This window comes from Panicum virgatum, chromosome 5K, assembly GCF_016808335.1.
Source record: "Panicum virgatum strain AP13 chromosome 5K, P.virgatum_v5, whole genome shotgun sequence".
Classification (NCBI taxonomy): Eukaryota; Viridiplantae; Streptophyta; class Magnoliopsida; order Poales; family Poaceae; genus Panicum; species Panicum virgatum.
Genome location: NC_053140.1, coordinates 3,105,870 through 3,173,439, shown reverse-complemented (window position 1 = coordinate 3,173,439; position 67,570 = coordinate 3,105,870). Strand labels below are relative to the sequence as shown.

At 47.6% G+C, this 67,570-nt stretch overlaps 5 protein-coding genes and 1 pseudogene across 6 annotated transcripts; 2 read left to right on the top strand and 4 right to left on the bottom strand.

The window, feature by feature from the left end:
• Nucleotides 1-14,860: 14,860 nt before the first annotated feature.
• Nucleotides 14,861-21,381, bottom strand: LOC120705689 (casein kinase 1-like protein HD16). 2 transcript variants are annotated; one of them, XM_039990168.1, is made up of 16 exons: nt 20,842-21,381; nt 19,201-19,335; nt 19,043-19,116; nt 18,841-18,910; nt 18,605-18,660; nt 18,449-18,520; nt 18,268-18,362; nt 18,102-18,168; nt 17,883-18,012; nt 17,562-17,780; nt 16,938-17,080; nt 16,690-16,864; nt 16,430-16,520; nt 15,811-15,968; nt 15,447-15,635; nt 14,861-15,342 (listed from the first exon to the last, which is right to left on the bottom strand). In XM_039990168.1, exons 1-16 carry the CDS (start codon nt 20,929-20,931, stop codon nt 15,283-15,285), a joined length of 1,824 nt encoding a protein of 607 aa, XP_039846102.1. In that variant the 5' UTR covers nt 20,932-21,381; the 3' UTR covers nt 14,861-15,282. The 2 variants fall into 2 exon arrangements, with proteins under 2 accessions (XP_039846102.1, XP_039846103.1); XM_039990169.1 differs by lacking the exon at nt 18,449-18,520 and having other exon boundaries at nt 20,842-21,302.
• Nucleotides 21,382-23,801: 2,420 nt separating this feature from the next.
• On the bottom strand, nt 23,802-24,319 carry LOC120710425 (annotated as a pseudogene).
• Nucleotides 24,320-24,931: 612 nt separating this feature from the next.
• LOC120705688 (coatomer subunit alpha-3-like) lies at nt 24,932-30,791 on the top strand. Its single transcript, XM_039990167.1, has 4 exons — nt 24,932-25,331; nt 25,982-26,476; nt 26,641-29,605; nt 30,340-30,791. The coding sequence occupies exons 1-3, from the start codon at nt 25,124-25,126 to the stop codon at nt 29,583-29,585; spliced, it is 3,648 nt and encodes a 1,215-aa protein (XP_039846101.1). The 5' UTR covers nt 24,932-25,123; the 3' UTR covers nt 29,586-29,605; nt 30,340-30,791.
• A 1,887-nt stretch (nt 30,792-32,678) lies between these two features.
• On the bottom strand, nt 32,679-34,034 carry LOC120705687. Its single transcript, XM_039990166.1, has one exon. It carries the CDS (start codon nt 33,842-33,844, stop codon nt 33,035-33,037), a length of 810 nt encoding a protein of 269 aa, XP_039846100.1. The 5' UTR covers nt 33,845-34,034; the 3' UTR covers nt 32,679-33,034.
• An 11,007-nt stretch (nt 34,035-45,041) lies between these two features.
• LOC120705686 (lachrymatory-factor synthase-like) lies at nt 45,042-46,109 on the top strand. Its single transcript, XM_039990165.1, has one exon. It carries the CDS (start codon nt 45,177-45,179, stop codon nt 45,798-45,800), a length of 624 nt encoding a protein of 207 aa, XP_039846099.1. The 5' UTR covers nt 45,042-45,176; the 3' UTR covers nt 45,801-46,109.
• Nucleotides 46,110-58,268: 12,159 nt separating this feature from the next.
• On the bottom strand, nt 58,269-62,577 carry LOC120705685 (monoacylglycerol lipase). Its single transcript, XM_039990164.1, has 7 exons — nt 62,010-62,577; nt 60,440-60,478; nt 60,261-60,331; nt 59,819-59,883; nt 59,653-59,742; nt 59,328-59,420; nt 58,269-58,902 (listed from the first exon to the last, which is right to left on the bottom strand). The coding sequence occupies exons 1-7, from the start codon at nt 62,432-62,434 to the stop codon at nt 58,486-58,488; spliced, it is 1,200 nt and encodes a 399-aa protein (XP_039846098.1). The 5' UTR covers nt 62,435-62,577; the 3' UTR covers nt 58,269-58,485.
• Nucleotides 62,578-67,570: the final 4,993 nt, after the last annotated feature.

Genomic DNA, 67,570 nt, shown 5'->3' with positions numbered 1-67,570 from the left:
CAAGTGATATATGGGAAGAACTAATTGAAATTCATGAAGGCTCCACAAAAGTCTGTGAACAAAAATATCACTTGTTTAGAGCTAAGTATGATTCTTTTAAAATGCTAGCTCATGAAAATTGCAATGATATGTACTCTCGCTTGAATGTCATTGTCAAGGACATTAATGCACTTGAAATATCCAAAATTGACAGTGCCTCCATCAATCGCAAGATTCTCATGCTCCTCCCGAAGCCCAAGTATAACATCATCAATGCTATGCTTCAAAAGGAGAATCTTGACACAATGGAAGTAGGAGAACTTGTGGGCGAAATTCGCGCTCATGAGATGAGTATCCTTGGTATGTCCGAAGAGCCAACTTCAAGCAAATCAATTGCTCTAAAGACCAAGGCAAACAAAGCCCGCAAGCTCAAGATGATCAAGCAAGATTCTAGCTCAAGCAATGAAGAAGATGATCATCATGAAAGCTCATCCGATGTTGAAGATGATGGAGAGCTTGCTCTTATGATGAGAAAGTTCACCCGCTTGAATGACAAGATCAACAAGAAGGGGTTCAACTTTGACTCTAAGAAGGGAATGTTCCGGCCAATGGATGTCAAGAACAAAATTTGCTACAATTGTGGAGAAAAAGGTCACATCCGTCCAAATTGCCCCAAGCCGGACAAAAGAAACAAGGATCACAAGAGCAAGCATCGCCATGATTCAAGCGATGATGAAGAAGAAGAAAGGAAGAACAAAAACAAGAGACTTGGGAAGAAAAAGAGCCACAAAAAGCTTAAACAAGAGCATAGAGAGTTGGCTCACAAGTATCAAGAACTTGAATTTGCCTATGAAGCAATTGACCCAAGTCTTGAGAACTTTGCTCATGAAACTATTGAGAAGGTCAATGCTTCTACTTCATGTGATGACCTACTCATTAATGCAAATGCTACTAATGCTTTGTCCGAGCTTGCACCTTCTAGGGAAAAGGAATTGATGGATCAAGTTGCAAGCCTCAAGAGTAGTGTGGAGAAGCTCTCAAGAGGAGAATACATCCACAAAGAGATTCTCTTCAACAATGCCCGTGACTATGGCAAGAGAGGTCTTGGTTCATTTCCGGAGCCAAACATAGCCACTACTCCTTCTCCGGAGATCAAGATTAGCTTCATCAAGGAAGTTGGATCATATTGCCAACATTGCCAAGTCACCGGGCACCACACTAGGGAGTGCACTTTACCATCACGTCCTCTTCCTAAATTACCCAAGAATTACTCTTCAATATTTCAAAATAACCATTTTCTCTTGAGTAAGGTGAAGGGTAAGTTGAAGGCCAAATTCATTGGCAAACTCACTAAGGAGTCAAAGAAGAAGCTCCCCAAGCAACTTTGGGTCCCAAAAGCTCTTGTCACACATGTGCAAGGCCCAAAGCTTGTTTGGGTTCCTAAAACTCAAAAGTGAATTCTCATGTGTGTAGGTGAACTACAAAGCCGGTGGAAAACATTGGGTACTTGATAGCGGTTGCTCTCAACATATGACCGGCAATGATAGCATGTTCACCTCCCTTGAAGACCCCGGCGATCATGAACATGTCACCTATGGTGATAACTCAAGGGGAAAAGTTTTAGGTTTGGGTAGAATAGCAATCTCTAAAGATTTATCTATTTCTAATATTTTGTTTGTAGAAGCACTTAGTTTTAATCTTATTTCAATTGCTCAATTGTGTGATCTTGGACTAACGTGTGCCTTTGACAAGAATGGTGTTGTAGTAACTCATGAAAAAGACAAGTCATTGGTATTCACGGGGTTTAGGCATGGCAACATTTACTTGGTGGATTTCTCTTCAAAGCAAACAAGCACCATGACATGCCTCTTCACCAAGTCTTCTCTTGGGTGGCTTTGGCATAGAAGAATTGCTCATATTGGCATGAGCAACCTCAAGAAAGCCCACAAGAGAGGGATGATCACCGGCTTGAAGGACGTCACCTTTGACAAGAACAAGCTATGTAAAGCATGTCAAACCGGGAAGCAAGTTGCAACACATCATCCCATCAAGACGATGTTGTCTACCTCCAAGCCGCTCGAGCTACTACACATGGACCTCTTTGGTCCAACTACATACAAGAGCATTGGTGGTAACCTCTATTGCCTAGTAATTGTTGATGATTTTTCACGTTACACTTGGGTTATGTTTCTAGGCGATAAGGGTGAAACTCCGGAAATCTTCAAGACCTTTGCAAGAAGAGCTCAAAGGGAGTACAACTCCCCAATTGTGAAGATCCGGAGTGACAACGGCACCGAATTCAAGAACATGAAGATTGAAGAATGGTGCGATGAAGAGGGCATCAAGCATGAGTTTTCCGCCACCTACACGCCTCAACAAAATGGAGTGGTGGAAAGAAAGAACAAGACTCTCATCACCCTAGCTAGAGCAATGTTGGATGATTATGGCACGTCCGAGAAGTTTTGGGCGGAAGCAATCAACACGGCGTGTCATGCATCCAACCGAGTATATCCTCACCGACTCCTCAAGAAAACTCCATATGAGCTCATCACCGGGAAGAAACCAAATATATCATACTTTCGAGTCTTTGGTTGTAAATGCTTCATCTATAAGAAGAAAAGGCTCGGTAAGTTTGAAAGTAGATGTGATGAAGGTTTCTTTCTTGGTTATGCATCAAACTCCAAAGCATATAGAGTATTCAATCAAACCTCCGGGTTAGTTGAAGAAACATGTGATGTGGAGTTTGATGAATCTAATGGCTCCCAAGAGGAGGTTGTTGGCTATGAGAATGTAGGTGATGAGGAGATTGATGAAGCTTTGAAGAATATGTCCATTGGGGATATCAAGCCGGAAGAGGTGCATGAAGACAATGATCAAGGGGGAGGACCTTCCTCATCTACACCAAGCACCTCCACGGCGCCTCAAGTGGATGAAGATCAAGAAAAAGATGATACACAACCTCAAGAAGATGTGCCTACGCCAACACCCCAAGTCCAAGAACAAGAAGAGCAAAACGTTCCACCACAAGCACAAGTCACCCATGATCCACCCCAACAAGCATCCACGCAAGTACCGCTAGTGAAGCATGGTCGCATCTCCAAGGATCATCCAATTGGTCAAATCATTGGTAGTCCATCAAAGGGAGTAAGAACTCGCTCTAAACATGCTTCATTTTGCGAATATCACTCGTTTGTTTCTTGTATTGAACCCACTAGCATAGAGGAAGCGCTTGAGGACTCGGATTGGGTGATGGCTATGCAAGAAGAATTGAACAACTTCACCCGCAATGAAGTTTGGGTTCTCGAAGCTCCTCCAAAAGACAAGAACATCATCGGCACCACGTGGGTCTTTCGGAACAAGCAAGATGAACATGGGGTGGTGATACGCAACAAAGCAAGACTTGTGGCAAAAGGGTTCTCTCAAGTCGAAGGTTTGGATTTTGGTGAAACTTTTGCTCCGGTCGCAAGACTTGAAGCTATCCGTATCCTTCTTGCTTACTCTTCACATCATAACATTAAGTTGTATCAAATGGATGTGAAAAGTGCATTCTTAAATGGCGTTATTAACGAACTTGTTTATGTTGAGCAACCTCCCGGGTTTGAAGATCCGAGGAATCATAACCATGTTTATAGGTTGCACAAGGCACTCTATGGGCTCAAACAAGCTCCAAGGGCTTGGTATGAGAGGCTTCGTGACTTCCTAATCATGCAAGGCTTCAAGATCGGGAGGCTGGACACCACTTTGTTCACTAAAGACGTCAACGGGGATCTTTTTATTTGTCAAATTTATGTTGACGATATTATCTTTGGCTCAACTAATGATTTACTAAGCCATGAGTTTGCTACCATGATGTCTAGGGAATTCGAGATGTCCATGATTGGCGAATTGACCTTCTTCCTTGGTTTTCAAGTCAAACAAATGAAGGAAGGGACATTCATCCATCAAGAAAAATATACCAAAGATATCTTGAAGAAGTTCAAGATGGATGAGTGCAAGCCAATCAAGACACCCATGGCAACCAATGGGCATCTCGACTTGGATGTGGACGGTAAACCGGTTGATCAATCCCTCTATCGTTCTATGATAGGGTCTTTGCTTTACCTTACCGCATCTAGGCCCGATATAATGTTTAGTGTGTGCTTGTGTGCCCGCTTTCAAGCTAACCCAAAGGAGTCACACCTTTCGGCTGTAAATAGGATCCTTCGGTATCTCAAGCACACTCCTAGCATAGGCTTGTGGTACCCCAAAGGCGCTAGTTTAGATCTCTTGGGATACTCGGATTCGGATTTTGCCGGAAGCCGTGTGGATCGCAAGAGTACCTCCGGGGGTTGCCACTTGCTTGGGCGTTCTCTAGTTTCTTGGTCGAGTAAGAAGCAGAATTCCGTGGCTTTGTCCACCGCGGAAGCGGAATATATAGCGGCCGGTGCATGTTGTGCCCAAATCCTATATATGAAGCAAACCCTTTTGGACTTTGGTGTGAAACTAGATAGGATCCCACTCCTTTGTGACAATGAAAGTGCCGTAAAAATTGCCAAGAATCCAGTTCAACACTCTCGCACAAAGCACATTGATATTCGCCATCACTTCTTGCGTGATCACGAAGCCAAGGGGGACATTTCCCTTCAAGGTGTGAGATCCGAGGAGCAATTGGCGGATATATTCACAAAACCTTTAGACGAGAGTACCTTTGTTAGGCTAAGGAATGAGCTTAATGTGTTAGATGCGGCAAACGTCATGTAAGTTGCCATGTCATATAGAAAAATGCATACATATAGGACACTTGTCTAACCATGGTAAGATAGTGATGAGCAAGGGTTTAGCTAGAGGTGGTGGTCCACTTGTTTTCCTCTAGGCTTGTAGAAAGGCTCATCATGAAGAAGCTTCCCGTGGGTTCAAACTTGACAAGTAGATCTTAAATTCTTGTTATGCATTTCTTGTCATATAAATGTGCACTTCATGTTTACTTTACTTTCGCATGTGGTTGTAGTTTGCATCATCATTGCATGCGTAAGGGTCACAAAGGAGATCACTTGATGAAAATGAGACTTGTTTTCATATACAAGATCTTAATTCATGAAAAGTGAAAAGAGCAAATTGTTAGGTGCGTTATTGCCTAGTGAGCAATGTCATGATGAGTTTGAAGTTTTCTATCTTCAATATTCCTATGACACGGCTCATACATTTTATTTGGCGTTTTGTCTCTCTTGCGGCTTTGCCTTGTGTTTGAAAAGAAATTTATTTAAGCAAGTGTGCTATCCTATTTATTTTGAGGGGTAAAGTCGCCTATGCAAGTCCATTAACTTGAGTTTATTTGAATTTTATAAGTTTATTGGACTTAGCATAGAAGAGTGAGCTGAGTGTGGGGTTTTTGGCTTCACCGGTTAAACCGACGTTCAATGGAGCATCATCATCGGTTCAACCGGCGTTACTAAAGTTTGTCTCAGCTCAGTCAAGTTTCAGGCGTTCAACCGGCGTATACAAAAGTCACATCATCGGATCAACCGGTGATCATAAATGCAAATCAGACCTAGCAATCAACCGGTGTTTTGATCAATCAACCGACGAGGTCACTTTTGACAGCATCGGTTCAACCGGCGTTCAAAAACAGATCTGGTAGAGTCTCGGGTGAACTACACCGACGCAATCAACCGGCGCTCAAACCCTAGGCGTCGGATCGACCGGCGTTAAGAAAAATCGCGGGCCCACCTGTCATATATATCTCTTGACCCCGCGCCGCCGGCCTCTGTTTCGCCCGACTCCTTCACGCCGCCGCCGCCCGACTCGTTCCCCTCGCGCCGCCGCTTGCCCTCAACCTCGCGCCGCCGCTCGCCTGCACGTCGAGTCGCCGCCGCCGCGCCCTCGCGCTCGTCCAGCGCCGCCCGTGCGCGCCTGCGCCGCCCGCGCAAACACCCTGCGCCGCCGCCTGCGCGCGTAGCCGCCACCGCCGCCGCACCACGCCCTCATCGCCGCTCGTGCCTCCATCGCCAAGCGTCGCCGTGCACCACGCCTTCCACGCTGCAGCCGGAGCACCACGCCGCAGCCGCAGCCCCACGCCGCAGCCGCAGTTGCACGCCGCAGCAGCACCCGATCAGCGCTCACCAGGTGCTCGACAATTTGCTTGTTCGAGATGGGTCGCGAGAAGAGAAAGGGAAAGGAGGTCGTGGTCGAGAAGCCCGCTCGCAAGCGGACTCGTGCAGAGAAGGAGGCCGAGAAGGCCGAGATGGTGGCCAAGGCCGCCGAGGAGCAGGCATCAGGCCGCGCTCGTCCGTTCCAGATCAGGGAGGACCCCAGAGGCAGAGGCAGAGGCAGGGGCATGGGCAGAGTGAGAGGTGCCAGGGCCACCAGAGCCGCGACAGCAGCAGCAGCAGCAGAGTCAGATCAGTCAGATACAGCTGCAGATTCAGATTCAGAGGCAGAGCAGTCCGAGCAGTCTCAGGGGCAGAGCACACAGGAGTCACCGACTCTACGACGGTCTGGCCGCACTCGGCAGACATCCCCAGCAGCAGAGACTTCACCAGCGACCGAGCGTCGCACTGGACCGAGGACGCGAGGAGGTCACCAGCCACAGGAGCCTCGCAGGTCCACAGCTGCAGCAGCAGCAGCTCGTAGAGCCGAGGCCCTAGAGGCCGAGCGCGCAGTGTTTCGTATGGACACTGTTGTGCGTCTGGAGCCAGGTGTGCTGCTCCAGAACTTGACCCGAGCCAATGCGGCCAAGGTCAAGAGGCTCAGGTGGAGTGTTGACGAGGAGGTCTGGTTCCCGGTGACCCGAGACAGCAGAGTCGACAGGAGGTTCTGGACTTTGCTACAGGCCAGTTTCTACGAGACCTACCAGAGGCGGGGCCACCGGATCTTTCAGCACAGGGTTCTTGACTGGGTCTCACTGAGGACAGCCGCAGGGGGAGCAGATGTGAGAGCACACTTTGCTCACTTCAGAGGTCTGCCTAGACTGCTAGAGATGGAGCAGAACCGTTATATCGAGGACTGGGTCAGAGTGTTCTACGCTACAGCTTGGATAGCCCCCGAGCGCAGAGCTGTACACTTCATGTTTGGAGGGCAGGACTTTGGTTTGTCGAGGGCGACCATTGCTGGTATTCTTGGAGTTGACCTGGTCGACGTCTCGCTGCACGAGAGGGTTTACGGGGACTCAGATCCACCCCGCAGGGCGATGGTTGGCGGGATTGCTCCTTCTCACGAGGCGATCACTCAGTGCTTCCGCCAGCCGTTCCCAGCCTCTTACGCCAGAGTGCCGAGCTTGCTGACCCCAGAGGCTTACGCAGTACACATGGCCCTCCGGAGGACTTTGCTACCGAGGAGTGGCTACCCAGAGGGGTTTACGGGACTGCAGCAGCTCCTGCTTCTACACATCCTCACTCACGAGCCCTTTGACATAGTTGACTTTATTTTGGCTGAGATCGAGGATGTGATCACTGATGGGATGGGTGTGGTGCGACAGTTTCCCTATGCGCACTGGATCAGTTACATATGCTCTATGATAGTGCCAGCAGAGTCACCCATCAGTGCCCCTTATCGTCACGACGAGGCTCCCAGGTTCCCTGTCTACCGACCCACGGCTCCACAGGACAGGAGGAGGGGCAGACACGCAGATAGAGCAGCGATGGCTCGACTGTCACCGGAGGTTCAGGCACGAGTGGCAGAGGAGGATGAGGCACTCCTAGCAGCAGAGGCACAGCTTCCCGGGGGAGATGATGAGATTCACTGGTCTGAGCTTGAGTCAGACTCCTCCGACGACGTTGAGTACTTTCCTTCAGCTGCCCCAGCCAGTCACGATCACGAGGCAGGAGGTTCAGGACAGCCAGCACCTCCGACTTCAGCAGCTGCTACAGTCTCTGAGTCTCAGGTGACTTAGCCGTCCGAGCTCACTTCACTGCTACAGCAGCTCGTGACCCAGCAGAGAGAGGACAGGCTTGCTCAGGAGGAGGCCAGGAGAGCCCATGAGGCCCAGATTGCTGCTATACAGAGAGAGGCCGCCCGAGAGCGGGCTGCGACCGAGGAGCGTTTTGTCGGGCTTATCGACAGAGTTTCACAGAGGACAGACGCTCAGTTTCAGCAGATGCAGCAGGGGATGATGGCGATGTTCGGGATGATCTCACAGCTTTACTCTCACACCGGACTCGCCCCGCAGCAGCCAGGACAGCCAGGCCTTCAGGGTGTTGGAGCACCTCAGCTTGCCGTCACACCAGCTCCTCCTCCTCCAGCTCCTACTGCAGCTCCAGCTACCTCAGCGACACCGGAGACCACATTCTCGATGTCAGCACTCTTTGGGTCTGCCGGTCGTCCGCTCTTTTCACCACTGCCGGTGACCACACTCTTTCAGGACTCACCGTCAGCGGTTCAGTCGGTCGCCCTCCCCTCCTCACTTCAGGCAGCACCTTCAGGGGGAGGAGCAGTAGAGGAGTCCCTGCTTCCACAGTCGACGCAGCCGGCAGCCTCAGCAGTCACCTCTTCAGATATTGATACTTCTTCTGCTGACCCGGTTACGACTTCTACGGATCCTCTACCAGGCAGTGCCAGCACGAGAGCCTCCACGACAGTTACTCCCCCAGTGAGCTCAGACCCAGACCAGCAGCTTCCGTCTGTCACCGAGGGTGAGAGTTCTCCGTCCGACGACGACGACCCGGACCGCTTCGTCGCCGTACCACGACAGCACGACCCGTAGCTCGCCTTTTGGTGCTTTGATGCCAAAGGGGGAGAGGTGTTAGGGGGAGCACCAGAGTTAGGGGGAGGGTAGAGCTAGAGAGAGCTCGTAGTTATCAGGACTTTGATTCTTTGTATCACATTTGGTGTTAATTCATGGATATGTACTTTTGTCGCTTGAGTATGCCGTTCTTTGAGACATATCTATGGATTTCGTTTGAGCCGTTGAGCTCTTTGGTCCTTCTTTTCGAGTTTGCTTGTGTTTATCCTGCTTTATCTTTCTCGCTCTCTCGTTACTTATGTTTGTGTTGTCATCAATCACCAAAAAGGGGGAGATTGTAAGCATCTAGGCCCTCAAGGTATGTTTCGGTGATTAATGACAACCATTATTGTGACTAATGAGTTTGTGCAGCTTAAAAGATCATTATCGCTCATTTGGTCATATGTCAAAAGAGGCCCCTCAATTTCGGTTATTCTAAAAGGCGATCTCGGTTTTCAACTTATATATATGTCAAGGCTAAGGATCTTTCTAGTCCTAAGTGTCACAAGGTTGAGAAGGACACTTAGGTTAGTATAGGTTTTATAGTTTTGTAGTGATCGCACTATTAAGAGGGGTTAAGGCTTAGTAACTTGAGCATGGACATGGTCATTTGAAAATGGATGCACACTATGGTCACTCAGGTTTCTAGAAGTTCAAATAAGTGGTTCTCAAACTATATCTCAAGAATATTTGGATTTCACTCAAGACTCAAATCAGAAAAGACAAAATCAGAAAAAGTCTATACACCGGTTTAACCGACGCTCTCAATTTTCTATACGTCGGTTAAACGAAGTCAGCAGAGTCTGGACAAATTCAATACACCGGTTAAACCGACGTGTTTGAATTTAACGTCGGTGCATTGGTCCAGAGTTGGTTTTTCCAGGGAAATTCAAGTTCTATTCACCGGATTAACCGACGCTGTTTGAATCAAGACGTCGGTGCAATTGACCAGTGAGATGGTTTTTTCAGAGGAATTCAAAAGTTGTACTCACCGGTTAAACCGACGATAGGTTTGAGTTAACGTCGGTGCAGTTGTCCAGAGACTTGATTTTTCAGTGGTTCAGTGGACAACTACACACACCGGTTAAACCGATGCTACGTCGGTTAATCTGCCCCAGTCGTAACGGCTAGTTTTCAGAAGAGGCAGTTTACATTCACCGGTTAAACCGACGATGACAATGGGGGGTACGTCGGATTAACCGGCGCTACGCAGTTTTCTGGCAGCTTTTCTCCAACGGCTCTATTTGTGTGAGCTGCCTATATATACCCCTCCAATGGGTCATTTCGCCCACTCTTGACACCAGGCAACATCCAAACACTCATACCATAGTCAAGAGCCACCTTGAGCTTCATCATTCACATACTTGTGCATTCAATCAATCAAGAAGCAAGATTAAGGACTTGAGTAGAGAGAAGCTAGTGTGCATCCGTTCTTGGTGATCGGTTCTTGCTCAAGTGAAGGCCTTAGCTTGTTACTCTTGGTGATTGGCATCACCTAGGCGATCTTGGTGATCGAGGTGTTTCTCGCGGAGCTTGCCAAGGATTGTGGGAGCCCGGAGAAGAAGATTGTACGTGGCTTGATCTCCACCACGCCGGGATGGTGAACGGAGACTCTTAGTGAGCGCCCTCGTCTCGGTGACTTGGGAGGTGACAAGACTCTTTGAGAGTGTCACAACGTGGATTAGGGGTGTGTGCCAACACATCGATACCACGGGAAAAAATCCGGTTGTCTCTTGTCCATTCCTTTTATTCAAGCATTTTCCTTCATGCAATTTACTCATGTGCTTGACTTAGAGATCATAACTTAGCTCTACCTTGCTAGGCTTTACTTTGTTTTTATCTCTCTTAGCTTGTGTAGGTAGCTTAGTTATCCGGTTGGTGAATTGGTGCCCTACTAGCTTTGCATAGGTTAAGGTTGCCTTACTTTGTTTTAGAAATTGAAAAAGGCCCAATTCACCCCCCCTCTTGGTCCATCGATCCTTACACGCCGGCACAGCGCCGCCGCCCCTCCGCCCCCTTTGCCCTGGATCGTTGGATCTCGATCCAGCGGACCAGATCTGATCCGAACCATAGCCGTTCGATCTGATCTCAACGGCCCAGATCTAATCCAGCCGAGTCAAACCGTAGGCACTGGTCAACCTTGGCTACTTTTGCAAAAGAGCCCCTCTATTTCTACAAAATTAACCCGCAGTCCATCAACGTTCAAAAATAATTATGTATAGGTCCTTCCTTTTACGTTTTAAACCCTGAGTTTATCTAAATTCCAACCCGCCGTCCGTGAGTCGTGTTTTTGCAATCTAACCCCTGCGTATAAGGTTTAATTATGTTTAGGCCCTCGGTTTCTTCACCCAGAGCCCTTTTTCTTTTAAATCCTTTGCAAATAAGCCCCTAGAACCTTATTTTAACCATAACTTCTTCGTTTTAACTCCGTTTTCATCGATTCTTGCGCTCACATGATCCTTGCAACGTGTGCGATAGATTTATAACCTTTTTATCCTCTGTGAGCACACTTTGCTGTGTCTTACAAATCTTTTCCGTTAGTCCTTAAACTTTTAGTTAATCGCGACTAGATCCCTGAAGCACCGTTTATCCCATAGAATCGTCGTTTTAGTTCCATTTTCCGTGTTTCTTGCGCTCTCATAACCGTTGCAGCGAGCCCTATCCTTTAGTACGCTCTTTTAAAGCCTTTCTTTTGTTTTGGTGTATTGTTCTTAAGATGTATCTTCTTGTTTGCTTTGTATGGTTGCTCGTTGATTGCTCCGAGTAGAAGAATCGCTGTTTGAAGATTGAAGATCAAGAATTCCAAGTGAGCAAAAGCTAAAGAGCAGTAAGAGTAGCTTTTCGTTGGAGAAAGGCAAGTGACCCTAACCATACTTCTATCTATGCTTTATTTACAAGATGATATGATTTAATTGTAACATGGAGAACCACCCAAGAAAACAGTACAACTACAATACTATATGGCTCTGGTCTTAGCTGATTAATTAGAGACTCTAACTTGTGACAGTCTTACCGAAAGGCCAAGAGGGGATGCATCGACGGGATATAGCTCGGTCCTCTTGGGGCAATTGGTATTGTTTAATGGTCCTTTGGCAAGGTACCACCTCATTAGGACAGTGTTATGACCGCTTTGGCTTGAAACCTTAGCGGATTGTCATGGGTTAGGGAATCTTTGTAAAGGCCTCGTAGCGTCCCTATGCAATCACACCTCGGAAGTGTGGTATTGTGCCTGATCAGCACATATGCGTGGTTGGGTTCAAAGTTCTTCGGAACTTTTACGCGAATTGTGGTGAAAGTGTACAACCTCTGCAGAGTTAAAACTAACCGGTTAGCCGTGCTCACGGTCAAGAGCGGCTTGGACCCTCACATGATTAATAAACTTAAAGATGGATATAAATCACATTCTGGTTATTTCTTGTGGACTTGTTGAGTACCAACCATAAGTGTACTCATCCTTGCTTACTGCTGCTCAGAAGAAAAAGTTGCTGTGAAGTCTTTTGAAGATGTTGCTGAGTTCTAGGCGTACGCAACCCCCAGTTGATTGCCTGTGAAGTTTGAAGCCTCCGTTTCCAGGATAAGCTGTATAACTCTGATAGTGTTTTAATTGTTTTAGTTGCTCTTTTTCGTGATACTGTTACTGATTATTCACTTATGATGTCTCTATATGTATGAAACTTGATCCTGTCATATATATAGATATGCATTCGGTTTTCTCCTTAAAACCGGGTGTGACAGACGGAGGCTTGGACTAGTCTGATAGCTACTAGAAATCTCCAGAGTCCGGATAGCACGGCCCTTTGGTTCCCACCCTATAAAATCCGTAAGCACAAAAAAAACATCACATCAAATATTTCGACATATACATGAAATACTAAATAAAGTCTATTTATAAAACTTTTTGCATGAATGGGCTGTAAATCGCGAAACGAATCTAATGAGCCTACTTAATCCATAATTTGCAACAGTGATGCTACAGTAACCATCCGCTAATTATTGATTAATCATAAATTAATTAGTATCATTAGATTCATCTCGTGATTTACAACCCATTTGTGCAAAAAAATTTGTAAATAGACTTCATTTATTACTTCAAATTAGTAAGATTGCAACACAAAATTTTTTGGGCCGAAACTAAACACGGCCTACCATCGTTTGCACTCCTGTTCACGGAAAGAGCAAGGATGCTGCACTGTTACCTCTGGTTCCTGCCCTTCTGCATGCGATCGGACGCGTTTAGATTTTTTTAATTGATCCAAAAGCTGCCGGATCTGTTCACCGTGAGCTGTTGTGTGCGTTTAATGGCCGTGTTTGGTTAGGCGTGAATTTTTTTTTTGCCTCTTTAACCACTAATTAGAGTTATTAAATAAAGTCTAATTATAAAATTATTTGTACAACTATGGTACTGTAGTAGTTACTGTAACTAATGAGGTCTTTAACCTTATAATTAGAGGATGATTAGACGTAATTACTATAGCACCATTATAGCCAATTATGATGGAAATTGACTCATTAGATTTGTCTCAAAAAACTACACTAATCTGTAAAAAGATTTCGCAAATAAACTTCAGTACTAATTTATCTTTTTTGAAAAAAAATTCACCCACTCATCCAAACACAGCCAATATGGGACAATTTTTGAACCTCATAAGTGCAGTTAAAATGGGACGGAGGGAGTACGTGAAATGGCAGGGCTACAAGTCAGCTCCGCTTCAGAATAGACGCTCACGCACGCTTCTTCAGCTCCTGTGATTGGACTGACATCCAACGTCCAAATAGAGAATCCAATTGAAATCCAACTAAAATAAGTATCCATCCAATTCAATTCTAATAATTAGTCTCCAACATCCAATCCAATCCAACCCAACTCTACTTAATCCAAATCCATCCATATAATCCAATATTCAAGCAAGCATGTGGGTTTGTCAAACTTCAGTCTTCATAGTTCATACGTTGTGACGGGCTTGTGATGGGCTGAGGCCGGCCCAACTGCTCAAAGGCCCAAAAAATGAATCGTTATCTTCTTCCTTGGTTTATCCAGAGTTCACGGACGAACAGGCACAGCTCCATCCTCCATGGCGTAGCACATCGCAGGTGACTCTGGGGTCGGGGTGGGGGAGGGTTCGTCGCCAGCCAGGTATGGCGGCCGGGAGAGCTCCTCACGGTGGCAAGGGAGCGAGGCTCGGCAGCCGGGTGAGCTCCCCACGGTGGCAAGGAGAGCGACACGCGGTGGCCATGATAGCTCCGCGCGGCGGCCGGGATAGCTCGCGCGGCGGCCGGGAGCGACGCGCGGCGGCCGGGATAGCTCCATGCAGCGCCCGGGAGAACTCCGCGCGGCACCCGGGAGCGACGCGCGATGGCCGCAAGAGCTCCGCACGGCGACGGGAGAGGGATGCACGGCGGAGGAGGAGCGACGCGTGGGCAGCGCGATGGCGGGGGAGAGAGACATATGCGTACATGGTAGTCTGCTCAGTCCAATAAGATTTGGATTATTCTCTCTCTTCTCTATCCAATAGAATTCAATCCTAATTATCTAAAGCAAATGGATATCCATATCCAAGTGGATCCAAATCCAGTTGAATCCAAGAGCAAAATTCCAATTGGATTTGGATCTAATCCAATCCCCAATCCATTGCCAGGAGTTCTTCTGAAGCTGTGACAACTCGAGTTGTGGTCAGTGGTTCCCTCGTACAGTCATAATTGCGTGCCCACCGACCGATCCATCCGTGTTCCGTGTTGAGCCGCGCCTACACTTCAACACTAGGCTGCTTCCTTGAGATCTGGGCCGTGTTTTGGTCTGGGATGTAAAAAATTTCGTAAAACTTTTTTTTTACTCTTTAACCATTAATTTAGAGTATTAAATAAAATCTAATTATAAAACCACATCCAAAACCCTTGTAAATCTCGTGACGAATCTAATAAAACCTTTGACCGCGTGATTAAATAATCGTTACTGTAGCATCACTGTACCAAATAATCAATTAATTACCGTCATTAGATTCGTCTCGAAAAATTACACCCATCCCTAAAAAGATTTTGCAAATAGACTTCATTTAGTACCCCATACCAACGAGATTCTCTTCTCGAAAAACATACGCGAAAAAATCACTGTAAAAACCAAACACCACCCTGACGTTGAACGAACGCAACACCAATCCGGCTGGCAGTTCACACCACAATCCTGTCACATGATGGTTCAACAGGCTGTATATGTAATTCTGTAGTGCAACAGAACAGTAACAAGAATAGACGCCAGCGGCATCAACAGCAAGAGAGTCGGCACGTCTGGGGAGTGGGGACTTGGGAGCCAAACAACCTTGTAAAGCTAACTTTCTGTACATGGCAACGGTTCAGCAGGTACACCTATACATTCTTTACAACACACTCTAATGCTTTGGATAATTTATACACAACCGACAAAAAAAACAGACCACACTGTTCTTTGCTGCATGCTAGCCAAACACAACCAGCTTTTCTTTCTCTCATATAGGTTACCTTTTGTTAGCTGCGGGTAAGTAGGTTAGCAAAGTTTTGAGATTCAAAATCCCCCATCTCTTATCATAGAACCACCTGTGGTTCATATTAGTATATCTTACATGAGAAAACGGGCTTCATGATACGGATCTTCCATAGCAAATGGAAGCAAGGTAGAGGTTATTGGACCATTTATCCTGTAAACAGATTGATCAGCAGGTGGAAATAAATACAAACCCCCCCCCCCCCCCCCGTATGGAGCTCACAGTTTCAAATAAAAAAGAGAGGGCGGTGGAGCCACCTTCACATGCTGGCTGGGGAAGGCAGATGTTCTCAGGGTCTCCTGTGTTTCATCAGTAGGCTTTCTCCTAGGGACACTCAAGATAAAGGCCGCCTGGTCCCACGTGGCAGCCGTGGCCGTGATGCGATAACCATTGTCCCAACGCATGTGGATGCCCTCACTTGGATATAAGAAGTCAAGCTCCACTACCTGAAAAAGAAATGTCTGAGGATTGGATCCTTTGTAATTCTCATTAACAAAATATTGCATTCTTGCCGGATTTTCTTCAGCAACCAAGAATCAAGCAGATCAGCATCTGAGTTTGTTTGTTCGATTCCATTTAAGGTTTGTGGACACTCAAAATCAAAGAGACACTAGCACATACCTGAGCACTGAAACCAGCATTGCGGGACATGACAGCTGCCCATCGGCTCCCAGCCGTTGCCATAGCCGTAACATAAAAGCCCTCCTTCCATTTTTTGTTTATCCATTTGAAGGGAAATGAATCGCTTACTTTGTAGGACTGCTGTGCATACTGCGTTCCTGGAAAACCACAGAGCCATTCCTTGTTCATTTATACCAACAGAAAAACAAATGTTTCAATACCCAAGTGTTTCCACTTTAGATAGCACATCCAAACAAAAAGGAAAAAACGTCCACAACTCTTGCCCATATTTCTAGATATAGCTTATTAACTACCGTCCAAAAAAAAAATATGTAGCTTATTGTGTTGAAAGCTTAAACACATCTCCATAATGATTCATGAGGGAGTAGCAAGCATGGCTCTTACAGTAGATGCTAAAGGAATTTTTTTTCATATAGTTTAGATGCTAAAGGATTGGAAAAACAAACTGGAGCAAAAAAGTTGAGGGGGAACATGAGATATCATATTTGTCCAGGAGATTCCTGATGAACCTTGTCACTAGATCATTATGCAATGATGATCCAGTCACCAAGTTTGTTCTGAAGTCCAGGTATCAAGCTGAAACATTGAGATTAATTACCTCTTGACATGATCACCAGAGAGCTGCCATTATTTGCACCGGCCAGTGAGGTGATATAGAAATTTCTCTCCCACTGCTCCATTATCCATTCCTAACATAGCAAAGGCAAGTTAAAGCTCTAACAGCATAAAACAACAAAATGCAAATGACAATGAGATATCATCAAGGATGTCTAATGAGTGACGTGTTGATATCCAACCATAAACAGAGGATAGTAATAAACCCAGTAATGTAACAAGAATTGATATTATATTGTTTACCTTGTGAAGAAAGTGATGAGAGAGTTCATATACTTGAGATGTAAAACCAGTTCCAGCATCCATAATTAAAGCCCACAGATTTGAGCATGAGGCAACTGAGCTAATAAACAAGCCATCTTCATTTCCCTTTTGAATATGCTGTAGTAATCTATTATCAGCTACATTGTAGTGGTACCTGACAAACAAATCCGGTAAGAAAATGGGAAATCTTTTTGGTGTTATTAAGCAGATATATGCATCCAGCAGACCTCTGTTTCATAGGTCGACGGGCATTGTACACACTAATCCACTGAGTTGCCGGCATCCCCATTCTGATCTTCTTCTTAGGTTGCTCATCATCATTTTCATCCACTATTAAGCGGCCTCTCTTCTGGCCAACCTGGTATATTAGCTGGAAATCCAGTCAAGCATTAGTTATTAAGCAGATGACCTTTTATTACATGCATGCAAAAGGAAATAATTTATAACCTGCAATCGAAAATTGAAAAATATGGGGTCTACTATTGTACTTTTGCCAATTCATTATCTTTTCCACCACATCTGTTAGGCACTGAAATCTCATTGTCCTTTACCCTAAAAGACAAATGCCTTCATATGGCCTATGATAGCATAACACTGTATTTGTATTCTCATGTAAGCCATAGACAATATTTAGCACTTCACGGAATGAACATGAGAAAAGTTTAAATCGCAGGGTGACCACAATTCAGTGAACAAATATAGGGATTCTTGGGGCATAACTATTGCTAATGTAAGCAATGGCTCCAGAAACTATGGAATCATAAATTATAAATTACTTGGCAAATACAGAGGACATGGATGCAAGTCCTTGGAGCAAATAAAAATAAAGAAATCACAGAGGAGTAATGTACCTTCTGAGCACCATCTGTGTTTATCGGTCTTATGTCTGGATTTGGGCCAACAATGCCATCAAAAAGAGAAATACACTTTGCATAGTTTGGTTCTTCGTCAAATTTCAAGTTCACAACATACTCAACAAAATGCCGGAAAGGTTGTGGGCAAATTCCACACAAAGACTCTGGAGATGTCGCCATCTTTTTCTTGCAGACAAGAAAACCTTTGTTCTCTCCCTAAATTGATTGAAGAATGGAACAAGTAATAAAAAAAATTAAGAGTGAGAATAAATAAAAAAATTGTGAGTGACAATAAAAGTGACCTGAACATCGACTGACCTGGTATCCTTGCCAAGGGAGGCGACCACGGAGAAGAAAAATAAGTGTGTATGCGAGGGATTCAAGGTCATCTCTCCTGGTCCCAGTCCTTCCCAAGTGGGCATGCACACTAGCATAGCGAACAGTACCCCTGTTTATGAAGCAAAAGCATACGACAAAAGCATTACAATGAAGCAATGTGCATGGAAAAGGACATCATACAAATATTTCCAAACAAACCTAAAGATATCAGGTCTCTGATCATATTCGACATGGTGCCCCGTACCAGCATCCTTCCATTTAGTTGCTGCATAAGTACAAAATAATATTTTATGAAGAAACAACATAAATAACCAAATAGAACAACATAAATATTTGACATGAGTTGCATCTGATTACAACTTACCCAGTCCGAGGTCAACAAGAAAAAGCTTCTTCTCATCTGGGGTACCAGGAGGACCAAGCAAGAAGTTCTCAGGTTTCACATCACCATGGACATACCTGCCATATACACATCTCATAAAATACAGTTTCAAACCAACTATACAAGACACATAGTTCCATCTCAACAACAAAAAACACATTACCCTTTAGAGTGCATCTTCTCCAGTATGGAGATTCCCTCTATGCCTATGCAAGCAACCATCTCAACAGACATTCTATAAAATACAAGGTTGGAAATAATGGAAATGGTTAAATACAAATGGTAAAGATTAATAATAAAAAAAGGTGCAGATACCCACGAGTGGGAATTGTTATTCCAAACATCCCATAGGCTTGGTCCCAGCATATCCATAACCTGCATGCAGACCGAGCTGGATTAGTAAGAACAAAGTTTGATATTATTGAGCAAATAGGAACAAATGAAGATTCCACAAAGCTACAAAAAAACACGAGAAACTAAACTAAAAAAAACTTTAATGCATATAATATCTACACACGCAAGTAAAACGAATATAAGAAGTTCATTGTCAAATACCATGATATAAAACTCGGCCTGCTTTCCTTTGTAGTGTACCCGTGGGACACCATGGTTTCCACTAAGAGTGCTGCGCCAAAGAGAGGTTTCAAATAAGCAAGAGAGGTTAAATGTCACCCAAAAAATAACTAACACCAAAAAGAATAATAAACAGAAAAAATATCGAAAGATAACTAGTCAGAATTCACGAATCAGTACATACTTGTAAACTTGCCACTCATAAGGAGCTCCATAGTTGCATCCTTTGCTGGTTTGATGTTCAAATTTCAGTGCAACCTGACAGATATAGAGGTAAGAAAATTGATGGGACTGCACCTTTTCAGTTCCAACACTATGAAGCATTTATGGAGATGCAGTAACCTCTAAAGCATTTGAACCAGGGTTCCGGTCACTGAGACGAGGGGCAGAAATACGTCGACCAACATATACTTGTCCAAATCCTCCCTTTCCAAGCTTCCTTTCAAGCTTATAGGTTGGTGAATTTCCAATTTGTACCTGTTTCAAGCGAGCATGTGAGCATCCGAAATAGATATACAGATAGCAGAACAAATCATGCAACCACAAACACAACTTGCCTGCAACTTAATTCTGTAGCACAGATGTACATCCAGGTAGTATTATAGTAGCATGATGCAAAATACAATGAAGATGTAGAATTAATTGAGCGTATATTAGATAGATCATAGGAATCCTTAACTAATATATTTAATTTGTGCCTACAAGAATGCTACAGCATGCCAAACCCATTTAGCCATAATACACCTTCTAAGATCTACCAGCGCACTAATGTCTTTGTCTTGTTTGAAACAAAGGAATTTCAAACAGTACCATAGTTCTCGCAGGGATCGCAGGAAATTCTGTAAACAGTGTGAAAGAATTGAACGGAACACTCAATTTAAGTACTACTGACAATAAAAAGGTGGACTCAGAAATGTAACGAAGATCCATCACGGGAGGGCAGAAAAAAATAGTAATTGCCGCCTAGGGGAACCCAGGCTCCAAAATCAAGTGTTTTTAATGCATGGTAATTGGTAATGCAGAATGTTAATTTCATTAATCTAATTTCACATAGTACAGATATGTGGGAGCACAACTAGCCATAGCATCAACACCTATACAGCAGGATCAGTACATTTGTTGGCATGTCCATTCAACCATGTTTAAATGCATGGACAAGGTCTTGAAAGTACGAATAGAAAAGAGTATTTAATGTTAGGACGTTACTACCACCTGGAGTCTACTAGTTTTTAGCCATTTCGCCAATCATCTCCTCGAAAGTCATGACCAATGCTAAACTCCATAATCCATATATGTCCACAGAAAGTAGCATGCCGACAATAATAAAATAGGGACACATTGCGACAATAATAAAATAGGGACACATTGCGACAGTAATGAAATAGAAATCGCCTCACTCAAAACAAACTAAAAGCACCAAGCAACGACAAAAAAGTCCATGCATCGTACATATTCACTTCCAAAATAGTAAATTCATTATCCATGTGAATAAATATCTCCTACAACTTGCCAGACGCCAAATATGACGACAAGTATACTCACACTAGCAAATATATGTTGCACTAAACCCAGCAGCTCCAATCCGATCTCTTATGATACACCATACATCACCAGCCAGATCTCTAGTGTAGTTCAGAAACTTGAATCCTACCCTAGGTTTAGATTTGTTCTACTTACAAGTAAAAAATTCCATGTCAATTGGAGAGATCTTAAATACATATTTGTTATCTTTTGCAAGTATGTGTGCTTCTTATCCTAGATTCTCATACAAGATGGTCTCCCCCCTTAATCGCCACTGATTTGGCATAACATCCATCACTAACCAACTCAGTGTGCCACAAGCATAACATCTCACCGTCCTTGGGTCATCAAACGAACAGAAAATCGGCTGCGACCCACAATCAGCAGCGGTTTAATCAAGCACCCTATTTCCATAAGCATCTAAATTACGTCGGGAGAGCCCTGAAGATATTTCGAGCTTACCGTCTGGGGCAGCGGCGGGGCGCCCCCGTCGTCGCCCGCGCCGGCGCCTGCCTTGTCCCGGCTCCGGCCGCCGCTGTCGAAGTCGTCCATCCCTTCGCCTCCCCCTCCCTCCTGCTCGTCCTCTTCGCACTGCTGCTGCTGCTGCTGCTGTTACTGCGGCTGCGGCTATAGCACCAGAGACCTCGCGGCTCGTGGCTCGGCGACCGGATTCCTCTGCCGCTGCCCTCCACGGCCTCGGAGCGCGCAACCGCGGGGCGCTGGCATCCGTCTCGGACTCAGCCCCACGGCCCCGCGTCCGGAGGGTAGATCGGGCAGGGAGGCGAGCGGATATCGGCTGAGACGCGGTTGCACTGGGTTAGGGTTTGGTCCCCGGCTGCGGATGAGATGGCCGGCGAAGACGGGGACGGTGGTCGGGGATGGGGAGAGCAGGGAAATGCCGGGCTCGGCGGCACGGGGAATGGGGAAAATGGAGAGAGAAAAAAATTGCAGAGTTGCAATACTATTCCACGCGCTGTTCGAGCTTCTGTAAACTCCGCCTACAAGAGGAGCTTACGTGGATAGAAAGTCCTCATCGTTCTTTCCTTTTTTTTTGTTTTGTTTATACCAAACCCAAAAAACAATACGACGAATCGAAGGTACAGCTTCCCAACAGAAGAAAGCAAGGATCCTTAAAAAAAAACAGAAGAAAGTAATGAGGCAATACACCATTTTTAGAAGACTAGCCCCCTCTTCTCTTGAGAACTCTAAGAAGAAATAATTTGGGAGGTTTCAAAAGATGACACTGTGCCTCCCGCCTCTGGTGTGTCCTTTTCAACCGGTATACGTGCAGAGTCTGATTAGCTGGATGCCAATTTTTATCAGACCAAAATCAGAGCATGCTAATAAAATTTAACTAATAATTGATTGATGTCTATATATATTAGCACTTCAATACAAAATAATGAGAAATTACAAGAAACTTGTTAAACTTTACAAAGGAAAAAAAATATTGGTTGCCAACAACACTAAACCAAATGAATATCTAACTTTCCTGCCAACACTTTGGCATGAAATGATTTTAATAAGTCAATATCTTGCCTTGCAATAATTTTGGCTCAGCACAAATTGGCATCCAATCAATCAGTTCACAATATGCACCTAAAATTCCAACGGGCTAGGTTCTATAAAAATAAAAATGGATGCGGTAGCATGTTCCACAATCTTAGGGATTGTTTGATTTGTGGCCGCAGTCAGTCACGCCTAACGTTCGGCAGCGCCACAGCGCCGTGGCAACTGAAATGGCCGCCACACGCCACAGCCTTGCCACGGATAACAACAAGCATAGGCAGAAAAATGACAGCTGTGGTGGCCGTAATATAAGCTAGAACCAAGCAATGGGCATAGGTACCGAATTTTAGGCTTGGCGACCGATGGCGTGCAACCAAACATCCCCTCAAACAACCGTGACATGAAAGTTGAAGCCTGGTGACATGGAAACAAATATCTAGTCGGTCAGCACCAATGCTCCCCTTGTTTTTCACCTAAATAAAATCATTCATACATCTTCCTTTTCCTTAACAATTCGTTTCAAATATGCCTTTTAAATCCTAACAAATTTGAAAAGATACGCGAATCTAGTAAAATTATAGGGACAATATGAGTAACCCGCAGAAGATCCTAAGTCTTTAGTCACCCACCGACAAAAGATGTGGAAATTAGTTTTCTTCAATCCATCAAAGTTTAAAATCACATGCAATAAGTTTAAAACTGAAACACAGATCTTGTGCTGGTATTTCTTCAGTTTCTCATAAGATACTAAGATAGCTCCGGCTTCTCTAGTGAAGTTGAAGTCATTTTAAAAAATATTTAGCAAAATAATTTATTTTTATTCTTCGTGAGTGGATAGAAGAGATGAAGATAGTACTTTTAGCTCTTCCTACGTAGTGTAAGCTATTTCTGGCTTCACAAGGTGCTTCATGTACGAAGCCATTTGTAAAAGGGAAATTTTTCTACGACACACTCTCAAAACATGAATTTGTGAGATGCACACTCTGCTCCTTGAATTAGTCTGCAGCACACTCTGAATGTCTCATTTTGTGTGTGGCACACCACCCCCATTAAACAACTCTTTTGTATCCTGAGATGTGAGAGAACGTCATGTGGAAAGACCAAAATACCCTTAGCTGCTTAAGGAAACCTTCCAAATGCGCATAACATTGAACTAACCATCTAAGCATGCAACTGGTACACGAGCACACACGTCACTGGATCCCATCAACAACACACGACACGGGCACACCCTACTCGAGCCAGGGTTCACCAAACCGGCCGGAACCGGTCCGGTTACCGCGGTTACCGGTCTAACCGGCCCGGACCGGTTCCGGTTCCGGCCGGTTTTAAACCGGCCCAAATTCAAATTTTAAATTTGAATTCTAAAAAATGGAAAAATCCCAAAAAAACCTTAAAAATACTTCAAGTTGCGACGAATTTAATGATGTCAAATTTTTTCAAATATTCGTTCATTTAGTATACTTTGCGAGCATTTGAAGTTAAACAAAAAAAACATGCATACAAAAATATACAAATACAATGTAAAAGTAGTAAAAAAAGGATTGGAGGGTTCATTTAGGCTAAAACATGTTATACAAACATTCATTTAGTATACTTTGCGGATATTTGAATTTAAACAAAAAAAGAAAAAAAATTAAATTTAGCGTGTTACCAGTCAAACCGACCGGTTACTAGTCAAACCGACCGGTAACTGGTCAAACCGGACCGGTAAACCGGTCTAACCGGCCGGTTAGCCGTTCGAAACCGGTATAACTACGGGTTTTGAATTCAAATTTGAGTTTGATCGGTTTTTACCGGTAACCGGTCAAACCGGACCGGTTAGCCGGAACCGGGCGCCGGCGGTTCGGTCCAAATGGTCGGATAAAAAAACCCTGACTCGAGCATGCCACACAGAGTCAAACAGCAAGCCCAAACCTTTTTACAGACTCCGAGGGCGCATCCGGCCCCGCACGACCCGGCGAACGCCAGGCACCCTCCGGGGGCGCATCCGGCCCCGCACGACCCGGCGTCGCCATGGCTCGTGCAGCAGCTCTCAAGGCGTGACGCCCCCAGCACCCCCACCTGCGCCTCCGCCGTAGCCTCCGAACGCCGGGGCGCCGCCGCCGCCGCCGAAGCCGCCGAACGGGATGCCGCCGCCGCCCAGGGGCCCGAAGCCACCGACCCCGCCGAGCGGGCCGACGCCCCCGACGCCGCGCGAGCGGGCCCGTGACGCCGCTGAAGACGCCCCCACCGTTGTTGCCGAATCCGTCGCCGTACCCGCCGCCGACGGCGGGGAAGCCCGGGAGGTCGCCCACGCCCACGAACAAGTTCTTCTTGTCAGCCACGCCGGCGGCGTCAGTGGCGCCGCCGTTCATGGTGCCGGCCGCGGCAGCGGCAGCGGCCGCCGGGATCGTGGGAGCCGTGGCGGCGGGCGCGCCGCCGGAGCACGGCCGAGGGAGGAAGGATGGAAAGGGAGATCCGTCGAGGGGCCATGGCGGGGCACGGCCGGCGGCGGGCGGCCGCGGGGCGGGGCGGAAGGGGAGGGAGGGGCGTCGCCGTCGCGGGTGCGGACGGAGGGGCGGCGGCCGCACGCGCCGAGGGGCGGCGGAAGCGCTCGCGGCGGGGCGCCACCGTCACGTGGGCAGACGGAGGGGCAGCGGACGCGCGCGCGGTGGGGCGCCGCCGTCGCGGGTCCGGGGGGCGCGGGGGGAGGCTGCGGCGAATGGATAGGGTGAGGAGATAAGGCTCTATAGGGTATTTTGGTCTTTTTACCCTGCCTTCTCTCATCTCTCAAGCTGTAAAAGATTTGTTTAAGGGGCTAATGTGCAGTGCACAAAAACACAAATTCAGAATGTGCTGCAGACTAAATCAAGAAGTTCGATGTGCAGCGCACAAATCATCATTTTCAGAGTGTGACACAGACAAATTTCCCTTTGCAAAATAAGGGGCCTGGAGCAGTGTTGCACGTGTCACGTCAAATTCGTGCATGGGCCTAGTCGGGCCTCAGTCCAAGCTTGCGTCAAGGCCCAAGCTTTAGGCGAGCCCGATCGGCCGACCAACTAACTAAAGCGAACTGCGAAGGAAAGCGTTCCCAGATCTCTCTCCCTTCCTCCCCCCTCCTCTTCTTCCGCCTCGCCCGCCCGCCCCCCACGCAGATCCACCCGCCACCTCCGAGGGGAAGATCCTCCTCTAGTCCTCCTCTCTTCTCCTCCGACTCCCCTGCTGACTGATCGTCTCCGGGGGAGCAAGGAGGATGCTCACCAAGTTCGAGACCAAGAGCAACCGGGTCAAGGGCCTGGCCTTCCACCCGCGGCGGCCATGGATCCTGGCGAGCCTCCACAGCGGGGTGATCCAGATGTGGGACTACCGCATGGGCACCCTCCTCGACCGCTTCGACGAGCACGACGGGCCCGTCCGCGGAGTCCACTTCCACGCCACCCAGCCGCTCTTCGTCTCCGGAGGTAACCCGCTAGATCCCTATTCGCCTCGCCCGCCTGGTGCGCGATTCGTCATGGGCGGCTGCATTGTTGCGGTGCTGCGAGTGTCTAGCCCCATTCTATCTCCCTCCCTTCCTCTGGTTGGGGCCGTACATGGCTTAGATGTTTGTGCGATCCGGCGATTGTGTACTCGTGGGCACTTGGACTAGACTTGCAGCTTACAATTTCTGTTCGATTAGATCCCGTTCAGTGACAAGCGCGGTGGTTAAGAAAAATATAGCTTGGTACGAGATCTGGTCCTTGTATATCATCTGTGCTTTAGTTGACCTGTTTGATAAACAATTTCCTTAGTGCTCTCAGTGGATCCAATAATCTTTTGAAACTTGAAGTAGAATGCATAATGTCGCAATACATTCTCATTAGCACGTTTTTTTATGAACTCTGTATTTTGTTGAATGCTTGTGAAATAACGTGTACCATAGGAATCGGCCGCTCAAAGTTGGATATCATTTGCTGTCAGAGTAAACACTAAACTCATCCTAGGTAGCATATTCTTGTTAACAACTACTCCACCAGTATTCATCCCTGTCAGCTTCACTTCGCATGCTTGTTAATTTGCGCTTTCCTTCTTAATGAATGGTGAATGCTTCTGAGCTTGCAATGCATTACAACAGGTGATGATTACAAAATCAAGGTGTGGAACTACAAAACCCACCGCTGCCTATTCACACTACACGGCCACCTCGACTACATTCGCACCGTGCAGTTCCATGCCGAGTATCCTTGGATTGTCAGTGCTAGTGACGACCAGACAATCCGGATCTGGAACTGGCAGTCACGCACCTGCGTCGCCGTGCTCACAGGTCATAATCACTACGTCATGTGTGCCTCCTTCCATCCCGAGGAGGACCTTGTGGTGTCAGCGTCTTTGGACCAAACTGTGCGGGTATGGGATATTGGGGCACTCAGGAAGAAATCAGTCTCACCAGCAGATGACATTATGCGCCTCACCCAAATGAATACTGATCTATTCGGAGGAATTGATGCAGTTGTCAAGTATGTCTTGGAAGGCCATGACCGAGGGGTCAACTGGGCCTCATTTCATCCCACATTACCACTTATTGTTTCTGGGGCTGATGACCGCCAAGTCAAACTGTGGAGAATGAACGGTAATGCTGCAAATCCCTTCTGCTATTTATGAATGTTTTTCATTAGACACTGAGAATCCTATAAATTGAAGAAACATGTTAATATTCATATCTTAATTAACCCTTAAAGATAGAGATGTGCATGCATTGTCTTTCTGTTCACTAACACTGGCTTTTTTGGACAGACACAAAAGCTTGGGAGGTTGATACTCTCAGGGGCCACATGAACAATGTGTCATGTGCCATGTTCCACGCGAAGCAGGACATCATTGTTTCCAACTCGGAAGATAAAAGCATCCGCATCTGGGATGCCACAAAGAGAACTGGCATCCAGACATTCAGGCGGGAGCATGACCGTTTCTGGATTCTTGCTGCGCACCCTGAAATGAATCTTCTTGCTGCTGGTCATGACAGTGGCATGATTGTTTTTAAGTTGGAGAGGGAACGCCCTGCTTTCAGTGTGAGTGGTGATACAGTATTCTATGTTAAGGACCGGTTCCTCCGGTATTATGAATACTCCACACAGAAAGAGGTCCAGGTAGCTCCGATCAGAAGGCCTGGAACAGTCAGCTTGAATCAGTCTCCAAGAACATTGTCATATAGTCCAACTGAGAACGCAATCTTGATCTGTTCTGATGTGGATGGAGGCTCATACGAGCTATACATTGTGCCCAAGGACTCTGCCGGCAGGTCTGATTATTTGCAGGAGGCAAGGAAGGGAGCTGGCAGTTCTGCAGTTTTCATAGCCCGCAATCGGTTTGCAGTGCTGGAGAAGAGCAGCAACAATGTTTTGGTTAAGAACCTTAAGAACGAGATTGTGAAGAAAACCCCTCTTCCTGTTGCAACAGATGCAATTTATTACGCTGGGACTGGCAACATATTGTGCAAAGCTGAAGACAGGGTGGTAATCTTTGATCTGCAGCAGAGGCTTGTTCTCGGCGAACTCCAGGCACCTACTGTTAAGTATGTAGTTTGGTCCAGTGATATGGAGTCTGTTGCACTGCTGAGCAAGCATGCCATTATCATTGCAAACAAGAAGCTTGTCCACCGCTGCACACTTCATGAGACCATACGTGTGAAGAGTGGTGCCTGGGATGAAAATGGTGTATTCATATACACCACTTTGAACCACATCAAGTATTGCCTTCCTAATGGAGACAGTGGCATCATCAGAACACTTGATGTCCCAATTTACATAACCAGAGTTATTGGGAACATCATCTTCTGCATAGATCGTGATGGAAAGAACAAGCTGGTAACAGTTGATGCTTCTGAGTACATTTTCAAGCTTGCCCTTTTCCGTAAGCGCTATGACCATGTCATGAGCATGATTAAGAACTCGCAGCTGTGCGGGCAGGCCGTGATTTCTTATTTGCAACAGAAGGGATTTCCAGAAGTCGCCCTTCACTTTGTGAAAGATGAGAAGACAAGATTTAACCTGGCTCTTGAGAGTGGAAACATCCAGATTGCTGTTGCTTCAGCAAAGGAACTCGATGACAAGGATCACTGGTACAGGTTGGGAATTGAGGCTCTGAGACAGGGAAATGTTGGTATAGTTGAGTATGCATACCAGCGGACTAAGAATTTTGACAGGCTTGCTTTTCTGTATCTTATAACTGGTTACTTGGACAAGGTGGGCTTTATGTGTAAGATAGCTGGCCAGAATAACAATTTCATGGGCCAGTTCCACAATGCACTTTATCTCGGGGATGTGCGGAAGAGAGTTGAAATCTTGGAGAACACAGGGCAGTTAGCTCTTGCATATGTAACAGCTGCCACTCATGGGCTCACGGAAATCGCTGATAGGCTTGCTGCTGAGTTGGGGGAGAATATCCCTTCTCTACCAGATGGGAAAGCTAGCTCACTTTTGATTCCTCCTGCTCCTCTTATGTCTTGCAGTGACTGGCCTTTACTGAGGGTGATGCGTGGTATCTTTGATGCGGGGCTAGATGCTACTGGGAGGGCAGATCAGGATGAAGATTATGATGATGCTGGTGGTGATTGGGGTGATGAAGACCTAGAGATTGTTGATGTGAACAATGTGGTGGAAAATGGAGATGTCGTTGACCACAGTGAGGAAGATGAGGTAAATGAAGAGGAAGGTGGCTGGGACCTAGAAGATCTGGAATTGCCACCAGAGACAGAGACACCAAAAGCTGCTGGTCCGGCCCGCTCCGCTTTGTTTGTGGCTCCAACGCCAGGTATGCCCGTCAGCCAAATTTGGACACAGAAGTCATCCCTTGCTGGGGAGCATGCTGCAGCTGGCAACTTTGACACTGCGATGCGGCTGCTTAGCCGCCAGCTTGGAATAAAAAATTTTGCTCCTCTGAAGCCATTGTTCCTTGATGCACACATGGGCAGTCATACCTTCCTGCGTGCATTTACAAGTGCTCCAGTTATATCTGTTGCTGTTGAGAAAGGGTGGAGTGAATCTGCTAGTCCTAATGTGAGGGGGCCACCTGCACTTGTGTTTAATTTCTCACAGATGGATGACAAGCTTAAGGCTGCATATAAAGCCACAACCGAGGGTAAATTCCCAGAGGCACTGAGGCAGTTCCTGAGCATCCTGCACACGATCCCACTCCTTGTGGTGGACTCGCGGAGAGAAGTGGATGAGGTGAAGGAATTGATTGTGATAGTGAGGGAGTATGTCCTTGGTCTTAAGATGGAAGTGAAAAGGAAGGAGATGAAAGATGACCCCATCAGGCAGCAGGAGCTGGCTGCCTACTTCACTAACTGCAAGCTGCAGAAGGTCCACATGCGGCTTGTCCTGACTAGCACTATGGGGCTTTGTTTCAAGGGTGGGAACTATGCTACTGCAGCGAACTTTGCGCGGATGCTTCTGGAGAACAGCCCTAATGAGGCCCAGTCGAAGAAGGCTCGCCAGGTTGTGCAGGCCTGTGGGGATAGGAAAGATGGGCGCCAGCTGAACTATGACTTCAGAAATCCATTTGTGGTGTGTGGGGCAACCTTTGTTCCCATATACCAGGGACAGAAGAATGTTTCATGTCCATACTGTGGATCTCGGTTTGTGCCCTCGGTGGAAGGTGAGCTGTGTAGCATATGTGAGCTCTCAGTGGTTGGAGCGGATGCTTCGGGCCTCCTCTGCTCTGCTACACAATCGAGATAAATGGCCTTGAGTCTTGACAGGTATGGTTTTATTCAATCATCAAGGAATGTTTGCTTTTTGTGTTATCCTTTTTAGTCTGGTGATTAGGTTTTGGATGCCGTGGGCAAAGACACCTTCAAATAATTCCTAGTTCTGCTTGTATGAAAAATGTTCAGAACTTCTTGTGTGAAGTCAGTGAATGACATACTGATCTGCCTATCACTTCTGAGTTTCTAATTTGCTTAAAACACCTAAAAGGAGTGGGGAAAAACAGTGTGTTTTCATGGTGCCTGACACAATTTCTGCTTGTAGTAAATTTTTTTAATGAATTGGAGTCTCTCTGGTGCGTAGACAATGTGAAATTGATATTCATACATGCTCTGGACATTTTGTGTTGATAGAAATATTTTTATTCAATTGGAGTCTATCTGGTGCATAGACAATGTGAAATGGATTTGCGTACTGATTACTCAAGTTTACCATGTGTGTTCAGTCACCTCTTTGTATGGCTGCATGGAGGTGGCCATATGTTGCTTTAATCTTGTCTTGTATGATTCATGCATCTTTGGTTCCTAATTCTTGCTTGTCTGTAATGGGATAATAGGATAAGTTTTGGAGATTTGGGTTCTCGTCTATGCATTTGATAATCCAGTTAATTAACAAGGTCTGATGGGTAGCTAGTTTAGCATCTGATAATATAGTTCTCTCTCTCAAGGTAGATCTTTCAATGTTTTGTTTCTGCTGGGAGTAATGGGTTTGCTTCTTGTTCCAACAGGTTGGTGACACCTACCACAAGCCTGATATTACCAAGCCAGCTGTGATGGTGTTTTGTGCATGGTGATGGTGATGCAAGAACCAAGGACTGGGTCAATAAGTCGATACAGGATCAATTTTTTGTATTTAGTTTTGAGTCTTGAGAATTCCTCCAAATTATATGATGGTGTACCATGTTGGACTTCCTTTTTGGTAACTGATGCACATGTACCGGGGGTGTTGTATTGTGAGACCGAGTTGTGACAGTATTTGGGTGGGTCTTGGGCCGGTCTGGCTTGCAACTGCAGACTTTTAGGGCAAATTCATTCCCAGAAACTTGTTTCAATAGTGTGTAGGCTAGCGAGTGTGTGATGACGGGCCCGATGCACCTGTGTACCTGCTTCCGTGTTTGAACAGTAGTCCATGTGATTTTGATCACGACAAGAGCATGTATACTCGTACATTCCTGGAAAATGTCTCCACCCTTTGGGTTGGCGGTCGGAATTGGCAGCTGATTGGCTGAGCAGCTAATAGTTCATTTTGGCTGTCGAGTTGTACTATAGGGCAAAATGGTTTGAACAATTGATTTGGTTGGGGACCCGCTCTATATGCGTATGGCCGTGTGGAGGGCTGCTCCGGAGACGTTGTCGCCGGCGAGCGCCTGTTTCACCTGCTCTGATTTGTAGCAGCAGGGGAAAATGGTTAAGCTAGCCTTGCGCTCGTGCTCTCGCTCCACAGCCGCCGGCCGTACACATGGCGGTGGCGAGTGGCGATGTACGGCCCAAGGCGCACTGCGCATGTACACAGCGAGGAAAAGGCAAAAGGCGCGGGCGGGCGGGCGGGCAGGTCGCCAGGCATGACGGCTGCCTCGTGCCGGGTCCCCAGAAAGGCGACCACGCTTGCTTAGCGTGGGAGGTAATCGCCTCGCCTCCCACCCTCTCTTGCTCGTTGGTTGCCCATCGGCGTCAGGGCGCTTGCCGTCTGCATGCGTGTCCGTCTGCTCGCTCGCTTCTACTGGAACTGGACCAACCAATCATGGCAGCGATCATGGCGACCCGACCACGCACGCACGGCGAAAGCCTACCTGGCAGTCTTGACATATCTACGTGTCGCCGCTCTAAATCCTAATCCACCAGCCAGACGATGAAGTTAAAATCGTTTTTAGACATGCAGACCGGATAAATTCACATTCAGCCTAATTTTAGAATTACTCTTTCGTAGATCATTTTTCAAATATAAAGATTGTTTATATTTTTCATGGAATGCGGGAGTACTGTATAAAAATTCCGCAACAGGGTCTCTCCTAGCGCATCACGGTCTATATATATCTACTAGGCAAATATGAGTTTATTTGTAGGATATATATAATTGTTCCTAGTTAATTTGTAGGATATATGTATAGTTACCCGTACGTGAAGTTGTTGTAGGGATTTATGTGATCGAGTCGTGGACAGAAGGCTGGTCTGACTGGCATACGGGGTGAACTAAGGCCCACCGACACAAGACGGATCAAACCAAAAACTTAAGTGAAAACTTTACTTGTTTTAAAAATACTATATATATATATATATAGGTAGATACCGGGCGATGAATCAGTAGTGGTTTTCGTGTGTTGGACCGTGACGTGTCGGCAACTGGCACGAGTTAGTTACAGATGACGCTTAAACTTGATTAGCCTCTTATTAGAAAAACTTGTTTAGCCTTTGCCTTACGTGTCCACTCGAACATAACATCTCCACGATGGCAATTGGCAGCCTAGCTAGATCCCAAAACTTGTTTAATTTTACCCACCGTACGTGTGTTGCATACGTGAACCACACCTAAAACTTCGACAGCAGGGAAGACGTCAGGGATAATATACGTAAACAACGCGATCGAATTAGCACCTAACGCTGCGTGCGATCCCTTTCAAGTTTCAAGAGGTCAGAGCGACATCAAAAGGATTCACGATGATCAATGATCTGACTAGCCAAATTAAGATGCAACAAATTAAACATGAGTGTTCGAGTTGATTGGACAAGTGTTCATGATGATCAAGCAGCATATATTTAGGGCTCGTTGTCCTGCAAGTTTTTTATTCCTAAAAAAGGGTGTATATTCTTGTCCCTATCCCTTTCTCTCTCAGATGGTTTCTGAATCCATGTCCTGATCCGTACTACACACACATGCATGCCAACAAATTAAGCAAAAGACATATAAGCAACATAAACAGTTGCTGGAATCGAATAAACAAACTAACCACTAGTTCATTTAATTTCCGGGAAACACAAAATCAAGTTTAATTTATCTAGCGGCGAAACTGGTGTGACAAATAAAATGTACCCATTTCAGACGTAACACGTATATATGTTCACTGAAATGTGCAAAATTCACCATTTCATCTTGAATTCTTGATCATATTCATATTCATATGCAGATAGATAGTGTGCATGACAGATACACAGGAGGTCAGGGCTTATTAGCTGCACCAACAAGCTAGCTAGCTAGCCCTTGTTTATCTCGTCTCCTCACCGACCGACCTTATATATCGAGATCGATTATCACGGACGAGGAAAGTAAAAAAAAAAGTGAGAGAATGAAAAATTACACATGCAGATGGTAAAACTCGAAACCCACATGACAGTGATGAAACAGTCGTCGTCGACATTATTATGTGTGGTGTGGTGTGGCCGCTTGTTTCGGAGCGAGCCAGCGCGCGCGCCCTCGTCGGCGTGGGGCTAGCCACGGCGGCGCACGCAGTTGTCGGGGGTGGCGTTGGCCGCCTGCAGGCGGAGGTTCTCGTAGAACTTGTTGATGAAGGCGTCGAAGTTGGAGTTGGCGCGCTCGTCGACGACGCCCTCCGGCTCGAGGGGGAAGGGCGAGTCGGTGACGCGGAGCTGGCGGGCCCAGGCGGGGCTGCGCCCGAGGCTGAGCGCCAGCATGGGCGACGGCGTGGCCCCGGCCGCGGACGCCGGCAGCGGCGTCTCCCCGCCCGCGCCCCCTGCCGCCCCAGCGGCGGCGGCGTCCTCCGCGGCGCTCATCATCTCGAGCGCGCGCGCCACCTGGGCGAAGTCGAGCCCGTCGCAGCCCCGGGCGGGGCCGCGGCCACGGATCCTGAACGGGAACAGTGCGCGCACCGGCCCCGCGTACGAGTAGGACGGCGTGGTCTCGCAGCTGAACTCCACGTCGCTGGGGTTGGGCGCGAACGGCAGGTCCGCGGCGGAGGCCGAGGAGGACGCCGCCCCCGCGGCGCCGTTTGGAGCTCCCGCGCCGGCGCGGGCGGCCAGGAGGTGGCGGTGGTGGTGGTGGGCGCCGTGCGGGTGGTTGGCGGCGGCGACGAGGTTGCGCAGCGCCTTGCCGGCGAGCTTGCCCCGGCCGAGCAGCAGGTGCAGGTCCATCATGAGGCGCTTGCGGCAGAGGCCCCGGCGCAGCATGTGGTAGACGGCGCGGAGCACGCTCATGAGGCGCTTTCCGAACCCGGGGGGCTCCATGCCTCCGCCGCCGCCGGACGACTGGATCCGCTTGTCGGGGTCGACGGCGAGATCCATATATGGTGCCGGGCTGGGAAATGCCAGCAACGGGCGGGATCGCTCACGAACGAGTCAGCGAGATAGCTAGCTAGCAATCTCCGACTCCGATCCTCACGTGACCCGAGCTTTGCTTTGCTTGGCTTGGCTTTCGCTTTCGCTTTGCTGGGTGGTAGTGGAAGGAAGGAAGGAATGCTGCGTTGATCTGCTAGGCGGCGGATGGAACGAATGGGACGAGGAGGGCGGGGGGCTATTTAAAGGCGCGGGGAGCAGGCGCGGTGGTGGTGGTGGGGCGGAGTGGGGCCCACTGGCAGACGGGACTTAAGAATTAAGGAAAGGGGAAGGGAGCGCGAGCCGCGTGATGACAGGCTGATGAGCGACGAGGGGGGATTGGTGCGCGGCGAGCCGGCGACTGCCATGTGGGCCCGCGGGCCGGTGACCAGCACGGACCAAGCTGCGGCGTGCCGTCGTTTAAGCCAGGGGAGGGGGAGAGGCAGCAAGAGCTGCGGCTGCGTGGTTCCGGAGCATGCTACGCCGCGCGCCGCCGCCGCCGCCTGGTGAGCCGCCATTCGCCGGCCGGCCGGCTGACACTTTCTTCTTCGCGGCTAAGAAAGTGGCGGTGGCCGGCCGGAGGCGCAGGTAGCGTGCGTATTTCCTCTCTCCAAAGTCCAACCCAAAGGCGCTAGCTTTTTTTCTGCAGCATTATACTTGGAAAGGCAGCTAGCTAGCTGGTTCATTCATCCTAATTATTTAGGTGACAGGGAAATTAAAGTGTTAGAAGGATGTTTAATCATTTTACTCTGCCGCTGATCGGAGGCTAGGATACGGTTAACTAGCTAGCGGATTAAAGTCGCCTTCCAGGAAGCTTCCAAAGACGACGGTAGGTATATACTACTCGTCGTGCTAGCTATAGTAGTGTGCGCTGCTGCACTGCTACTCTACTGCTACACCGAGGGTGATCAGCCTTTGCAAGTTGCTAGTTCGACCCATCATCTTCTTTGCAGCAACATGAGTGCGCCTGCGTGCATGCTTGAATATCTTTGGAGATGCAGGTGGTGGTGGCTATGCAAAACTTTGCTCCTCTGGTTCTGTCATGTAGGCAGTCCATAGTCCACACGTTTAGGCAACACATTATATTATATCCAGGGGAACATATCTAGTGCAAACCAAGGACCTCGTGCAAACCCGTACAAACCTACTAAACAAAGTTTCAAAAAATTCTGAAAAAAATCATGAATGTGCTTCTCAGATTACATCATCTATATATAAAATTTCATGGTCAAATTCGTCTTACTCTAGAAGTTAAAAAAAAGACAAATTTGAGATGCATTTGAACCATTATTGTTGTCAGAAAATTTGTCTTTTTTGTAACTTCTAGAGTAAGACGAATTTGACCATGAAATTTTATATATAGATGATGTAATCTGAGAAGCACATTCATGATTTTTTTCAGAATTTTTTGAAACTTTGTTTAGTAGGTTTGCACGGGTTTGCACGAGGTCCTTGGTTTGCACTAGATACGTTGCCTATATCCAGACCAGGGAACTAACTCGTTTGATGTACTTTGTTTTATTCTTCTCTTAATGAAAAACGTGCTCAGTCACGGTCGCGAAAAAAAATCTAGACCAGGAATCCTGAAGATGCTCCTTCAGAGATCCTGTGGTTAAGGGGAACTTATTAACATGGTTTAAACTGCAGATCGTGCGAAATGCTACGATGATTCAACGAGCTCTTTGCCAAATTCTTGCTTCCATCGTCCCAGACGCCAGGCCTCGAATGCCTTCCATGCGCCTTTCAGTTTCCGTATTTGCCCTCGTCTTCGTCATGCAAGCTCTTCTTTTCTCAAGGGAAGCCCGGCCCGGCCCTCATCTTCAAAGGGACTAGCTAGTCTCCAAATTAATAAAACAGTATGAAGATTGGCAGCCGGAGATATGTGTTCAAGCTTGCTGCTCTCTGGGGGATGTAAAGGGAGAGAGAAGAAAAAAAGAACTGCCGCGAATGAAGATTGATAGAAAAGGAACTGGGTTAAACAGCAGCGCCGCCGCAATGCACAAGCGAGTGTCGATCAACTGGTCGAACAGGCGTTGGAAAAATTAATCCAGCGAGTAAAGGCGGCTGAGCCAACAGACCTAAAGCACGCAGCAGCCACCAGCGTGCCGGCTTCGCCTGGCCAGCTCGGAGCAGCACCCAGCTGAAAGGAAAAGGCGCTTTCGTACGCCGCGAAATTACCACCGGGATACGCCATTACACTTCAGGTCCTGGTTTGGTCCATAGCACACCTAGTACAAATTTTGATCAACAATTAGGGATATTAAATAAAGCCAGTTTGCAAAACTAACTCCACAATCTTGTGCTACTTCGCGAGACGAATCTAATGAGATCTTTGACTGCACGATTCGAGGATAGTACTGTAGTATTACTGCAGTCAATCACGGATTTTTTTTTGACGCATTAGATTCGTCACGCAAAGTTGCACCCATCTTTGAAAAAGTTTTGCAAATAGGCTTCGTTTAAGCCTCTATGCATAAAAGATTCTGTGAGTTACTGTTCATAGCATAGATGAACCAAACGGGGCCTCAGTTTATTTAGGTCATACACATGCCAGCATGCCCAATGCCTCCAGAGAATTTTTATTATTTCCCAAAGGCAGAAAGAAGTATATCTTTAAAAAAACAAAGGCAGAAAGAACTATATAAAGAAATTTAGGATAGTCATTTTTTTCAAAAAAAATATAGGATAGTCAGGACTCAGGAAAGGGCATGCATGCCTGCTACGGTTGCTGCATGCATGGACAAAGTACCTGCAAGCTGAATCTAAAAAAAAAGTACCTGCAAGCTGGTTAACAACACCGGCGTGCCGTATGTAGCTTGCTTGGAGTAAACTATTGTGGTGAACATGTGTACAAGCCGATAGGATCCAGCTTTATTAGGGTCGTAGAAAAGTAATCAAAGTATTGTGTCGTACACGCACCTGAATACGGAAGTTTCCATGCATGTGTATGTGCATGTTTATTAAAGGGAATGTTTAAATACTTTTCTGCGAGAGAATGTTTAAATACTTCAATTCTGTGAGGAAATTCAGCAGGAAAAGGAATTGAGATGAGGAGGGAAAAGAATATGAGCCATGTACATGGCAAAAAAAAAAGAAACTTCATTTGGTTCTGCTGAGAGAGAGAGAGAGAGAGAGAGAGAGAGAGAGAGAGAGAGAGAGAGAGAGAGAGAGAGAGAGAGAGAGAGAGAGAGCCCTGTTTCCCGAGGCGGCATGGCGTTCTGCAGAATCCGGTTTCACGTGTAGCTTCCCCGCAACACACATGCAAACCTTTGATTCAGAGAGGAACTATACAACACGCATTGCTTCAACATGCAAACCTTTTCATTTGCATTTCCTGTCGGCAGAGAAAAGCAAAACACTATTCATCGTTCCTGGTCTGCAGAAAGGAAGAAAAAAAGATAGCTATAAATTCCGTGGCATGGAAGTGAAGAATATCTATATGTTTTGGCAGTTGTTCTTCACTTCTTCCCTTTTGCTTGTAATATACTCCCTTCGTTTCAAATTATAAGTCATTCCAAGAATTTTGGAGAGTCAAACATCAAACAATCTCAAAGTTTGACCAAAACTATAGAGAGAAATATAAAGATTTATGACATCAAATAGGTGCACTATGAAAATATAGCTAACAAAGAATCTAATGATACTTAATTGGTATCATAAATATTATTATCTTGTCATATAAATTTGATCAAACTTGAAATTTTTTGACTCTCTAAAATTCATTGAAATGACTTATAATTTGGAATGGAGGGAATAGTTGCATACAGCTACGGCTTTGGGCAAAGCTGGCACTCATGGGCTCGGAGCTCGATGAGCAAGGGGGACTAGCACTCTGCTTCTGCTGTTTTCTTCTGCCCCCTTTTTCCCTGCCCCATTTTCTTGTTGGGGTTCAGGGGATTCATTGCCGACTTTTCCGGCTAATTTAGGGAGCCCACTGTTTGGAGTGGATGCTAAGCAATGCATGCATGGTTCGTGAGTGCCTTTTGGAACCTGTTAATAATCATGTCAGGCTTCAATATCAAATGTCTGAAGAATAGCATTTTCATGGACGCAAAAGCAACAGGATGCTCATTAAAAGACTAGCCTCTCTTAGTACATACCTGCTGATGCACCAATGCAAATATCAGCTCCAGCCTAATCAAGTTAATGTGTGTGCTACTAATAGTAAACATATGTGGGTTCTTGTTTGAGTTCATGTGTCTAATAATAAACAAACCATAAGTTCATCTTCTATGATCCATTTTCTGTCAATGCAAGTGCCAATTCAGTTTTGGGTGTGACGCAAAGAAGATTAGGAAGATACTAGTGACGAAATTATATGCGATTACGTGGGGGGTTAGCAGGCCTGGTGGGCAAGTGGGCTGGTGCTCCCCAACATGTGTCCCCTCATCATGGTGGGAAGTAGAGAGAAAAAAAAAAGCAGCTCCATCAAAGACACAAACAAAAGCAACCCTAGTTTAGGACTTTAGGCACTTTGGGCCCTCTCTAAAACCAGGCTCATTTGCTTTTCTTTCCTCGATGCGCTCTTTTTTTTCATTCTTTTTAAATTTTTTGATCGGGTATAGCTAGTGCGGTATAGTACTGCTTGATGGTACACAATAGATACACCAAAATCCATTTTTCTTTTGATTGACTGAAAGAAAGCACACATATAAATAGAACTTCTATATAAAAATGTAATGATCAAATGAAAAAGGAAATAAAGCTCTTGATGTTTTTTATTGAAAAAAAGAAAAGAAAAGGAGAAGAAAGGATTAGTCAAATGATGATCATCCCTACCCGCAAAGAAAATGATCATCCCTGAACGGCTGAATCGATATCAGGGATGGCTAGCTATAGTGGACTTGAAATTCAGATTTTTTTTCTCTCTCTCCCGTTTTTGAGATCACAGTTATGTACTACTAGTTGACATCTTTGCTAATTAAGGCCTTCCCTCTCATACTTTATCAGATGGTTAGTCACAGTCACACAAGCTTTGGTAAGAAACTGCGACCGTGTACTAGCCAGAGAGTCCTCCTGCAATTATTGAAAGGCCCGGATCGTCAAACTGTAAGCCACCATCATCTGCACCCCTTTCCAAAAGTCCCGCCATGAAACAGCGCAGAGAGCCGCCGTTTCCCTTGGACTCGCACAGCCTTCCACGCTTGCCATTCCATGGAAAACTCCAAGCAAGCAGTGGCCTGTGAATTTGTCATCTTTTCTGGAGAAAGAAATGTCCATGGTGGGGCACGTGTGCAGCCTAAGCGCATGCTCAAACAGGTAGCTTCACTGCTAAGAATGCCGGAGCAGCTAGCTAGCTACTGTAGCAATGTGATCGTGTTAGGCAGGTCAGCAACTGAACCTGTTACCACACAAGTCGAAGGTGCTGCTGGAAACGTTAACAACCAACCAGCAATTAACGTGTTCATGCCTGATTAATCAAAGCTATCATCGACTTCCTTTCTGAATCAACTTTGGTTTTAAAAGGATAACTTTGGTTGATCAAGCAGAGGTGATCGAGAAAGGAGGCTGATACGCTAGCGTGGCTGTGCAAGTGCAGTCAGGCCCGTCCAATACAGCCGCGAGCTTTGATTTCCTCTTTGGTAATAAAATTGTAACCGGCATGGCCAAATGACTATCTTTGCACTCTCGTTTTGTAGTATGTGCGAGTATTCTAGTGGCACTTTGGTCGCTGTCTTGCTTTTGAGGGAAAACCATTTCCATGCATTGAAACCATCACCTATGCTGCTGTGCATGCTGTGTTCTTTGATCTAGTATTTCTGAACCTATCGTCCTGTGCGTGCAGGATTTCTGTTGCTTGGCTCTGAACAGGTTTCTCTACTTTTGAAGAAAGGATGATCACAATACTGCAGTGGGAAATTGCTGACAGACTGAAGAAAGGATCATCACAATACAACAGTGGTATTGTGGTAATAATATCAGCAGGGTGGGAGTGACAGCACAAGGAAGTAGAGTGGGACGGTCGGTGATGAATGCAACACCGGCCACTAGAACACTGAGCTGGGACCCTCAGCACCGGGCACGCCATGGCCACCGACAACGTCACCGCACCGAGCACCAAGGGCCCGCAGGCGCCGGCCGGGCCGCCGGCGACGAACCGACGACGCCTCCTGTCCATGTGCGAAGCTACAGTGCAGAGGCCAAACGGACTGGACGTAACAGAGCAAAAGGCTTGATTGATTGTTAGGAGAGAGAGAGTCTAATATAGTAGGCATATTCAGATATTTTGTGTGGACGTAACGACCGTACGTTCCGGCCGTAACCTCTCATCATGGGCAAAGTGGACGACGCGGGAACCAAACCGAACGTGGTGCGCGCCCTGCAGCCATCTCGCTGGATCAGCCGGCCCGCCGGCCATGGTCCACGCCGCGGACCGGACACCGGAGATGGGGGCCGCCGGCCGGCTGGGGACAGTGCCAGTGGGGAAGAGCGAACAGGTTACGCGACGCCACAGACCACGCACGCAGCGCCAAGAAGGAGGCGGCCCCGCCCGGGAAACTGAAAAGGGCGCGCGCGGGAAAGCCATGGGCGTGCGAAAGCTCAAAGCTCCGCCATTGCCACGGCTGGAAAGCTCTCCAATAATGCAGACGGCTTCAGATCTCGCGCAGTCTTCTCTCCACGTTTGTGTTGTTAGTTTTGGGATTGGGCTCCAGAAAAAGGGAGGAAGGAGAAAGGGGGAGGAACGGATCCGAAAGCGGCGCGTACGTACGGTCCTCGTCTCCGTCTTCCTTCCTTTCTATCCTATCCCAGGAGGAGGGAGGGGTGCCAGTGGCCACGGCCACGGCGGCGGTGGCGGCTCACGACTCACGAGGGACTTGCAATCAGGGTTCACCTTTTCGTTTTTCTATTGAATCCCGCCAACTCCCGGAAACGAAATTTCGCCGAATTTCGCTAATTCCGAACGGAAAGAGAATTCAAATTCAAAAAACGAAATTTCGGTGAATTCCGACCGAAATTTCGGTGATTTCGACCGGAAAATGATGTCCGTTGTGATTTTCGTACTGTTTCGGAGGTCAAATGAAAAACTTTTGAATACCAACTTTGTTCAGTTTTTCGAGATCTACAACTTTTGTTTCAGGAACGTTTTCATTTGAGCAATGGTTTGAAAGTTATTTAATTATTTCAAAAACTACCAATTAAAAGTCATGTCCACGGGCCTAGCCCAATAACCACTGGATCCATCGACTAAGAGGACCTTGGGCTGCGGACGGCCCACACAAAAAGACAAGCTGCCTTTGGAGGAGGGCTTGGAGCAGGGCACAGCAGCAGCTTGAATCCTCCACAGTGCGTGCCGCCTCAGCTGCGCATCCTGCCACCAGCCACTAGGGTTTCCTAGCACGAGTGGCTGATGTCCATGTCCATACGACGGCCACAACTAGCGACCAACAACAACCAGATTGGTACTCACTTTATTACTTAGGCCAGTTTCAGTGGAAGTCTCATAAATATAACTATCTAGATTGATAACTAAGTAACTATGCCAGATGAGTTTTATGGTGATGAAACTCTCCTCACATCTTATGAAACTCCATCCTTCTCTCTTTGTCATGTTAGGAAAATTGATGATATTTAATCTCATGAAATCCTCCATCAAACTCCCATTAAGACTAGCCTTAGTAAACACTATTTTGAGTTTTCGTACCACAAATTTGACTAGATTTATAAAAAATACGTCCAATATTTGTATCTCCAAATAAATTTGTTAAAAACTAGATTTAAAAATCTATCTAATGATATTAATTATTATCATAAATATTAATATTATTTAATATAAAATTAATCAAAATTATTTTTCTAGAGGCGAGGACGATCAGAGGGAGTATTCATTAGCCGCTCCCAAGCAAGTAGGCCAGCCAAGCAGCGCACGCCATCTCCACCACCGATTCCAGACACAAGCAAGGATCTGCTCCCTCCGTTCCAAACTATAGGTAGTTTAATTTTTTCAATCTCAAATTTTACTACTCGTCTTATTTAAAAATTTATATAAAATATTATTTTTTTGTTGTGCCTTGCTTTATGAATACAAGTGTTTTAAAAATGATTTAAATTTGACTATATTTGCACAAATTTTTTGAATAAGACAAGAGGTCAAACTTGATGTCAAAAAAGTAAAATAACCTATAATTTGAAATGGATGGAGTATCTATCTATGTATTGATTTATTGCGCGTGATCAGCAAGCTTCCGCAAACAACGATGAATGAGCTAGCCCATACCATTAGGGTTTGATTGGTTTGAAGGGGATTGAAAAGGATTTGAGAGGTTGGAAAGGAATAAATCTCTGACAAGTTAAAATCTCCCTCAATCTCTTCCAATGTCTCCCAATTCCCTTAGCTTGTAGAGTGTGGAGGGGATTAACCGAACGAGACCGGCATGCTCTGGATCAAGATCGTCGATCGAGCGAGAGGGAAAGGGAAACAGAGATTATTAGAAAATAATTCATCTTAAATAATATTAATGCCTTGTTTAGATGCATCGTGCAAAGTTTTGGAAATGAAATCTTTGCACATTTGAAGTATTAAACATAGACTAATCATAAAACTAATTATAGAACTCATCTGTAAACTACGAGGCGAATGTATTAAGAATAATTAATTTGGCATTAGAATATGGTTACTGTAGCTTTACTGTAGTAATTTATTATCTAATCACGGCCTAATTAGGCTCATTAGATTTGTCTCGTAATTTACAAGAAAACTATGCAATTAGTTTTTTATTTTATCTAGATTTAATACTTCATGCATGTGCCGAACGATAGTTTCGGAATTTTGAATTTTACATCTAAACAAGATCTAAAAAGATCTTAGCGCATCTGTAATTCTGCAGCCAGGTTCCTCATTAAAAAAATCAATTGTGCAGCCAGGATGACAGATTTGCAACAGAGATGGGCATGCAGCAGCGGAGGCGTGCGGCGTGCCTGTGCCTATATACATCGATCGACCAGCTAGCAGCTAGCAGCCTGACGTTTTGTTTGCTCGTCGACTTGGCTGTCAATCATCAAGGGCGATTCGCGTCTCATCAGCGGCCGTGCCGCCCTGACGCCGATGCGATCTCCTTGCAGCGCAGCGCTCGGCTATGCACTTATGCCACCCTCAAACTGCCCAATGAGGTAGATTATGCTACAAAAAACCTGCAGCTTCTCCTAATAAATCCTGTTTGGAACGATCTCAGTGCGTGTGGACGAATTTCTCGTGAAGACTGATTGATCGGCGGGTGGCTGGATCCTGGATATAGGGGGTTTCGCTGGCCTTGTGGTCTAATAAACCAGCATGTACATGTGGTCGCTGCTTGCTGCTGCTGTTATTTTCAGAGTTTGATTATTAGACGGAGACGTCGCAACGAGCTAGGGCCTAGGAGTAGAGGACTGGCCACTTGCTGTACCTCGAGGGCGTCCCTGTCACCTCCACGTCGCACGGACAGATCCCAGTACACTACAGTGGTCTCTGCACTGTCAGGTCAACAACTAAACAAGGGCTTGATTTGAAGCGTCCCGTATGGGCGCGAGCCCGTGCGCGTCGCCGATCCCCCGCCTGTGCGGAAAGGGAAGGGCAACCAAGCAGCGCCGTCGCCAGCGTCTGCAGGGATCGCGAAAACGTCGCCCGGGCCGCCCCTGTAAACGTCGCGGAACTTCAAATTTTCAGTTGCGACGCTCCCGTTCGAAAATGACGGTCGCTGCACGCGCCTTGGCACGCTTGCCCGCAGGCGGTGATACCGTTTGGCAAGGCTTGCAACTTTCCAAGGGCCTGGTGGCAACTTTGCAAGGCTTACAACTTTGCGAGGGTGGCTGCTGTTTTTACTTCACAGTGAATGAACAATGAACGCCAGCCGCCAGCGTGTGTACGGCGCCGGTGTCCGGTGAGGTCATGCGTGGTTGGCTGGTTGCTTTGGGGATGTCAGCGGCGGGCAGCAACCCAAGGCCGCCCTGGCCTGTCATGACTCGTGAATCGAGCACGTTACTGCCAGTGCCAGTGCCAGTGCCAGTGCCAGTGCCAGTAGTACTGGAACGGTTGCAGACAGGACAGTGGACCAGCAGAGCTCGCAGCGCTGCTCGTCTGACAGTGCCGCCAGCGTAACGGCGCGCCATGCCATGGTCCAGCCTCCCCGTACGGATACGGCGCCGCCGCCCGGGCACCACCAGCGCAGCGCAGCCGCCAGCGACACGTATAGGAGGCCACGGCCCACGGCCACAGGTGGGCACGCACACCTGTACTGTAGCTTTCCCATTCCCATCGCCGGCGACGCGCCGTAGAGGCCGCTTCGAGCAAGCCCCGGCGGCGCTCCACAGGCTACGGCCACCTCGCCGCCAGCCGCCGGCGACGAAGAGGGACGGGGGTGGGGGCGTAAATGCCGCCGCGGACGGGCGCTCTCGATCGTGCCCTGCCGCCAATCAATGATCCCTTCCGGCAACCTACCGAGCCGGTTGGCTGGCCCAATCGCCGCATTATTATCGCCGGAAGCCGCTCCGGGCAGGTCCTGGTTAATCAGCGATTGGGTTGGGTCGATCCACCGATGGATCGATCGATCACATCACCGGGTTGCGATCGGGTCGAGCTCGCCGACGTGGCGATGACAGCGGCGCGCGCGGGACCTGGCTACCCCCGGCGGGCAGCGACGACAAGGACGGGCGGGCTCGCTGCGCGCGGGGAGAGGGGGGTAGGTCCGCCCTGGCCGGGCCTGTCCATCTTGCCGCCGGAACAGGCCAAGCCAGGGGCGCGCGCTGTCGCCGCCGGGGCTGCGTGTGTGGTGTGGGTGTCGCCGATCCGATTCGAGCGGGGCCTGTGCTGCCTCTGCTGCGAGCGCCTGCAAGTACTGTGCTGCAAACAACACGTCACGATAGCGCACAAACATTGCAGGCGTACCCTTGGGCCCAGAGAAGCAGTACTGTGCTGCCTGCTACAAGTTCAAGTTCGTCGTCGTGTACATGCAACCTGTACCCATGACACGGCCACGTAAAGACCTGGCCGTCAGACGGTACTCACCTGCATGTCCGTACGGATGGTACAAGTGCGAGTGTGCACGCCGTACAAGCCCTAACTAACATTCGTGATCGTTGTACAAAATCACGGGCCCGTGACACGTCCAAGAGAAGAACCCGACCCGGGCGATAGACATGAACCCAACCCCGAGCTGCACCGGGACGGCTGGGCGTCTATAAATTGTGCGGCTCCAGCACCAGTAGTTCCCCAGCCGTGGGCGACCGCGCACACCCCTCAGTCACGGCCCGACACGTACGTGCTTCTGCGCCCAGTATTTGCACGGCGCGGCAGAGAGGACGAGAGGTCCCAACTCCTAGCTGTACGACGATGGCGGCAGCTACCGAGTCCTCCCCGGCCGGCAGCGCCGCCGCCGCTAGTAGGGCGTGGGAGTGGGAGGGGAAGGTGGTGTCGCCGGTGGCCGCGGCGACGGCCGACGAGGCGTGGGCGCTGCTGTCGGACTTCCTGGCGTTCCACCGGTGGCACCCGCGCGTGGCGGCGTGCCGGCTGGCGTCGGGCACCCCGCGCCTGCCCGGCTGCGTGCGCTACTGCGAGGGCACCGCCCCGCCGCCCGGCGCCGGCGGCGCGCCGGCCCCGCCGCCCGACTGGGCGCACGAGACGCTGCTCGAGTACGACGCCGAGCGCCGCTTCTTCCACTACGAGATGAACGACAACAACATGGGCTTCGGCCTCTTCTTCGCGACGTTCCGCGTCGTCCCGGCCGCCGCCGCCGCGGGGACGGGGTGCGAGCTGCGGTGGGAGTTCCAGTGCGAGCCCGTGCGCGGCTCGGCCAGGGAGGCGCTCGTCGCGCGCCTGCAGGCCGGGCTCGACGGCATGGCCGCCCGGGTCCGCGACCACGTCCTGGCCGCGCGCGACGCCGCCGCCGCCGGCACGCCCGCTGTGGCGCCCGCCGCCGGCGAGCTACTCAAGCTCGACAACTACATCGCCGTCTGATCGATCGGACGCGCGCCCGTCCCGTCCGTTGGTTCGCTGCCGGTGCTCATGCTTACGCTGCCATCGTCGCGGTTACGTTGCTGTTGTTATCTCGTCTGCTCCTGCATGTACGATATGTTTCCGTATGGCTAATCTGCTACCTTATCTCACCGTAAATGAACTCCGTACGTGTACTGTGCGCCGGGAATAAATGTAACGACGGTTAGTTATTTTTATTAATTACTGTAACTCTCCTATTGTACATTTGTGCTTGTAGTTGTACCAGGCAGACATGGAAGTCTATGCCTGCTGGCCTTCTTTTCTTTTCTACTTTCTCCATTTCAAATTATAGATTGTTTTTATATTTTTAGATACATATATGGTAAAGAGTTGTAAGATTTAACTTAGATAATTTAAGAATCTGGCTATAATATTATATAATTTAGAGCTAAAAATATATAAGAACTAAATTGGATCGTGAAGAAACCGCCCGAGCCATGATCTTTGTATTTAGAAATAGAAACGTCCAAATCAATTTGGGACAGAGGTAGTACTTCTTTATAGTACTAAAACAGAGCATCAAAGTGTGGTGTGTGTACTTGCAAGCATGTGCGAGGCATGTGGCGTGCTGCCCTGTCGCCGTTGCCTGCTCTGCGACCGTTGGATCGATCGATCGATCCACTGTTATCCATTATCTAAAGAAAACGGTTAAGCATGCGCTGGTGATGGACCGTGACTAGGGCAAAATTCCATTGCACAATTTAAAATTCAAGCGGTCAACTGCCGAGGCGATGCGTGATGATGCTTCGCGCGGTTGACAATTAGGCGTTTCTTTTTTCTTCTAATTTGTCGTGGTGTGGCAAACCACAGTCGGATGGCGGAATGCACTCGCCTAAGCTCAGAGGGTGAGTACTCGGGGTTAGTTAGGACTAGTTCGATCTCGCTCAAGAACACGATGAACATAGCCGTTCTAGAGTGGTTCGGGCCGCCGGAGCGTAATATTCTACGTCCACTATATGTTTTATTGCGTGCGCTCTCCAGCTGAGTCTCGAGAGAGTCTGAGGATCTGTGTGTCTATGTGTTCTAGCGGGCGTGCTCTCCCTTTTATATGTCCAAGGGGAGCACGTACACTAAGTGGGGCCCCGACATGTGGACCCGGCGATGTATTATAAACTACACTTTGGTCTTTAATGCCCCAGATCCGGAGATCTTGTCGTCGGCTTCCGTGCGTAGCTTCTGACCAGGGATGGTCTTGAGCTGTCCTGTCAGAGTAGAGTCTAGCCTCTGCAGCCGCGCGTCGAGGTCATGATGAAGCGCCGAATTACTGACTCAGTCCACTGTCAGAGTAGAGTCTAGCCTCTGCAGCCGCGTGTCAAGGTCATGATGAAGCGCCGAACTACTGACTCAGTCCACTGTAGCAGCGTGCACTGTTGCTACAGTTAGTAGCTGGTCATCATGACTCGTCGCCCATGCACACGACGCTGAGTCTTTAATGCTTGTCTTGGTAACTGACGAGCCACCTCGGTAACTAGCGATCCACAGTGTGGACTAACAAAAGCTGTCCCGAGCCCAGAGGCAGCAGAGCCCGCCTCAACCACTCGCACTTAATGCGGGTAGGTGAGAAAGCTTCCAACGGAAGGCTTGCGCCCGCGCCCGCGTCTGCGTGACACGTGGCGGCTCCGGACCCCTCCCGAGCAGCTAGCTGAGCCGAGAGCACACGAGGGTCCGTATAGGCACGTGGACGTCCCGGACCCATCTGCGGGAGTCCGGATGGCACGTGGAGGTCCCGGACCCACCTGCGGGGGTCCGGGTCCGGGGTCACAGGTGCTGAGCATTTTCACCTCTGGGACACGTGGAGACACCGGACCTGTCCCCGAGCGGGAAGCGGGTCCGAGACCGTTGGTCCGGTGAGATGGAGTCGGACCTCAGGGGTCCGGCTGCTCAGCTCCTTAGAACGTAGTTACGGATAACTACGCGAGTCTTGGAACAGTAGGATTGTGTATCCCAGCTATATGGTACCGACATAATTCTACTTAAAAAAATCTTTTATTTCTTTATGGCGCGTTGTACGCAGCTTATAAACACTCGAACTTTTTCATCTTTCGCCAACAAATGCTCCATGATTTTCGCAGCGAATTTTGGGTTCCGTAAAATTCGATCAATAATCAATTCTACTATTCCAAATCCAAAAACAAAAAAAAAATCGATCAATCTTGTCGTTCTAGAGCGAGAGGCGCTGGCCAGGCGGGGTTGGCAGATGGACGACGCGACGGCGACGACAAGAGGAGGCGATCGCTTCACATCATATGAATCACATCCCATCCCAATCCCATCCAGAGGTTGGTCCAGCGAGTGTGCCTCGTCCTGCGAAGCACCACACATGCGCGCGTGCTGCCAGCCAGCCAGCCAGCTTTGGCGCGGCTCGCGTCGTGCCCGGCGCCCACCGCTCCCCGCCGGGCAGTCGCCGTCGCAAGTTGAGACGCTTGTGCGCGCCGCGGCGGCGGCGGCGGAGGCAGTGCGGCCAGCGCACGGACACGTCTCCGTCCTCGTCTCGCTGCCGGCCACCATCGGTTCACACCCACCCACTGATCCGTGTGCAGATCTCCGGCCACCATGGGCGACGGCGAGGAGTGAGGGGTGCCTGTCAGTAATCTGGGTTGAGCGGTTTTTTCTTTTTTATATTTAAAAAAAATTAAAATTTCAAAAATATATGTCTGTTTTGAAAAATTTCAAAAATATACCCCGGTCGCCCTATGGGGGCGATAGGGCTCAAATGTAAATTTTTTTCTTCAAATTTGCAACGAAGTCCCTGGAGAAAAAAAAGAGGGAGCATGTCGCCCCCCCAACGGGTGACAGGGCCCTGTCGCCCCCGGCCCTGTCGCCCGTTGGGTGGGCGACATGGTCCCCTCCTCTTGTTGGCCGTCATTCCCTTTGTCATTTAAGGCTAAAAATTCAGGAAAAAAAGAGGGGTGAGGAGAAGAAAAGCGGCGAAGCTCTGCCGAATTGCGTACTCCTGATCTACAGGTAACTTCCGTATGAATCCATTGATATTGTATAATAATTTAATTTTATTAGTGCATTAGCTGAATTAGATTTGGTGCTTTAGAACACTCGTTTAGTATTACAATTTCAGTACTATTACAGACTTTTTTAAATTAATTATGAATTAGAATAGAATTATGAAAGTGCCTCTACTGGGCATGGACATGGCCCTCGGAGCTTTTCATGTCATTAAAATAAAAAAAAAACACACATGTAATTAATATAACGATAAGAAAATAAGAACTAAGAAATGCATTACGTAATGTGAACCACCAAATTTTACATCATAATACAACGATAATAAAACACACATCACACATGCAGTGGCATGTCAGAACCCGTTGCAAACTACGGTAAACAGATTCCAGACTAACCTAACATGCCTTACGTAATTAAAAAAAAAACAGGATAAATACAACGATGCAGCATGTCACTAGCACTAGGGTAGTCCTAGTAGCCGTACCCCCACGTAGCAAACTGCGTTGAGCCTTCTCCGCAGTATCCACCCATTGCAGGTGGGGCAGGCGGTGGTGCCGGAGGCGCAGAGCCCTTCTTCTTGTGACAAGGGCAGTTGCAGTAAGGAATAGTACATGGTTCATCCTGTGAACCGGCTGCATTGCTGGTATCATCAACTTCGTCGTCTTTGTTACCCTCGCTCACTTCCTCATAATGGTTCACCTTGCATTCCAGATCAAAGATCTTTATCTGGAGGTACTCGATGAACTCCTGAACAGAATCAATTGGTGCAGGATCTACCCACCTAGTAAAACTACAGTTTTCTGGAGCATCGGAAGACTGCAAAACAAATTTCATGTAAGGTGTCTCATTGAAGATAAAGAAATGAAACAACCGAGTATTACCCATGCGTGTGGACATTTAAAGAAACGCCGACCGCCATCTATCCCGTCGGTGCACATCTGCACTAAGCAGTCCTCACCATGTCTATATTTTGGCCACGGTTCTCTACGGTTATCGTATTGTCGAAGAGGAGTTTCATTAGTAAATTCACTCTTGTGCTGTGGCGGAAACTCAAACACTGGTTCCGGAAAGGAATCAGGTCTAAAAGGCACCTCTCATATTATGGGGTCTCCCTTTCTTCCCCCTTTTCCTTTCCCAAAACCATAGTAATTCTTCTCGCTAGACCCACCTCCAGACATTGGGTATACAATGAGGTTTGGTGTTTGAGTTGTGCTGGGAGTTCACAAACTTGGGAGTATTTATAGGCCCAAAAAGGTCTGATACCCGGAGTGTGGAGTGTAAATGCACCTAAAAAACCTACATGACAACACAGTGAAGAGACTAGCTGACCTAACACTGAAAAAGGCTAGATTCGATTCTCGAAATGACTACTCGATGCATCTCTGTGCATGCAGACTCACATCACTGCATTGCTGCCGCTCGGTCGATCGCGCCTAGATGCCGCCTTCCCCACTACACGCCACAGACCTTCGCTGTAGAATGACAGGTCCGTCGTCCTCGCCAGAGAGACTGCTTTGAAGGTGAGCTGGTGTGGTTGTCGTGTTGTCACATCTTTTTGAAATGGTGGAAGAGCATTGCTATTGGGTTGTCGTCTTTTGTCACGTATGTCTGGGCAAAGAATGCGACATTTGGAAAACCCGTGATCGCCGTGCTGAGCAGTGGCAACCTATGATCTCGTACTCGCAGCTAGATACACTATGGTTTCTATTTTGAGCTATTCGAGCGTCCTGAGCGACATGTGAGGTCTCTGGATGCTTTTTAGTATTCTAGTGTCATGAAAATGTGTGCTTTTTAGCAGCAGACCCCAATATATTTCTTAGTTCTTAATTCTTATCATTATATTAATAAAATGTGTGTTTTTTAGTATTCTAGTGACATGAAAAGCTCCGAAAATATTAAGGACAAGTTCAAAGATTTCATAGACTCCTGGCTACAACTGCAAATTAATGGTAAAGACTACAACACACAGAGTTAAGCTCTCAACTTAAAACATAAACTACTAATTGCAGTGGCATGTGCACGCGACAAGATAATTTCTTGTTGCATCTAAACCTACCATACCTTATGGAATGTAAAATGCCGAGATTACATGATACTTCTCTACTGAGTGCACCTAGGATATTTGCCCTTCCTAATTGCTTCGGGCCCGGCTTCCTTCGCACGACGTGCCCTCTCTCGCTTTCTCTCTCTGTCAGCTTCACGTTCGTCCGCCGCCTTACGATCCACCTCCTCCATCCTCTTGCGGATCTCTTCTTGCTCTTTCTTGCGCTTCTCCTCTTGCTGTTCCTCGTGCTTCATTCGGCGCCAACGTTCTGCAGCCCACCTTGCTTTTTGTTCCACAATGTACTTTGCCTGCTGCGACTGCACGGTGTCGAACCACTGCATAAAATCACAAAGAGGCGGAGGAGACTTTGTCCAACACAAGTTAGAATCATAACCCAATGTTAGGTCACAGAGAAAAATAGCGTATGTTGTCCTGCTACCTTGGCCCGGTCTTTGCCGTATCGCTTAGGTGGATCATATTTGTCTCACACATAAAGAACCTCATGCCGTAGTCATCTCCTAAAACCTCAGATTGCATGAACTTGCATAACGAACCGCAGAAGCACATTGGCACATCAATTCCTTCGGGTACGGTGGCTTTACACTTGCTCCACGGAATGTAGGTTGATCCTGACGAAGACATTGGTGCTATAGTGTGGTGCGCCAAATAAAAAACAATGATTTAAGCAATGCACATATCGTATACCAAATCGATGCGTGAAAATATAGGTACTGTCATAATTCTATTGTCTTATACTGCAATATCAATAAGGTACTGTCATAATTCTATTCTAATGTATAATTATTTTATTTGAAAAAGTCTATAATAGTACTCAAATTGTAATACTAAACTAGTCTTTTAAAGCATCAAATCTAATTCAGCTAATCTGCTAATTAAATTTAATTGTTATACAATATCAATGCATTTATACGGAAGTTACCGGTAGATCACAAGTGCGGAATTCGGCAGAGCTTCGCCGCTTCCCTTCTCCTCACCCCTCTCTTTTTTTCTGGATTTTTTGTGGATTTTTTGAGGTCAAATGAGGAGGGAATGAGGGGGGAGGCCTTATATAAGGGTGGGCTGAGCCAGTCGCCCGCGGGATGAGCGACCGGCCCCCTGGCGCCTGCAGGCCGGGCCGCCTGGTGGGTCGCCTGAGGGATGGGCGACATGCCCCCTCTTTTTTTTTTCTCCAGGGACTTCGTTGCAAATTTGAAGAAAAAAAATTACATTTGAGCCCTGTCGCCCTCCCATAGGGCGACCGGGGTATATTTTTGAAATTTTCCAAAACGGACATATATTTTTGAAATTTTAATTTTTTTAAAATATAAAATAGAAAAAACCGCCTGGGTTGAGGTCGATCGATTCGTGGTCTTGGGTTGCTGGATTACATTCGCTCTTGGGCCTGAAAACAAGGTCCGATTTTGTGGGCCGGGTCTTACCACGGATATCATCGTGGCTGGGTCCATGGCATTCTAAATTGGACCTAAATCTCCTCTTAAAAGGGGGAAAAAAGGAGAGCTAAATCTCAGATAAAAAAAGTGTGACCATGGCTGCTTCCACTGGATACTTCAGCTTTTACTGCTTCTTCGATCGATTTAGAGAGAACTCAGCTTTTTAGATTAAGGAAAAGAACGTCCGTCCTCCGCTGACACAGAGGGGAAAGATTGCAGCCAGGAGAGAACTCAGCTGTCTGTGAGTTAAACTCTGAATGGCCTCCTTTCAGAGCCGCTAGCTCAACAGTGACAGTGTTGATGATCAAAATTGGCAGCAAACCGGATCAACCGGTTTGACCAGCCATCGCAGGCGGTCTGATCGGTCTGTGATATTGTAGCCAATCCGGCAGTAGCTGATCGGTCTGACCAGTCCCACCGGTCTGACCGGTCCAAGCGGAGTTCGAATACAACTAGAGATTTTTATAGATTTAGATCTTGTAATAGGATTTTTTGCGGGGCAAGTCCATCCACCCTATAAATATAAAGGGCCACGGCCGATTGAGACATCCAATCAATCAAAACACAAAACAAATCTACTATTTCATTGCCTTTACTTTTATCTCTCAATCCTAGCTTTTCCAACCCCATTATCCTCTGTTCTTCATTCGTCTCCGCGACGTCTGAAGGCATTTTAGGCAGCCCGCCGATCCTAGAACAACCCTATCTGCGCCTACCCTGACGGGTCCCTCCCGGACTAGTGTTCGTCGGATCTCGCCGTCTCACCCCGACGACCGGTCTGACCGGTCCCTCTGACCGGTCTAACCGCCCTACACAGGAGGCGCTGCATTGAGCTCCTCCTCGCGCCGCGCGACTGTGCGCGATCGTGTGTTGGCCCTAGAGAGGCGCCAACATATTTTGACGACTCTGCTGGGGAAGAAAGATCTTGGTTAACAAAAAGCCAATCTAATATACCTCAAGAAGATGGGATCAACTGCCAATGTCGATACGGAGAACATCATCTCGACAACTGAAGAGTATCTTCCTGAAGATATTCGCCAATTGCTGGAGGAGCGCAAGAAAAAGCGCGATGACGAAGATCTGAAAGCGGCACTTGCAAGCATCAAGGTTGATCGACGTGGCAAAGTCACCAAGATCAAGGAGATCGACTTCACCTCTACTTCTGCGGATGGATTTGAGGTAACACCCCCTATAAGTGCCACATCTACTGGTGTTACTATGGAACAAGTTGAAAATTTGTTCGCTGAACGTGATGTGTGATTAGTAGATCTGTTTACTGAAAAGTTTATGATATTAACCGGTAAGCAACCGGTAATTGATGATACGTCGCCTGTTTCTACTGTTGAATCTACTGATATTCCTGTCTCTCAACCATTGGTAACTTTACCGGCGAGTCAACCGCCGTATGGAATGCCGACGAATTATTTCAGAGGTCAAACAGTAACACCAACAAATGTGTTGGTGGCTCAGCAAACATATTCTAATCCGCTTACAAGCGTTCATGGTTCGGCTAGCTTCCGCCGAACGTATGAGTTAGAAAATTCTGCGCCACCATATTCTATTCATACTTATAAAATGCCACCAGTACCCTCCAGAGGTACTATGCCACAATTCAGTCCTATCACAGACGAAATGTTTGATCGATACATGCAGCGATGGCAAAACAGACAGCAACCGGTCAGACCGACCCAACAAACCAGTCAGACCGGTTCACCTCCACCGGTCAGACCGGTCGTATCGACCGGTCAGAACAGTTTCTCCGGTCATGCGACATCAAACCAGCAGATCGTGTCTATCTCTGCATAGCCAAATTCATCAATTAATCTTGAAAAATTTATTGCTGAATGTAAGAATGATTTGGCTAAAATGATCAAAGAAAGTCTTACAGTAGAGGTTAAAGGCAAAACTTTATCTTACCAAAAGTCGTATCCTATATCTTTTGATACGGTTACATATCCTGCTGGTTTTATATTGCCTGAATTTGTGAAGTTTAATGGAGATGATAGTAAAAATACTTTTAAGCATGTTAGCCAATATATTGCACAATTAGGAAAAGCTGGTTCTATAAACAAATTAAAAATTTGTTTGTTTTCTTTATCTTTAACCAGAACAGCTTTCTCTTGGTTTAGTTCTTTGGCTCCTAACTCCATTACTTCATGGGAACAATTAGAGCAAAAATTTCACAATCACTTCTTTTCTGAAAGTTATGAGCTTAAATTGTCCCATTTAATACAAGTTAAGCAAAAGCGCGATGAATCTGTTAATGATTATATTAGAAGATTCCGTGATATAAAAAACCGATGCTTTAATGTGAATCTTGCCGAAAAAGACCTAGCGGATTTGGCTTTTAATGGCTTAAGATATCATATTAAAGAAAAATTATAGGGCAATGACTTTTTTACGTTTAATCAAGTGCATCAAAGAGCTTTGGCTGCGGAAAGCCGAAGCAAAGAATTACAAGAAAGTTATAGGCATCATCGTCCAAATACTCATGCTTTTGAGTATCATTCAGATTCTTCGGACGATGAGTCTAAAGATATTTACGCTGCTGAATTTGTGTGGTCGCCCAATGATAAACCAAGTACTTGTGCTTGTTTAAAGCCGATTTCTAAAAATCGGCACGATGAGGTTAAGTATACTTTTGATGTGTCAAAGTGTGATAGAATCTTCGATGAGTTAGCAAAACTTGAAAAGATTAAGTTCTCTCACACAATTCCGCCGGTAGATGAGTTAAAAAGGCGTGCTTATTGTAAATTACATAATACTTTTTCTCATGCTATCAATGATTGCAATGTTTTTCGTAGACAAATACAATCGGTTATAAATGAAGGACAATTAGTTATATATGCAATGCAAGTTGATCAGAATCCTTTTCCAATGCATGCAAATGTGCTTGAATTGAAGAATCCCAAGGTTTTAATTCGGCCAAGCCAAGCCGAATCAACTAAGGGAAAAAATGTGGTCATTGGAGAAGAAAGACCTGGGAGAAAGGTGCTGCAGAGCAAGACTCCTCGAGTTTCAACGAAGACATCAACACTCGGGGGCAATGCAAAGAAAAGAAGACCGGCAGCAATCTGACCGGTCAGACCGGTACGTCGAGCGGTCTGACCGGTGCCCAGACCGGTCTGACCAGTGCTTCCAGTGATTCTAGAAATTCTTCCACGGCAAATTTAAAACAAGGCCGAGCTTCAAAGAGCTCCTGGCCAAATATGAGAAGGAGGGAGCTGTTCAGAAGTAGAAGGAACGACCAGATAAAGCCAAAGGTTCCAAATCAACGTCAACATCTAGTGAGCAATCGGATTCTCGCCTACGTCAAGATAATTATGTTGTTACGTCGAATTCTAAGTCGATTGCTCCATGGTTCTGGTCATATCCTTGTTATTATACACTTTTGGATTATAGTAGGATGTATATACAACTATATTATATTCAATATCCTTCTATGTATCCAAATTATATTCCACAAAGACCGATTAGCAATAATCTAGTCGGAAAAGACCTTAATTGCAGCTAGGAGGGTGAGAAGAATGTGAAAAAATTCAAAGTACCTACAGCCGAGGTGGTGTCCCTCTGGTTTATCTCACACTCAAAAGAGAAGGTTGCAACGTTTGCGTAGTCAAGAAAAATGGAGCAACAAGTGGAGATCGAGCCAACAAAGCTGATAGTCAGGAAGAAGGTTTGGAGGCCAAAGCAAATTATTTCATCATCAACTTGAAGAAAAGCAAGACATGGCTGATAATTTTTATCGCCCTTAGCGCAAAAAATGGCCGATGCATTAGTAATCATTGTCCTTAGACAATTTTGGTCCAGAAGAGTGTTCTTTGGCATGCAAGCTTTGCCAAAGAACAGGGGGACATATGTTGATCACCAAAATTGGCAGCAAGCCAGATCAATCGGTTTGACCGGTCATTGCAGGCGGTCTGACCAGTCTGTGATATTGTAGCCAATCCGGCAGTAGCCGACCGGTCTGACCGGTGGGTCCGACCGGTCAGACTGGTCCAGGCGGAGTTCGAATACAACTAGGGATTTTCATAGATTTAGATCTTGTAATAGGATTTTTTGCGGGGCAAGTCCACCCACCCTATAAATATAAAGGGCAACGGCCGATTGAGACATCCAATCGATCAAAACACAAAACAAATCTACTATTTCATTGCCTTTACTTTTATCTCTCAATCCTAATTTTTCCAACCCCATTATCCTCTGTTCTTCCTTCGTCTCTGCGACGTTTAAAGACGTTCTAGGTGGCCTGTCGATTTTAGAACAACCCTACCTGCGCCTGCCCCGACGGGGTCCCTCTTGGGCTAGTGTTCGTCGGATCTCGCCGTCTCACCCCGGCGACTGGTCTGACCGGTCCCTCTAACCGGTCTAACCGCCCTACGCAGGAGGCGCTGCATCGAGCTCCTCCTCGCACCGTGCTACTGTGCGCAATCGTGTGTTGGCCCTAGACAGGCGCCAACAGACAGTCTGCTAAAACTGTCCCCCAGCAAATCGGCAGATGGGTTTTGGTTCCACAATTGACTCAGATAATGGACGCGATACGGCGGCCGGCGGGCTTCGTGCCTCTGTCGGGCTCGCCGCGTTACTCCGAACTCCGAAGACTGAAAATGGTTGATTGACAGACGTCGTTGCCATGCTGTTAGTCAGAGATCTCCTCCTGGTTCGTCCAGTGCCCGTGTCTTCGAGCTGATCACCGACCCAAAGTGAGATGAGAAGCCCGGACTCACCGCGGTGTCATCAGGAAGAAATCAATATAATCGTGCCCATGATATCAGAGGTCTGCAGCACTGATGATGTTCACCGGGATACGCATCCAGGTTCCGGTCTGCAACACTGATGCAACAAACCTGGCCATCACAATTGATTGGAAGATGATGCATGGAGACGTGCAGAGACGGGCGCGTGCAGATGCAAAAGTCAGGCGGGCTTGAGCGTGGCCAACTGGCCATCCGGAGCACCTTCGACACGGAGCTCCTCCGGAGGAGGAGGACGCGCGGTGCTGTTCACGGCGGCGCCAGCGGCCACGCGGAGCGCCTCCTTCGCCGTGCCGTCGATGTCGGCCAGGGAGCGACGACCACGCCGCGTCCTGCGTCTGGACGAAGAGAAGAACGTGCGGCTCCGGGCGTGGTAGAAACGGGGATAGGATGTGCCCCGGTGAAGGGTGATGATTCTGGCCGGGCGGCAAACGAGTTCGCCGCGACCGCGACGGGAGAAGACGCTGGGAAGGTGGAAGCCAGCCAACCACCGTGGAGCGCAGATGCGGCAAGGGGAGGAGGCGCGGCGGCAACGCGGACGCGGCCGCCGCCTAGATGACACCCAACCCCAAGGAGATGCCGCAAGCGGCAAGCCCGCAACGCTCCGGGGGCCGCCCAGCACTGCTGATGGCGAGGGCAGCGGCGAGCAGGACGACGCGCGTGGCGTGGGGAGAGAGGGTCGGGTCGGGGACCCTCGGGGTGGACGGTGTTTCATTTACCGTCCACCCCCGGTGTCGGTGCACCGTTGGATCCGGAGTCTGTGGTCTCGATTCGACGGAAACGTAACGAAGAGCAGCGTTGCATGGGCCAAGCGGCGGCCCGGTTACTTGAGCCCACCCACCCTTTGGTTGAGCCCAAGAAAATAAAAAGAAACGTCGAGACCTGATCGATGGGAGGTGATTTTTTTCTCTTTTGAGTTGAGACCTGACGATCTCATTCGCTCAAAGATGGGTCCCAGAGGTACACTACTCCCGGTCCTGGTCCTGGATCATGCAGCCTTCACTATTCCGATCGATTTGGACTTTGGAGAGAGTCCTGTTTTTTCTTTAAAAAAAATCTTTGGAGAGAGTCCATCTGTCAGGGCTTCAAACTCTGGAATGGCCTCCTGTCAGTCCTTCAACTACCTGCAAGTCAGAGCTCATATCTGCTTGGAAACAACGGCCACCAGCTCAACAGCGACAGTCTGCCAAAACTGGCCCCAGCAAAATTGGCAAAAGGATTCAAAAACCATGAATGCATACTCCTCTTTACGTTATTATTATACTGCTGATGGTTAGAGAGAACACAAATTTGCATCCATCTAGGCACACAAATCATCTCCTCCCACTTGCAAATTCAAAACAGGATCAACACACCACACCACGCCCAACCCATTGAAACCACTTTCAGAGACACACCACCGATCAAGAATGCGAAAGCCACCGCGCAGCTGCCACTCACACCGCCTGCCGCCGGAGCATCCCGTCCATCCAGCCGATGATCTCGGCCCCGATCTCGTCGCGCTCGGGCTCGAAGAGCAGGTCGTGCAAGAACCCGTCGTACAGCCTCAGGTCCTTGTGCCTCGACGCGGCCTCCCTGTGGAGGTCCTGCGAAGCCAGCGGGTCCGTCACCCGGTCCGCCGTGCCGTGCAGGACCATGAACGGGACGGTGACATTCTTCAGGTTGTGCAGCAGGTACGAGGAGATGCGCAGGATCTCGTGCCCAGTCCGGACCCTGATCGGCCCTGTGTAGACCAATGGGTCCGAGTATTTTGCCAGCAGCGCGGCTGGGTCGCGGGACACGGGGATGCCCCTCTTGTTTGCTCCTTTGAACTGGAACTTGGGTGCTACTAGAGAGAATATCGGTGCCACAGCCTGCATGATCCATTGAAGCCCCAGTTAGTGAACATTCCGATGAAAACAGAGCATAAATAAATACCGTGTCAGAAAATGCAGGCGTTGATGATTTAATCAGGATCAGAGGTTATTAGTTTACTACTACACAGTTGGTTTTACCCGAGGATGCGAAAAAAGATGTAGTACATGCCTTGCTCAAATGTTCTTTAAAAGGAGAGTCATAGCGGTATATGCTTGTGTTTTAGTGTTCAATAATCTATTACCATTACTGTCTAAAAAAATATTTCAGTAATCTGAAATGGGGATGGGCCTTAATCAGCTTTTTTCTTCAATGATGTATGCTGAATTATTTGGGGGTGCCCAACTTGTTGTTGATTTGAAGAGCACTCATGTCATATGGACTTTAATTGTGAACAAACAGGAAAACAGAGTAGTTGCATTACCCCAACAATAGGATGGGCAGGTTTCACACGCAGAGCTGGTGATGTCAGGATGATCCCTTCCAGTTTCTCTCTGATATGAGGGTACAAAGATGCCTGCCAAGTTGCAAGCTAGTGATGAGCACAATGAAAGAAGAATGAAAACCAAGCGTGTAAAATGAGAATCTGCAGCCAAACCATTTTTCAACCAGGCTACTTTGTTAAGGTTTTGCACCATTTCTCTGCCCGTCATGGTATCCATTGTTCACAGGCCCAGAGAAATAGGGTCAGTGTCTAAACCTGGCCTAAATAGGGTAGATAAACACTGTTCAATTTCATAACTGCATACCTTCAAGACCACAGCTCCGCCAGTGGAGTGACCGAGAAGAAAACAAGGGACCCCAGGATTCTCCATCATAATTTTGTTAAGAAGCACTTCCTGTTCGCAGGTAATAATGTCAATCAAGTATTGCATCAGGAACAGAAATAAGAATTAGGCAGAAATAGAGACTCACTATGTCTTCGATAACATAGTCTAGTGAAGGCACATAGCCGTGCAGGCCATCACTTCCACCATGCCCTGACATGTATAGTAAGCAAGAGTTAGCCTGTTGATGACTGACGTTTGATCCAGACACTAAATAGGCATTATCACAGGGCTAAACTGATTGCAAAACAAACGGATAAAGTTACATAGCTTTACAGCTTTGCTAGCAAGCGTGACTAGTTTGTAAGCATGGTGACATTAGCGATAAAAAACTAACAGTTGGTATAATTAAGTTTTGATATCCTTTTTGGTAACATTAAACAGAAACAATAGGATAAAATGTCCAACTATCTTTGAAGCTGCTTGACCTTCCATTCCTTGTTTCTAAGTGCAGCACCAATCTTTGACCAAACCATACATATCTCAGATAGCATATGCATGTTCATAACACCCAAAGCAGTGTTCCTTACCTATCCAATCCATGGCATATACTCCAAAGCCACATGCTGTCAGCTGTTCAGCAAAGTGCAAATACCTTCCACTGGAAATGCAGGATCAATGTTCTTAAATTATGCTTTTGAATACAAGGGAAGTACACTGAAATACATCACAAATCGATGACAAGAAGGACTCAGCATGGTTTCCTAACCTGTGTTCATTCAGACCGTGTATGATGACCAAAATGCCCCTGAAGTAAGAGAGGGATAATCAGTGAAGATTTGAAAGGAAAGCGATTGCATAGATGTGTCACAATTCGACATATAATTAGCACTGGAACACATGCTCGAAGGTTCAAAATTGACCTGTCCAGACCAACATTACCAGATGGTTTAATAATACCAGACATAGTTTAACCAGACACAGTAGGAGTGGTAGATTACCTAAACTGGTTTCCTGCCTTTTTTTCAACTTTTGTTTGGTGGAACATTTGACTATGGTGTCATAAAATTGAGGGCAGAGATCATGCAGCTAGGCAGAGGCATGGCAAGAATTAAATTGCAACGATGATGTGGATAAAAGATAGCATCACCCAGTTTTTATTAAAAATTCTATGCCTTTTCTTGATAGCAAAGTTGTCCTGAGCCAGAAGCCCTTATCATTCTGAATTTAAAAAAAAGCACGGACGACTGAGAGATATGATGGAGCAAAAGTTGCAGTATTGGAGACAAGGCACCGCTTTAATCCTGCTAATCCATTGCACTTAGTTGGCCATCTAAATTCTAGAATCTAGAGTTCGATACGAATAAATCTTCATTGTCCTCCTTTTCACTATTCATAAATTGCTTGCTGTTCCAGAAAATTCTGAAATTCTAAGTATTCAAGGTTATCACAACTTTAGCCAATATGATCGGAATAAGAATCCATGACAGGTATATATAGTCAAACAGTTCGGTTTTTAGTTGGACAAGTCGTGCAAAAGCATGACAACCAATCCATTTGACCCTACAGCCAGCCAACAACCTAACAGCAACAGAACCAGAATCAAAATGAAGGCAAAGATGGCGTAATTAGCAACTTCAATGCAAACCCAGGCGGTGCGATGAATGCGAGCGAGAACACTGACGTTGCGCAAAGTGGGTGTACTCAACGTGAATTGCACGGCAAGTCTTTATTCTGACTTTTGTGAGGCTAGCTTAGAAGTAACCGCAGCAGAGTTCTTCAGAGTTTGGCTAATGGCATCAGGTGTCGTGTAAAACTAAAACACTCTTCTTTGGCGATCAAAACCCTAAATAGGTGTTCATCGCACTTTGCTATTTGTACATGGACAGCTCAAATTCAAAAAATCGAGAAGGCGCACAGTAACCGATTATCGTCACCAGAGGCCGAAAACCAAGGAGTAAATTGAACAAAAGTCTTTGCTTTTCAATAGAAAATGAAAAAAGCTTCACTTTCTCCAGGATCATCGTCCATGAACAAAAATTCCCATAATGTTCACAATAAAATGCCCAAAGAAACTTCGAAACACACGGACTGGACTCGAAGGATGCCAAAAGCTCAAAATATTCATACTAGTGAGGCCAGTTTGGGTGAAATCACAGCCACAAAGTACCCTGCCCCACCACCCAGCCAATGAAATAAAACAAAATAAAACTCAGAAATGCCTGAGGTGAAAACGAATCTCCAGAAACAAAAAAAAAAGGGGACGGCCGGACGGCCAATTTCCACAGCCGGAACCACAAAGGAAGCTAATTTAATCGCAAACGCCGCAGCGCGCTCACCTCATCTCCTCGGAGTCGGCGGCGGGCGCCCAGAGGCGGCAGAAGAGCGCGTTCCTCCTGGCCCCGGCGACGAGGAACGTGCCCCACCTGGTCCCCCGCCCCGCGCCGGCGGCCTCCGCCATGGCCACCTCCTCCGCGAGCGCCCTGCGGCGGCGCACGTCCTCCTCCTCCGCGGCCTGCCGCCGCCGCCGCGCCCTCCAGGCCCCGGCCCCGGCCCCGGCCCCCGCCTCGGCCGGCGACACCTCCGCGGCCTCGCGGCGCCGGCGCAGCCCGCCCGCGAGGACCAGCAGCCAGAGGAAGAGCGCGCGCAGCGCCACGGCGGCGCGCAGCAGCGCGCGCCGCGACAGCACGGAGCGGAACACCGGCACGATCCGGCCCGTCGCGCCCGACGTCATCATCACCTCGCCGGCGCCGCCCCTCTCCATTCGTCGCCCGCCGCTGGTCCTAGTTCCCTGCGCCGTTCCTGTCCTCCTCCTCCGTCCACCCTTTTACTTTTTCTCCGCGGGTTACGCGGTCGAGCGTATTTATAGGAGAGGGGACGAGGGAGGAAGACGACGCGCGGCTGGCTTCTTCCTGGAATTCGGCCTCGCCGGGCTCGAGTCGGTTCGCCCTCTCGTCTCGGTCGCCTCCTCTCCCCCGGTCGTTTCGGCTTTCGCCTTTCGTGGGAGGCAATTTGCTGGAAAAGCCGCCTGGCTGGCCGGTGGGCCCCACACGCGGCCACGGCACAGCTGCTGCTCACTCATGCCACTACTCATGGAGACATGGACCTATGTCCGAGCTCGAATTAAACCATCGTCTTTGAAGAAGGGACGAATTAAAACAAATATTCAGAAGGGGAAAATAAAATAAAATAGAAGGTGCGTGTACCAGCGGCGACTATGTATGGCTAGCCGCCCAAGCGAGAGGTCGCTGTCTCTCAGCCGGTGGCAGCCTCGCCGCACCGATGCACAGCTGACCGCGACGCCGACGCACGCGACCGATGCCCTCGCCGTCTCCCTCGATCTCCCTGCGAGCGGTGACGACAGCCCAGCCAGCCACACGCCGCCGCCGGTCGGTCTCCAAGTGTCCTGGGCACCAACGACTCTCGGCGAGCCCGCCGCGCCGTGCGGTAACGGTCAGCACCGGCGAAAGCGAGGCGCGGGCAGCGGTCTCCACGTCGTCGTAACGTAGCGCCCGTGGACGATGCGTGGCCGCCCGCGCAGCCCCTGTCCGGCTGTCCGACTCCGACGACGAACCCCACGAACGAAGCGCGCGGAGGAAAATTCGGGCGCCGTCGCCGTCGTCCGCGCCGAGCGCGCGATCGGCGGCGGCGGTAGATCCCAGACGGCGCCGGGGTGATCCGAATGCAGCAGGTGGTGGAAGAAGCGGAAGCAGCGGCACCGCCGCCCGGTCGTGATGGCGACGGCGGCAGCGCCGGGCCGGGCGAGGGGTCATTGATCGAGAGGCAGCTGGCTAGGCTGGCATGTGCGACGACGCCTCACGCGAGTAATTGCAGTCGCATGGCGTGTGCGGTGCACCACCCCGGCCCGGACGGCCAGGGGGCCCGTGCGGTGCGGGGGCCGGCCATGCGTCCCCCTGATCGATCACTCGGCGAGGCGTGCGGTCTCGAAGGAGCAGGGCGCTGGAGCGTCATTTTTTTTTCGAGAGAGAAGCGCTGACGCGTCATTCGTGCAGCAGCGGCGGCGGCAATCATCGGCAGCAGATCAGCTGGATGGGCTGCTGTACCTGCGAAGCAGATCATGATAGTTTCTTGGCAGTACGGAACACAGCAAGAGGTCTCCATCGAAATCGAACCCCAACTCTATTCCTTAAACTGGTGCCAAAGCTTTCGACTCAGTGCGGGACTACATGCTCAGCCTTTTGAAACACTTGGGTTTTCCAGTCAGATGGCGTGACATGATTGCCTCCCTCCTGTCAACATCCTGTTCAAGGGTGCTGCTGAATGGTGTCCCAAACCAGCCGATCCACCATGGACGAGGGTTGCGACAAGGCGATCCGCTATCGCCATTATTGTTTGTCATTGCCATCGACCCATTGCAAAAACTTCTTGCCTTAGCGACAGAAAAGGGCATCCTCAGTAAAATCAGAGGGCGAACACCAGGCATTCGAATCTCGATGTACGGGGACGATGCGGCATTGTTCCTAGCGCCAAAGCAAAATGAGGTGTCTTCTCTTGCAGAGCTCCTCACCTTGTTTGGGGAAGCAACTGGACTAAAGACAAATTTTCACAAGTCCACGGTCGTGCCAATCCACTGTGCCGGTTTAAATATGGCCAACATTTTAGGAAAACTGCCAGCCAAGCAATCTCATTTTCCAATCAAATATCTGGGCCTACCCCTAACCACGGCTCGTTTAAGAAGGATTGACTTTCAACCACTTGTAGACAAAAACAGTGGCAAAGCTCAATGGTTGGAACGGGAGAAATCTGAGTCATGCTGGGAGGCTCACATTGATCCAGTCGGTTCTAACACCTCAAGTTATTTATTTCTTGTCAGCACTAAAGCCCCCGAAAGCTACGTTGGAAGAGATTGACAACAAACGAAGGCAATTCCTCTGGGCCGGCACAGAAAGGTTAACTGGTGGAAAATGCAAAGTCAACTGGATAAGGACGGCAAGATCAAAGAAGAACGGAGGCTTAGGTGTTCTGCACCTGAAAAAGTTTGCGCGAGCACTCCGCCTACGATGGTTGTGGAGAGCCTGGAATCCGAATAATAAGCCTTGGACAGGAGAAGAGATCCCTTGCAATGACACCGACCAACTTCTTTTTGCTGCAGCAACCACTATTACAATTGGAGATGGAAGGAAAACAAAGTTTTGGGACAGCGCATGGATGCAAGGACGCAGGCCAAGGGATGTGGCACCATCATTGTTTGAAATTTCAAAGAGAAAGAATAGAACACTACATGAAGCTCTACATGCTAACACCTGGATCAGAGACATTGATCTTCAGCACCCGTCCTTCTCAGCACGCCATCTTGCCAAGTTCGTGCAGGTTTGGACAGAGACACGGCAAATACATCTAAGGTCAGGCGTACAGGATGAAATTGCTTGGAAGCTAACTGAATCCAAGCAATACTCGGCAAGCTCAGCCTACCATGCACAATTATTGGGTTCCAGTAGTACAAACTTCAGTGATCTCATTTGGACAGCCTGGGCGTAGGGGTGGTAAAGGGCCCAACATTTTGAACTAGAAAAATCTAAGGGCCGGGCTCTAATCTTATACAATTTTGAGCTAAAAAATTTAAGAGCCTTGTTGGGCTGTGCAGAGGCCACTAGGGCCATGGCCCATTACCACCCCTACCTGGGCGCCTCCAAAATGCAAGTTTTTCAGCTGGCTAGCTATTCAAAATCAACTTTGGACGGCTGACAGACTACACTCGAGAGGCTGGCCTCACAACCCAGTATGTTCGCTATGCCGAAGAGCACGTGAGACCGGAAACCACCTATTCTTTGAGTGCAGATTTACGAGACACATTTGGACCGAGCTTGCTAACTGGCTAGCGGCACCACCACTACTTCCTGTGATGTGAACCCGCTAGGGTTTGATCCCGATCTTTCGATGAGAGGAACTGGATAAGTCGATTGGGGGTAGGAGACGACGTTCATGGCCCGACTACAGCAATCAAGACGCTGCGCCTTAGCAACCGATACACCACCTCCAATGGTCGCTGCGATCTTTTGGAGCACAATCGACCCGCCACTAGGGCACCTGTCCTGCAAGCAATCGAGAACCAGCAAGAACAAGTAGAACAAGCACTTGATTGCTAGATAGAATTGATGAACTCAATTTGAATCACAATATGGTGAGGTTCCGTAAACAGTTAGACGGGCGGTTGGACCAACACGCGCGCTGAAAGGCGATAGCAATGGCTAACTCGACGAAAACAAAATCCAAGTGTTCTTGGCGGCGGCTAAAGGGTATAAGAATGTGGGAGGACGACCAAAAGGGTGCTGGGGTCGTGCTCCAACCCTAGGACCCGTCCATAATGGACTCAACTTGATACACGGCCCATTGGGCCAAAATAAGATGACGCAGCATCATGGGCAGAAAACATGTCGGCATAAAATAGACGATTGTGGTCGACTCCGAACAGATGTGGATGTGAGGTCAGATCCGTTGAAAAGTAGACTTGATAAGATTTCCATGAAGTACTTGAATGTCCCAATCCGAGTCCGTATGCAACCGTGGCGTCCATCACAAGTCGATGCTTTTCTGCAGTCCGAATCCAGCCTCCAAAACGTGTTGGACTTGATCTCTTTCCATCTTTGGGCCCAAAGTGACGTGGTGGCCTGGTGGAGGACGTGAGGAACACTTGGACTTGGTCCCCAATCAACTTCTTTGGTCCTCCATGCCTTCCATGTGTATCTAGCACTCTTTTTTATCCACGTATGTATTTCTGAAAATGACAATGAACACACATCATGGCGCAACATCAATTCATCAAATGTAGCAACAATAATCATGATATAGGATTGATTCACCTTTTGTTTACAAGCCATTAATATGGTCATATCTAAGCTGGTGATGTCCTCATCATTCTCCCTTTCTTGGCTGCAAGTCGTCCTCGACTTGCCCCAATGGCATTCAAAGGTGCTTGCTTCGATGTTGGAACACGGAACGAGGGCTATGTTGCATGGCCACAACCAGCAATGCTCCCCTTCTTTGGGCTGATCCTGTTGCTTAAGAGAAAAACTAGAGAAACTTGGCAAGACATCATTAGTGTTAGTGCTGCCCCCTATTTTGACCATTGTATTGTAGCCCAAAAGGATATTTCAGATTAGAGCAGATATAAACTTTGTGCACCAAATACTCTCTTTTGCAATTATACTTGCCAATAAAGTGATATGTATAATTAGACAAGCCTGTCAATTCAGAATATGCAAAACGTTTCTCCTCTAAATAGTTTAGATCACAAAGAATATCAAATTCAATATAACCCAAAGTATTTAAAGAAGACATCAATTTCAGTTCATCTTGTGCACAAGTAATAGGATGGAAAAGCTTTTCTTCAGCACATTTGTATGGTTCCAAACCAAAAGAATCACACTTATTCAGTACTTGTGGCATATGAGTAAAAGAATCATCAACACACAAGTCCTCCTTATCACAGGGAACAGGAAGTAATTCATCTTGTGACAAAGGTGAATCATCTTCGGGTTCCACTATTTGTTGCTCTTGGTTAGCATGTAGAGTGGACAAGTTTTGTACATCATTGGTTACATCATTCTTGCAATTATTCACAAATAATAAAGTCTCCCTTTCAGCATGAACAGCAAGCCAAAACAATTCACCAATACATCCATATGACTTGCTAATTAACAAAGTTCGAATTTCAGAATTGAGCCCTCTCATGAACCTACTCATAACATCTTCCACGCATTCATCTAATCCACCAAACATGATACAAGTCTTAAAGACATGAAAATATTCCCTCACAGTCCTACTACCTTGCTTCAATTTGTCTAATTTTGCAAGCAAATAATCAGCATAATATGAAGGAATGAATGCATCTCTAAAAAGAAATTTAAAATCTTCCCAAGATTCTAGAACTTTGTTGTGC

Bases quoted from the DNA above. Each gene is read 5' to 3' on its own strand.
- LOC120705688 (XM_039990167.1), top strand. From the start codon at position 25,124: ATGCTCACCAAGTTCGAGACCAAGAGCAACCGGGTCAAGGGCCTGGCC. The intron at 25,332-25,981 runs GTAACCCGCTAG...GCATTACAACAG, and splicing joins GCCGCTCTTCGTCTCCGGAG to GTGATGATTACAAAATCAAG. The intron at 26,477-26,640 runs GTAATGCTGCAA...TTTTTTGGACAG, and splicing joins CAAACTGTGGAGAATGAACG to ACACAAAAGCTTGGGAGGTT.
- LOC120705686 (XM_039990165.1), top strand. From the start codon at position 45,177: ATGGCGGCAGCTACCGAGTCCTCCCCGGCCGGCAGCGCCGCCGCCGCT.
- LOC120705687 (XM_039990166.1), bottom strand. From the start codon at position 33,844: ATGGATCTCGCCGTCGACCCCGACAAGCGGATCCAGTCGTCCGGCGGC.
- LOC120705689 (XM_039990168.1), bottom strand. From the start codon at position 20,931: ATGGACGACTTCGACAGCGGCGGCCGGAGCCGGGACAAGGCAGGCGCC. The intron at 18,911-19,042 runs GTATGTACTGAT...TCTTTGGCGCAG, and splicing joins TATGAGTGGCAAGTTTACAA to CACTCTTAGTGGAAACCATG. The intron at 18,013-18,101 runs GTTTGTTTGGAA...CTTCATAAACAG, and splicing joins CAGAGACCTGATATCTTTAG to GGGTACTGTTCGCTATGCTA.
- LOC120705685 (XM_039990164.1), bottom strand. From the start codon at position 62,434: ATGGAGAGGGGCGGCGCCGGCGAGGTGATGATGACGTCGGGCGCGACG. The intron at 60,332-60,439 runs GTTAGGAAACCA...CTGCATTTCCAG, and splicing joins CACGGTCTGAATGAACACAG to TGGAAGGTATTTGCACTTTG. The intron at 58,903-59,327 runs GTAATGCAACTA...TGGATCATGCAG, and splicing joins CTGCCCATCCTATTGTTGGG to GCTGTGGCACCGATATTCTC.